The 70504-nt window shown below is 47.3% G+C and overlaps 2 protein-coding genes across 25 annotated transcripts; both read left to right on the top strand.

Moving 5' to 3' along the window:
- Window positions 1-11742: 11742 nt before the first annotated feature.
- On the top strand, window positions 11743-39288 carry VDAC1 (voltage dependent anion channel 1). Of its 24 annotated transcripts, none has more exons than XM_081036242.1 (10): window positions 11775-11945; window positions 12601-13625; window positions 23788-23860; window positions 24371-24420; window positions 25089-25241; window positions 25336-25388; window positions 31654-31881; window positions 35182-35332; window positions 37275-37332; window positions 38347-39288. In XM_081036242.1, exons 3-10 carry the CDS (start codon window positions 23794-23796, stop codon window positions 38436-38438), a joined length of 852 nt encoding a protein of 283 aa, XP_080892368.1. In that variant the 5' UTR covers window positions 11775-11945; window positions 12601-13625; window positions 23788-23793; the 3' UTR covers window positions 38439-39288. The 24 variants fall into 24 exon arrangements, with proteins under 24 accessions (XP_080892367.1, XP_080892368.1, XP_080892355.1 ...); XM_081036229.1 differs by having other exon boundaries at window positions 12542-13275; XM_081036243.1 differs by having other exon boundaries at window positions 12542-13625.
- Window positions 39289-41866: 2578 nt separating this feature from the next.
- LOC308491997 (keratinocyte-associated transmembrane protein 2) lies at window positions 41867-50777 on the top strand. Its single transcript, XM_081036223.1, has 3 exons — window positions 41867-42034; window positions 47276-47808; window positions 49303-50777. Exons 1-3 carry the CDS (start codon window positions 41905-41907, stop codon window positions 49432-49434), a joined length of 795 nt encoding a protein of 264 aa, XP_080892349.1. The 5' UTR covers window positions 41867-41904; the 3' UTR covers window positions 49435-50777.
- The last annotated feature ends 19727 nt before the right edge of the window (window positions 50778-70504 follow it).

Below are 70504 nucleotides of genomic sequence, written 5' to 3'. Positions count from 1 at the left end.
AGCAAATCTGTAACTTCTGGAAACACCAGGTATACCACGCTCATCTTGTATTTTCTCTTCTTCAGTCCTGGGGCCCGCCATTTCTCCAAGGAGCCCTGGTTCCTTCAATTGGAGCATGATGCTTAGAAACCAAGATCTGGGTACCAGATGGGCTCATCATTACTGCAGCATCGCTGCTTCTACGCCCTCTAGTGGACAGAGCCAGGAAATACATATAGGTATGGACACATCACGGTTTATTTCTCTTTCAAAAAAATAATCATGAATTTAAACTGACACCTCTGATCCCAATTCAATACTACAGGGTTTATTTTCCCCCTTTACTCATTTTTAACTCCTTTGTTCAAAAGTAAGAAACCTGGCCCTCTTTATCCACAAATATTTACTTATTTGCTCAATCCTGATATATTAGTTTCCTAAGGTTACGGCAACAAATGACCACAATCTGGGTGGTTTAAAACAATGGAGTTTTATTTTCCCACAGTTCTGGAGACAGGTATTCCAGATCGAGGTGTCAGCAGGGTTGGTTCCACCTGGAGGCTCTGAGGGAGAATCCGTTTTATGTCTCTCTCCTGGTTTCTGGTGGCTGCCGGCAACTCTTGGTGTTCCATGGTTTGTTTCCACATGACCTGCTTTCCTGTGTATCTCTGTGTGTCAAATCTCCCTCTCCTTTCTCTTATAAGGACACCAGTCATTGGATTTAGGGCCCATTCTCATCGTGATATCTTTAACTTAATTACATCTGCAGAGATCCTATTTCCAAATAAAGTCACATTTGTAGGGTTAGGACTTGGACATACCATTTTGGGGGGACACTATTCAATCCAGTGCACACATAAAGTAGTATTCGAATTGCTAACTGATACTCTTATGAAGAACAAATCTACTAATTAAAATATATGTGTATAGTTCTTTTTTTGTCTTTAGTCTTACCACGTATATCAAAATAATGTTTTCCAAAGTTACTTAGACAACCTCTTTTTCCCCCCCACTTCTTTGGTGTGGCTGGACCTGTTATTTATTTCTAATATAGTTAGATTCATTTATTACTATTTTTATTCCGTTTAGAGCTCCTCCACATCTTGTTTGGTTTTAATGAATTTATTTATTGGTATGTAGGTGAAATATTACCATGGTTTTACAAAAAGAAGTGTATGAAAAGATACACTCAGAGAAGTGGCAGTCCCCCATGGTTACATCTACCCAGTCTCCTTCCCTCTTCTCACCACCTCGTGCCCACCTTCCCCTGTCGGTAATCCATCTCATTAATTAATAGTTTCCCCTTTCTCAGTTTCTTTTTGCACAATGAGCAGACACATGTATGTTTTCTTAAATTCCCTTCTTTGTTACATGAAAAGTAGCATACCTAGATACTCTTTTGCATTTTTCCTATTGCACTTAATATCTCTTGGAAATCAGTTTTTATCAGCTTCCTCTGTTTTATTGACAGCTGCGTTCTACTCCATTATGTGGTCATACCACATTTATTCAACCACTATACATGCACACTTGGGTGGTTCGCTAAATTTTGCAATCACAAAGAATTCTGCTATGAATAACCTTGCGCATGCATATTTTGTATTGTTGGAGGTATATCTAGAAGTGGGTTGCTGGGTCAAAAGGTAAGTGCAGAGGTAGTTTTGTCAGGTAATATATTAATTTCCTAAGGGTGTGGTAACAAATGTCCACAAATTGAGGGGCTTAAAACAGCTCAAGTTTATTGTCTTACAGTTCTGGAAGCCAGAAGTCTGAAATGGTTTCACTGGGCCCAAACCAAAGTCTTGTGAGGGCCATGCCCCCCGCCAAGCTTTCCTTGCCTTTTTCCAGCTTCTAGATCTGCGTTCTTTGGCGCATGGCCTCTTCCTTCATCTTCATAGCCAGTGGTATAGCATCTTCCTGCTTTGTCACATTGCCTTCTTCTGTATAGAATCACCCTCTGTCTCTCTTTATAAGAACGCTTGCGATTGCATTTAGGATCCATCCGGATAATCCAGGTTAATCTCCCCATCTCAAGATCCTTAATTTAATCACATCTGCTAAGTCCCTTTTGCTGTGGAAGGTCACAGTCACAGATTCCAGGGATTAGGACCCGGATATCTTGGTGGACCGGGGAAGGACATAATTCAGTGTACCACAGGCAATCTGTGCTATTTAAAACTAACTTAATCCCTACAGATTTACTCCAAGTCTTTATTTTCCCATCTAGAAAAGACAGGGATAAGACCAGAAGGTCTTTAAGATTCCTCCCTGTCTCAAATGCCTGGGTTTAGTTCTCTCTTGCTCATCTGGACCGGTCAACAAAAGTCTGCTTCTAAAGCTGACTTGATCCCCCCACGAGGTGGTTATCCAGGGCTTCCTTGGCGCAAAGAGCAGGGTCTTTGTAGTCTGTCTCATGAGTGACAAGTGGTGGTAATGGAAGCGGTGGCTGGAGCACTTTTCCTGTTGGGTCCCTTTCATGCGTTTAGCACAAATGGAGAGCTGAGGGGAAAATTTTTCTACCCTGAAAGCTGTTTGTCTGGGCTTCCTTATTATTAGAGCTGTCAAACAGAACTTTGTGAGGTAGTGAGTTCCCCGTCACTAGAAGTTCGGAACAGATGCTAAATAACCAGAATTTATTGCAGGGGGATGTGTGTATTGTTTAGGGCCTCATTATCCAACATGGTTGGCACTAGCCACATCTGCTACTTGATGCTTTAGGCTTATTTCATATTTTGAAAACTTCTGAAAAACTTTTAATATGAAATGATGATACAGTTACAGGAAGTACCCTTCATCCAGTTTCCCCCAGTGATGACATTTGACATTATTGTAGCAAAATATCAAAACCAGGAAATTGATGTTGTTACAATGTGTGTATAATGCTGTGTCATGTTCTCACTCATGTAGATTTATGTAACCGCCACCATAATCAAGATACAGAACTATTCCATCACCACAAAGATCTCACATGCTACCCTTTTGTGGTGCCACCTACCACCCTTTCCATCCCTAACTGCTGGTAACCACTAATCTGATTTCCTTCTCCTTAATTTTGTCATTCTGAGAATGTTATATAAATGGAATCATACACGTGCCTTATTTAAATTTCAAGTTTAATTCATTAAAATTAAATAAAACAACTTAGTCCCTCGGTCATACCAGCCACATTTCTAACGCTCAGTAGCCACACTTGGCTAGTGAGTGACTATCATATTGGGTCGCACAGATACACGACCGCTCCATTGTTGAGAAAAGTTCTTTTTGTAGGCCAGGAGGTCAAGACTGACTCAGCTGTGTGATTAGGGCTCAGAGCTTCTTATGCACTTGCCGTGAAATATTGGGCAGGGCTGCGGTCATCTGAAAGCTTGTCTGGGGCTGGGGATTGGCTTGCGAGTGACTCATTTATGTGACTGGAAAGTTGGTATGCCTGTGAGGGTGGCCATGTGTGTCCATTTGCCCAGGACTGAGAGGTTTCCTGGAAGGTGGACTTCCAGTATAAAATCTGGGGCCGTCCTAGACAAACAGAACAGTCATTGGCAGGAGGATTCAGATCCTTCCAACACGAGCCTCTTCCAGAGTGTCTTTGTGATGCGGCCACTGGCTTGCCCCAGCGTGGGTGATATGAGAGAGAGCAGGGCAGAAGCCTTGGAAGTCGCTGGCATCACTTCTGCATTTTTTCATGAGGAGCAAGTCACTAAATCCTCTGGTCCACAGTCAAGGAGACGGGAACTGGGATCTACCTTTTGAAAAATTGTGAAAGAAGAAGTGGACATATTTTAAACCCTGCACACTGGCCTATGCCTGAGATCTTGACTGGGCCAATGCGGCAGGGCCCCAGAATTTGTACTTTATTAAGGTTCCCTGATGACCCCTTATGTGCAGTCAGCTTTGCCCACCACCGAGTTGCCAGCTAGCCATCCTCAGTAAGCACGCACAGGAGGGAAGTGGGGAGGGCAACTCCAGGCCATAGAAACTGGTGAGCTGCGTGTGATTCCTGGAGCTCTGTTAGATTACACAGATGTCCCTTGTCATGTAGAAATGAACAACAATTGGGGAACCATTTAGATAACCCTCGCCACACTGAAACATTGAATGCTGTTACAAATGATCATCATAGCAACATGGGAAAAAAAAACTTACGTACATATACCAGGGGTGCCAAAAAAATGTATACCTGTGACTTGTATTCATCTTTTGTTATCGGTATATATTGAGCATGACAATTTTGATACTGTTTTTTCCTTTCTTAAAATGTGTTTACGTTGTTTTGGCCCCCTCTGTACTTAAGAGATGGTTGAAATGCTGTAGCAATACAGGGACAAGGCCTGGAGATGAATTTATTGTACAAAAGAGCAAAGTTGCAGTTGTGGTAAGTGGGTGGGGAGAGGACTCTGAGTAATTTAAAGAAATGCATGTTACTGTCGGTTACATGGTCTTCTCAGTAAAAGAGGGCCATTCCTTCTTTGTACCTTAGCTCAACTCTTATCTCTTCAGAGGGCTTTCCATCCTTCTTGGTTAAGGTTGGTCCCCTCAGCATTATGTGGTATCTTAGCGTCTTGTTTGTCCCCACATAGCACTTGTCACATTTGCAAATACATTGTTGTCTCTCCCTTGCGCCTATGAGCTCCGTGAAGAAAGGCAGGGACTGTGTCTGTTTTTTAACTCGTGGTCTCTCCAGGGTCAGCATAATGCCTTGGATGCGTTTGCTGTTCAGGAACTATTAAATGTGTCATGAATGAGGTGAGATCTGAGGGAAGAAGGAGGGGGGTGCTGCAGGGGAAGGAGACAGTGGGAGGCCTCTCACTGCTCGTGGGGGAGAAGATAGGGGAAGCTGGGGGTCAGCCTCGTCCAGTGGCCCCTGGCCCCACCATTATATGTAGGACTCCTGGGCCATTGACTCTTGAGAATCTGATTAAATCAGTGTTTCTCAGCCTCAGCACTGTTGATCTTTGGGGCTGGATAATTCTCTATTGTGGGGGCTGTCCTGTGTAAAATCCCTGCCCTCTACCTAGCAACTGCCAGCACCCATCCATCCTGACAACTAAAAATAGCTCCATATGTTGCCAAATGCAACCTGGGGGATTGCCCTTGGGGCTGGATCAGAAAACCAGCCCAGAACCTTATTGGGCCTGAAATCTTTGCATGAAGATGTAAATGTGGGAGAAGGATGCCTGTCCCACACACTGGGAAAGCCCTTGAGAATGTATTATGCAGAGCCGCTGGGTGACAGTCACGGAGTGTGCTGCCACCTGCTGGGAAAAGGTGGGAGTGCACCCATGGCCGCATCCGCCCAGGTTCCCAGTGAAGCAACTTGCCTGGCAGGTCGGCTGCAGTTGGGCTGGCGGAAAGGGCCTCTCCCCAAGAATGGGCCAGGGAAGCTCCAAACAGGACCAGCCAGGGTGTGCAGCAATCAGGAGAGTCAGTGGGAAGGCGACATTTTCCTGTCATTTTGGTCAAATGTTTAATGATGTACTTGTTGAAAAAAAATCAGGCCGACTTAATTTATTTCCCTTTCCCTTTTTCCTACAGACACTCTAGTCCCTCTTCCTCAGACTCTGCCTGATTTGGGGCTTCACCCTCAAGAGTTTGTGTCAGGACAGGGACCCTGTGAGTTGGAGTGATGCCCAGCTTCTCGCTGCTCAACTACTCCCCATGGCTAGGCGGGAGGCAACCCTCTCCCTGAGGCTGGCTTGGGGGAAAAGGCAGAGGTCAACACCTCTAAAGGCCAAACCCAAACTCAGCATCTTTCCTGCCCCTTTCCCTCCTCAGTGCTCCCAGCTCAGTAGGGACAGCGACAGCCCCTAGTTATGCAGCCAGAAGCATCACCTCTATCCTGCAGGTTCTACTTCCTCCCTCAGTCTGCTTCATCCACTCTCCCCACCCCCACTGCTGCTCTCACCACTGTCTGAGCCACCCTCCTCTCAAGCCTGGGCCAGTGCAATGGCTCAGTTGTTCCTCGTGGTATTGCCTGGGGTCACAGTTGTGGTTGCATTTAGCTGGGAGTTTGGCCAGGGCTGGAATGTTCTGGATGACTATACTCACATACCCAGTACCTAGCTGGCTCGGGGTAGGAGTGAGGGTGAGGAGGCAGGTGGGCCTCTTTCTCCAGCAGGGTAGTTGAACTTCTTATTTGGGGGCAGTAGGGCTACAGAAGACAGAGAACAGAATGGAAGCTGACTGGCCTCTAAGGTCTAGGCCCACAATTGGCACAGTGTCCCTTCTACCACATTCTGTTTGTCAGAGCAAACCCAGTTGTAACAGGAAGGGACGTAGACGTGTTGATGAGAGGAGTGGGTGAGCAGAATCGATCGCCATCTTTGCAGACAACCACCCTCAGATCAGGTCAGACCCTCCATTAAATATCCACTCACTCACTTCATTCATTTCTGCTCACAAGTCACCTCCTTGGAGAGGTATCCCTGACTGTCCCCCACCCTGACTCAATTTTCTGCAGGACACTTAGCAACACTTGACTTCACAGTCCATACATATTTATTTGCTGTCAGTCTTGTTCCTGAGATAGTGAGCGCCAAGAGGGGAGGGACTACGTTTAGCTCACTGCTGAGTTCCCAACACCTAGGAAAATGCCTGGCCCTCGGTGGGAGCTCAGTGCCTATTTGTTGAATGACTCAGTGTTTCTAAGACTTTCTTTCATAGCACTTATCAAAGTTCAACTGATGAATGAATCAGTGTTTCTAAGAAACTTTCTTCCATAGCACTTATCAAAGTTCATCATTACATGCTTATTTGTACGATGATTTGAACAAAGTCTGTCTGCTCCACAAAGAGAAGGGACGGTGTCTGTTTCCACCCACCATTATATTACATCCCCAGTTCACAGTTCAGTGTCTGGAAAATAGCAACCTGCAGTGACTATTGGCTGAACGAATGAAGTCTGAGTGGGAAAGACAGGATGGAGGGCTGAAAGTGAGGCGTCCTCCCATTGACTTAGCCCTCTTCACAACCCATAGAAGACGCTGGATCTTGGAGAAGAGGGGTGCAAATAAAAATGTTCTCAATTGATTTTTTTCTAACCCTTAAGGGAGCTGGTGTTTAGAGCAGCCACATCCTGAATTTCTTTCTGTGAGGCTATGTAAGGTCACACAGCCTTTCTCCGAGCCTGCTGCTTGTGAAAAATGCAGGTCCTGGACCCACCCCAGACATACAAATGGGGAACCCTGAGGGGCGAGGCCCCACCACCTGCATGGCCCACCGGTCCTCCGGGTCCTTCTCATGTGCACCACATTTTGAGAAATATGGCCTTTCTGTCTCTGGGTTCTCAGTTTGGATTTTCTTGGGTTGCTCTTTCCTTCCGACCACCTTGTGATTCCTAAGACCATGGTCTTAGCTTTATTTATTCATTTCCCTCAGAAGGCTTTGTAAACAAGCAGACTGCTCTCTAATCCCCGGAAAATAAGATGTGTTTCCTTACCTTTTGGGAAACCTCATGCTTAGGATCATGGAAAGGTCATATGGTCCAGTCCCCTGTGGTTAGACAGGATGATGTTTAACCACCAGGCTGGCAGGAAGCCAACTGGGGTCTCTCCTTCTTCAGATTTATTGTGTGGAATTATGAGGTTTGTGTTTGGGGCTCAAAGAGAGAAGAAGTGGGGTCCCTGATATATAAGGGAGCCTTTACACAGTTAAGGGGAAGAGAGCATTTCCCCCGGGGTGAAGAGGAGCTGGGGAGAGGTAAGGGAGGGATGAAGGGCCTAATCTTCTTACGTAAGAGTCATGGAAGAACTTGTTTTGTAATCCCAGGGCAGCAGGGCTGCTAAGTTTAGATTTTAACCTGAAACTTCTGAACTTCGAGAGGCATCTGAGGCGGCTGCCGCCTTGGGCTATGCTGACAGGGGCAGGAAGGGCTCTGTCTGCAGCTCCACAGTCTCCTGGGCAGCTGGGGGAGATGCTGGGCGGTAGAGGAAGGGGGCACCTAACAAGTTTCAGGAGAGCATTTCCAAAGAAAACCCTAGTGGTCAGCTCCCCATTCCCCAATCGCTCCTCCATCAAAGACCAGAGTCGGTCATGGACGGGAGGGGGGGCAGGGGTAGAGGTGAGAGGCTGGGGTAGGGACGGCGACGTGGACACTTGGACTCAGTAGCCAACTTGGCTACTGATTCATTCTGTCTACCTGTTACGGCCCACATTGGAAAGAAAGTCCTTCCCATCTGCCAGGACAGAGGAGGAGGCACTTGTCATAGGGCCACTGAGGGAGCAACTCCTGGAAGGGGCCTTCGGGGACTAAAAACTAGTGGGCAGTGTGGGTTCAGCCAGGGCCGGTGCCGAGTCTGACCGCAGACCTTGGTCAGCTGGGAGAAATCAGGGGAGAGTCGTCCTGGTACGGGAGTGTGTGTGTGTGTGTGTGTGTGTGTGTGTGTGTGTGTGGTACTGCAACACTAGAGGGAGTGCAGGCAACAGGACACCGCTGACACCAAAGGCAAGTTTGGGTATCTCCATGACCACCCTTAATTTGATAACTCACTGGCAGGACTCACAGAACTCACTGTGATACTCACAGTTATGGGTTATTACGGGGAAAGGGGACAGATTAAAATCAGCCAAGAGATGAGCTGCATGGGGCAAAGTCCAGGAGGCTTCCAAACACGGAGCTTCCTGTTGTCCTCTCCCAGTGGAGTCGCAGGCAGCGTGACACTTCACATGGGGTATTGCCAACCAGGGAGGTTCACCAGAGCCTAGTGTCCAGAGAATTGTCGGGCTCTGTCGTCAATTGTCCACGTAGCTGACCTCAGCTTCCAGTCCCTCTAGAGGTCCGGCTACTACTGTGTGACTCAAAACCTCCACCCTAACTCACACTGTTAGCTTATCCAGTGGTCAGTCCCCACCCTCCATCACATTGTTAGTTTATCCTGTGTCGTCAGCCCTCACCCTAAATAAAGATACTCTTATCTGGCAAGGGTCAGAGATTACTTCCCAGAAGCTGACATTAAAGGCCAGACCTCGCTTGGGGTGCAGTTCAGTGTTTTACTACCGCAGCGGATTAACCAATGCCCAGCCCACAGCAGGGCTGTGCTCTCCCTGTGTGCACGTGCCAAGAAAGATCACGTGAGGACATCACCAGGAAGAGGGGTCTCCCCCCAGAACCTGACCCTGATCTCAGACTTGCAGCCTCCAGAACCGTGAGGAATACGTATCTGTTGTTGAAACCACTCAATCCATGGAGTTCTGTTATAGCAGCCGGAGCTAAGACACCAGGCGAACAAATCGTTTGTAGTGTTGTCCTCCAGAGATTTGCGCACTCGTTTCCTATTGGTGCTATAACAAACTACCACAACCTCAGTGACTTGAAACAACATAAACTTATTATTTTACAGTTCTGGAGATCAGAAGTCCAAAATCAGTCTCACTGGGCTCAAATTAAGGTGTTAGCATGGCTGCTACCTTCTAGAGGTTCTGGGGGAGAATCCTTTTCCAGCTTCCATAGGCTGTCCGTATCATGTGACTCATGGCCTCTTCGTCCATCGTCAAAGCGAGCAGCTTATTATCTTCCGATCTCTCCCTCTTTCTCCAATTTCTGCTTGTTGTATGGCCTCTCACTTTCACCCCCCGGTCTTCTTCTTATAGGAAGGACCCTTGTGATTACACTGGGCCTACCTGGACCATCCAGGTTAATTTCTCCATTTGAAGATCCTTTATACAGGGGGCTGGCCCGGTGGCTCCGGCGGTTGGAGCTCTGTGCTCCTACACGGAAAGCTGCTGGTTCGATTCCCACATGGGCCAGTGGGCTCTCAACCACAAGGTTGCCAGTTCGACTCCTTGACTCCCGCAAGGGATGGTGGGCTGAGCCCCCTGCAACTAAGATTGAAAGGACAACTTGACTTGGAAAAAAGTCCTGGAAGTACACACTGTTTCCCAATAAAGTCCTGTTTCCCTTCCCCAATAAAATCTTAAAAAAAAAAATCCTTCACATAATCACATTTGTTAAGTTCCTTTTGACATGCAAGGTAACATATTTATAAATTTGGGTGATTAGGATATGGGTATCTATGGGAAGCCATTATTTTGTCTACCATGGTTTGTCTCTCTCATTTTTAATGTTGTGGTTGCATTAATACTAAATATATGATTGCCCTAAGTTAGCATTGTAACAGAATTATTTCCCCACAGGAAGTCTTTGTAACCTTCTTTCCTCAAGGCTCTGAATCTATAGAGGGGATGTGCTTCAATTTGCTGAAGCTGGAAACCAGGCTATGTTCCATTCGGGGCTGCTACACATCGGCCTGAAGCTAGGCTGGGAGTATTGCCATAGCATAGGTTCCCAGAAACAGTCAGAGGGAGTAGGTTTTAGGTTTTGATTCTTATTACATATCGCCTAAGTGCTTTCCAGGATTGTGCCAGTTTACACAGCCTCTCCTGATCAACCCCATTTGGCTTTCTTAAAAAGTTCTCTCTTTTTATAGTAAAGGTATTGTATCATTAATAGAATGTTTGGGAAATGTAGAAAGGGCCAAAGGAAAAAAATCATAGTCTCCTAAATTGAAACACGATTTTCTCTAACACTTAATGCATTTCTTTCCAATTCTCTCTCTCTCTCTCTCTCTCTCTCTCTCTCTCTCTCTCTCTCTCTGCCTCTCTGAGTTTGTGTGTAAAAACATGAATATGATATTGGAACTTCTTAGAACTATTTTAGGTCTAGGACACCTCATATTTTGGGGTACGCAAGAGAAATATTTTTATTATGCTCATTTTGGGATGGTTTTCATCCTGTTTTCCCAGCTGACTACTGCTCTCCATGTCAGTCAGAACCTGGAGGCCAGGCTAGGTCCTTCCCTGGAAGATGAGTGTCAGGGCACAATGTGGAGAGTTAAGCCTGAGATTCTTGGCCACACATCCTCAATCCTAGCTCCTACCTAGACTATAGTCTGGAATATGGTTAGAAAGGTTAGGTTTTATGACAATTCAGTTTTATATCCTAATTCATTCGTGCTGGTTACAAGCAGAATATTTTTCTCTTTAAAAATTATGTATATTACATCTTCCATTTCTACTTTCATAGACCTTATCTTTCTGTTCTGATTACTTGGCAAAGATGGTATTAAGAAATCATATTGAGGTACATCTGGCCCTGAAAAGAAGTGTGGAAAGTGTTTCAACATAGGTTCTTGGTAAATATCTATATACCTATATAGTAGACACGCTATGCCTGTGAGCTAAACATAAGAATTTCCCTAGAATGAAATATTCTTACACCAGTCAACCATTCCAGTATTAAAAAAAAACAAAACTCATCTTCTCTGGATGTTGAAGGGAGGAGTGGAACTGAATTAGGTAGGACCTGGAAAAAACCTAATCGAAACGGGACTAAGTAAAAAGGAATTTGTCAGCCCAGATAGCACAGAGGGTGGTGTGAGGCCTGGCTAGATCCAGGACATGTTGTCCTCAGGACCTGGGGTCTCTCTTTTGTGGGCTGAGTTCATTTTTAAAGTATTTACCTCAATAGCCCCAGCAAGTCTGACTGGGTCTCAGTGGTCCATCCCTGTGGCCAGGGGAGTACAGTGCATTGATTGGTCAGGGTGAGTCACAGGGCCACCTCAAGAATGGCCCTGGAGTCAGCTGCTTGAGGATTGTGTACTGAGAGGAGAAAGGTCATTCCTCCAAAGAAAAACTGTTAGACCTTACCTGGGTTTCTTACTTCAAATTTACAAGAGAGGACCTGATTGGCTGGTTTCAGGTCAGGTGTCCATCCCTGGCCCAATCAGCAATGGCAGCCAGAGTGGAGGTGGGGCTGGGGTCGGTAAGGCTGGTATGACAAATTGCCTTGGCTCAGCTCTTCCCTCAGGACTACAGTGGTGAGAGGTCAACACTAGGGTCTGAGGGCTTCTATGTCCCAGTTGATGTCTTCACCGTTTTCTGAGTGCTTACTTGTTACATAATCCATTTTAAACTCACAACAACCCCCTGAAGTTGAAGCTGAGATGTTAGGCCCACAGTGCAGAGTCACACAGCCGGTAAGTGACCCAAAGGGTGCTCAGGTGATTAATCTGAAAGCGGCATGTAGGGGAGTCCCAGAAGGGACTCAGAGCAAGTGGGGCATGGGGAACTCTCCTAAGGTTGCAGTTCCTGGAAGGGGGTTGGCAGGGAGGTGCTGGTAGAGGTGAGGGAGCAGCTTGGACGATTGGTCTAAGCAGCACATTTGGGCTTCACTGACCCAAGGTGTGGCACCTGCTCCTAGATCATGTGAGATTTCCAGAATCCCCTCTTCCGACAGACCACCTGGTCCTGCCCTACTTCCTGAGGTCCCGTCCTCCCAAACTGCCTCATTGCACTTGTGGGTGACTCTGACTTTCTCTGCCTGACCCTGTCCAAAAGTGGGCTGGGCCCTGTGTGTGGGGTGGGGACAGCCAGGTCGGGAAGCCCTGAGTACCCAGTCAGCCGTAGAGCACCTTAGGGTCCTGGGGAGAGTTCTAGCATAGGTCCTCTACTCTCCAGGACCTCGAGGGGTTCAGGGGCAACTCCTCATATGTTCAATCAGACCTGAGCCCCCTACAGAGCCCAGGGCCCCCTGTCAGCACCCCTCCCCCTCATAAGCTCCCTTCTTCAACAGCTGCCTCCACTGGAACACCAGTTGCCACTTGCCCATTTAAGTTTGCCGACTCTTTCCAGCAGCCGGCCTGATTGCTTCTTGGAACGCGCCAGAAGCGTGCCTACTCGTTTAACTTGTGCCACAGCTGGTTGTGAGCGAGTGTCTGTCTCTAGTCCGGGGCCTCCTCTACGGGGCCCTAGACGCCTCAAGCCTTGAAGAAAATTGGCTGAAGGCGAAGGATGTGCAGAATCTTCACGCCACGAATTCGTTAATTCTTGAAGGCGGCTTGGGATGGCCCTCGCGTGGGATGCCGTTGACACTCAGTGGTGATGGAGACCACCCGGTGTCCCCAAGAGGCTACGGGCTGGCTGTAACCTGTGATACCTCCCGAGCACCCTGAGGCCCAGCGGATGTCCTTGCAAAACGCAATTTGCTTTTTTCACTCCTCAAAAGCTCCGAAAATGACTGCTAGCAGCTTCGCTACCGGGGAAATTTCTGCTAATTTCTGGACTGCAGACTGGGCGCGCAGGGGTTTTCTGGGTGCCGCCCCCCCCCCCCCCCCCCCCCGGCACCGCAGGGTTGTACGAGCCCCGCCCGGCCTGAAGAAGAGTCCGCGGCGCCGGAAACAATGTGTCGGGAGCGAAGAAGTAACAGTCGCGGCCGCCACTTTGCATCAGCGCGGCCCGGGCGCCCGACTTAAAGCCCCGCGCTGGCTCTGCTCTGGGGTACCCGGGTCACCTCGTCCGCCAGGCTAGGTCGGGTCCGGCGCCCCCCGGCAGCCACATGAGCCCCTGGGGGAGAGGGGTTGTCTCCCAAACGCGGGGCCGAGCCCGAGGTCCAGGACCCCGCGGGTCTGATTAGCTCGGAGGACCCCGGCCGACGCTCAGTTACCCGGGACAGCCCCCGCCCCCCGTCCCGAGGCCTCAACCCGGCGGGGTTTCCAGCAGAGACTGGCGGGCGCCGGCGGCCGGCACGCGTGTTCCTGCGCACGCACACACGGTGCGCACGTCAGCCCCGCCGCCCCGGGCCCACGCGGGCCCTCCCGCAAGCCCGCGCACGCCCGTGGGCTCTCGCGTCCGCAGCGGGCACGGAGGGGCGCAGGACGGTGAGAGCGCGGCTCCGGGCGGGGACCGGGACCCCGGCGTGGGCCTGGGGGGGGTCGGGGGGGGCCTGGGCGGAGCTGCCGGGCGGGGCGCGCGGGGTCGGGGCGGGTCCGGGCGGAGCTGCCGGGCGGGCCTGGGGGGGGTCCGGGGGGGGCCTGGGCGGAGCTGCCGGGCGGGGCGCGCGGGGTCGGGGCGGGTCTGGGCGGAGCTGCCGGGCGGGCCTGGGGGGGGTCCGGGGGGGGCCTGGGCGGAGCTGCCGGGCGGGCCTGGGGGGGGTCCGGGGCGGGTCTGGGCGGAGCTGCCGGGCGGGCCTGGGGGGGGTCCGGGGCGGGTCCGCGCCGCCGCCGTCCGCGCCGCCCCGCCCCCGCCCGCTGCGCTCTCAGTTCCTTGCGCTGCAGCCCCCGCCGTCGCCGCCGCGGAGCCCGTCGCCGCCGCCTCCGAGGTAGGCGCCGCGGAGGGGCCCCGGCTCTGCCTGCGCCCCGGGCTGCGCGCCTGGTCCCCGGGGAGGTGGGGAGGAGACGGGGCCGGAGCCGCCAGGGCCGGGGCGGGAGCGGAGCGGCCCGCGCGGGCCTGGCGGGTCAGTGGCTGCAGAGCAGGCCGCGCGGGCGGCTGGCGAGCGGGCCGGGGTGGGGGAGCGAGAGGCCGGACATCCGGAGGCGCCTGCGGCGTGGGGCCAGAGCCCGCGGGGGCTTAGGGCGGAGGGACACGGCCGCCGCGTGGAGGCCCGGCGGGCGGCAGGTCTAGGTGACCTTTCCCGGCGGCGCCCTCTGGCCCTCGATGCCGCCAGCGCGGGTCGGGCAGGGACCTGTTTGTGACCCACGCTCGTGGGGCCGGGCCCACGGACGTATGCAGGTCGCGCTGTCCCCGCGGGGCGGCCGTGGCGACCATGCCCCGGCGCCCCCAGGCCCTCACGCCCTGTCCGGCCTACGCCCGGGGAAGCTGGCGCCGGGCACTGCCCGCGCGTGCCAGCGCCTTCGGGGCGGAACGGGAGGCGGAGAACTGGCTTAGGCCGCGGGGTCCGGGGCTGCGCCCTGGGCAGAAGGTTAGGCCGAGGAAAAGCAGGCCCCGCGGAGCGATGCGGCTGGTCTCTCGGCCTGAGCAGGGATCCCTGGTGCTGGCGCTCATTCATTACCCAAATGAGGCGGTGCATTCTCGAAACTGGTTCAGAGCTTTCGATTTGAGGCCCGCAGCCCAAGTGAGTCGTCCAAGGTCACCCAGCTGGGAGGATACCACGCCTCAGTTTTCCCATCTATAGGTTGGGAGCAATTATACCTCTCCTTCGTTGGGTTTTTGGGAATAAAATGAGTTGATGGACGAGAAGCCTTCCGAATGGTGCCTGGCAAGGAGAAAGCCTCGGTAGAAGCCTTGACAAGGCTTTTTGGGGAGGATCTGGCCCATGCCCTGCAGACTGGTTTGCTCCACGTGGTGTTCTGGAGAAGAGTCAATAAACACAGCCCCTGATATTTTACATATTAGGTAATATTAAGCATTTGTGTGCTAGGCATTGAGTAACTTTCATGATAATTCATGAAAAATCCCTCAAGTTTACAGACAGGATCCAGGTGGAACAGGAAGTTGAATGTGGGTGCAGAGGTAGGCCTGTTTCCCCGGAGGCCCCTATCCTCTTGACCACCCTCTCCAGAGCAGACAGGGAAATGGGCTCCTTTGCCTAATACGCTGTTGGCAAGGCCAGGGCAGACTGCCCGGGGCCTGCCTTCTTTCTGTCCACCTCAGCTGTAGACTGAGTTCCTACACTTTCAGGCATGAGCCCTGTGCAGCTTTGTTTTCAGTGCCTGTGGTGCCACCTGGCACACAGTAGGTACTTAAGAAGGGTCGTGCGGTAAATGCACTTCGCTTTTTATCTAGGAGTTGACTCACGCTTATGGACAAGATAGTTTTTGCTGTTCCAACATGTGGCGTGTAGTACGTGCTCATGAAGGATTTGTGGAGTCATTGAATGGGTGTGTGGACCGCAGGCCCAGACCATGGCGCCTTGGTCCTGGACATCCTTTGTGAGGGACACACGCATCTCACTCACTTCCAGGAAGTAGCCTTGCCTAGCAGAGAGCCACACATCGTCAGGTTGTCAGGGTTTGTACAGCCCCAGAGCAGTGAGAGACAAAACGTCCCTCATGTGAAATAACTCCTGCAAAGGCGTTACCTTCATTCTGTGACTTTCCAAGTCCTGTGGGAAACTTGTTGAACTAGTGTTTCTGGGTTTGCAGGGCGGGTGACACGGGTGGCTGGGATGCTCCTAAAGGCCTTGGGCTGTCACCTCGTTCCTCATACGGTGAGGGCTTCTGCTGGAGTTGACCTGAATGAAGTGCTTGACCCTGGGGACGGGGGCTGCTCTCAGTTGATTAGTTGTATTTCTGCTCTTCTAAAGCGATAGGCAGGGGCTCTTGATAGACACAGACATGGGCTCACGGGGCCCTCTAGTGAGGATTCGCCCGCGGGCTTCTGGTCTTCTGGTCTGGCGGGACTCTGGGCGGATATGGACAACCACTGCTTAGTTGTTGACAAGGCACAGTCACCCCACCTTTCCTGGTCCGATGCCCCCTAGGTGCTGAAGGCCACGTTGGATGGTGTTGCTCACAGTAGAGACTGAGAGACTGTTGATGGTAGAGACTGAGCGAGGTATGCGTGTGGCTGAGGGCCAGCCACGCCTGCAGGCAGCCCCTCAGAGCTCACAGGGCCTGGGGCTTTAGGCTCCCCACAGACTCGCAGCTGGTAGCCCCTGAAGAAAGGTGAGCAGTGGGGTCCTCAGCTGGGTCTGGGCACAATGCTCCCATTTCCTGCTTGCTCTCAGGAGGGTGAGGGTGAGTGGGAATCTAAGCGCTTCACCCAGACTGTACTGGAAAGAGTCCTGGAGAGCAGATTGAACTTGCAACACAGCCGTCGGGTCCAGTACAGACCTAGTCACTTTCCTGTGCCTCAGTTTCTCCAGTATGAAAGTGTCATCATCATCACATTCGTTGTTTATTGATTGCACGCTCAGCACCCTCCTGGGGGCTTGACATATGTTCTGTGACATTGAATCCATCATCGTACGAGCCCTGGGAGAGAGTGTCTGTTGTTTCCATTTCATGGGTCAGAAGGCTTGAGCACAGAGAGGTGAGGTAAGCTTCCGAGGTCACACAGCTCAGCAGCAGTGGAGCTGGGGGTCAGGGTCTGGTCTGGCTAGTTCCAGTGCCGGTGCTTTCAAAGTGCAGTTGTCACTCCAGGGGGCCATTGCGAGGAGCTAGTAGATGGGAGTGCTTTTTGAAAAGTAGAATTTGCTGTTCAGAGGGGAAGCGCTATTCATTCACACTGATGAGAGTTAGCCAGGTCCATAGCAGGGTGTAGGCCAGCTGTCAGGGGATAGCGGTCAGGGGAGTCACCCCAATTTGTTGCAAGGACAGTGGCACTGGGTTTCTATCAGAAGGGCCAGTTTTCCCGGGATAAGGTGGGAAGTATTCTTCTAGGACCTGGCTGGACAATATTCAACTAAACAATAGTTCATTATGGTCAGGGAGGACTCTGGACCCTGTGGCTCAGGGTGACCTTTCGGCCACCTGCACAGCAGCCATAATGATAAGAAATATATAAAGTGAAAACCTGTAACAAAATGCTACCTATGTTTGTTGCATGCTTCCCAGGTCCTAGCCACTGTACCTAGTGCTTTATATTAGTCTAATTTAGTCCTCACAATGATGCTGAGTCACATACTCTTTCTCCGTGGTAGAGCTGAGGAAAAATGAGGTGCAGATAGGTTGGGACTTGCCCACGGTCACATGTCTAGAGGGTGGTAGAGTGGGATTGGAACCCAGGACTGCTTGACTCCTAGCACTGTCTGTGTTAACCGCACTGGCTCAGGCAGGAGCCTTGGGTGCACCTGGGACCCAGACCTTGGCACGCTGCCCTTGATGGGTGGGTGGGTAGGCGGCCCCCAAGTCAGCTGCATTCTTTTGAGGCTTGTGGAAGGCTGTGCTGCTGGTGGCCCGGCTCCCAGGATGTTTTAAAATAGAAGCAACGCCTGGAAAGCGGGGCTGCCCTGTGTGAGACTGTCGTTGAGGGGGAGGGGAAGACAGCTGTACTGGGAACACAGACCTGCCACCAGAGCAAGGGGCATCGGCTTTGCCAGCATCCTGGACACCCAACCAGGGCCTGTTCTCCTGGGCTGCCTCTTCCGGGTGAGAAAGTGTGGGGTGGCTCCTGATGGTGGTGGCCCCACATAATGGCTGGCAGAGCTGGCCTGGCCTCCTGCTGGGGAAGTTGCTTTCCCTGGTCCTTGGAGTTAGGGGAAGGGGCATTTGCTCTAATCCCTGGTTTGTCTGATGCTCCTCCTATAGGCTGGCCCTGTTCTGCCCTGACGAGCCACCTACAGTGGTGGTAGAGAAACAGAGCCAGAGGCTGTCCTGTAAGTCTCCCTTCCAAGGGGAACCCAGGGTGGTGACGGTACTCGTGATGACTGCTGTGTGGGTTGCCGTCCTTGCAGGAACCAGATCCACACTCGTGTGGGGTAATCAAAGAAAGCACAATGAGGGATCATTTGCAAAGTTGTGGGTAGAGTGTGGAGCTCCAGACAAGGGGTGTCTGGGTCCTTTGGAAGTGGGAATAGGCCCTTTGCAGGAGCTGTGGGCTTGGGTAGTGGAAAGTAGCTGGCCACCCAAGGTCCAGCAGGGAGCAAGCTTGGGTGGGGGATGAGCGCCCCATCCTCACCCCCATATTCTGCTGATGCGTCCTCTTGGCCAAAGCCAGCCATAGTCCCCGGATAACAGTCTACATGATCAGGCCTTGGGGCACAGAGCAGGATGGAGGAGGAAAGTGGAGGTGCGAAGTCTATCCCACACAGTGGGTTGTGGTTCCCACTCCCACTTAACTGAGCGCTCACCGTGTACCAGACACTCCGCTGTGCTCCACCTCTTAACGTACTTCATCCCTGCAGCCAGTCCGGTGGAAAGGCACAGTTGTTAGCCGCATTTTATAGATGAACAAAACAAGACTGGGAGTAAAAGTTACACGTGGCTTGTCCACAGTGACACAGCTAGGAAAGGCTGGCGCCCGCTAGAGCCTCTGCAGGTGTGTAGCCCCTTCCAGCAGTCACTGTGTCCTGCAGCCTGGGCACCCGTTGGGCTGGGAAATGCCGCGGCAGGGTGGTCCTAGCCCTGTGATACCCTTGCTCTTGGAGATGTCGCTCAACCCCTTGGCTGTTACCTGTGTTCAGAAGACTTTTCCTCCCAGCTGAGGTTTGGGGACCGAGGGCCACCCTGCTCCCTGTGTCAACGATGGCAATGGCTGTGGGCTCTCTGAGGGCACCAAGGCTCCCCAGCCTGGATCCTTCTGAGGGAGGCTTGGTAGAGAAAAGAACATACTTCAAAGTGGGGGTTCTGGGGTGGTCCTTAGTGCGGGGAGCGTTTGTTAGGCAGGGAAAGGCCGAGAGGGAGGGAAGGAAGCTTTTGAACAGGTGCTTCAGGCGATTCTCATGCACACTGAAGTTGGGGAGCTCTGCCCTCCTCCTGCCTTCTGGGCTGGGGGGCCAAAGCCATAAGGGGTCACCTGCGAGTAGAATGTGCCCCCTATGTGTGGTTTGACTCTGTTCTTGGAACCAGTATAGCTTTTCCTCCTGGCCCCTGCAACAGCCTTTTAGAATGTGACTTGTGGCATTGCAAAGGCAACATGGCTTCATTTCAGACACATTGCTAGGATTTTTAAATTTTCTGTCCTTAAAACAAAAACAAAAACAACGTACACAAACAGCTTACACATGAAGAAGAATAAAAAATGAAAATCCTCTTTTAACTCCACTCCCTAGACTCCCCTTTGCTTTCCAGAAGCAGTGCCGAGGCAACCACATTTACAGCTTGGCTCAGATCCTTCCACAGCCTTCTCCATTCATTCACGCATGTGAACATAGGAAGATGTGTATGTAAAAAGGGTTTCCTTTAACTCCGGAATTGCTTTTTTCATTTAACTATAGTATAGACAGCTTTCTATGCCACCATACATGTATAAATCCAGCTCATTCTTTTTAAAAGATTTTTATTAAAAAAATATAGCTAACGTACAACATACTATCAGTTTCAGGGGTACACCATGGTGGTTCCACCTCATTCTTTTTGCTTATCACATGGTATTCCTTAGTTTGCAAGTACCTTAAATTTTATTCATTTATTTCCCTATTGATGGACAGTTAGGTTGCTTCTGGGTTTTGTGTTACAAATAACGCTGCAGTGAGTGTCTTTGTGTACCCACCTTTGGGAGCCTTGGGGACTAAGGTGGGTGGGTCCCTAGCAGTAGAATTGCCCCTAAGGTTGGTTTGTGTATGTCCACATAGGACTGCCAGCAGTTGCTTCCGAAAGGGCTGTACTGTACCTAACACGCCCACTTGGCGTGAATGGGAGTGCCCTTTTTCTACACCAACAGTAGATATTGTCATTCACATTTTTGGCAATCTGTTGGTTGAGTGAGCTTTCCAAACAGGCGTGTCACTCACCCTCAGGGATCCCCAAAGCCCTTAGAATAAAGTCCACACTTGGTTCTGAGTTCGCAGGCGGCAGTGCTCATTTCTGAAGGCACTTGGCCTCCTCAGCCTGAGTTCAGCTCTCCTTAGGCCAAGGTGGGGGTGAGGGCACTAGCAGGGGGTCTCTCCATTCCCCATTCCCCTTCCCTGGTGGCCCTGCAGTGGCCCTGCAGGGAGCTCCTGCTTCCTGGTTACATTGTCATCTACTTAGTCTCTATTTTCAGATACTTAGTTTCTAATTTTTTTCCTATTATAAATACATTTTGGTGCTCATTGCGCATACCCTCTTTAAACAGACATTTACATTGAATACCTACTATGTGCCAGGCCTTGCCATCTTTGTACGCATAGTATTTTCCATGTTTTGGATAAATTTATGCATGACAGGCTCTGGGGTACTTGGAGTTCAAGGGTGTGATTTGGGGGTAGGTGTGTACTTGTGGGGGTAGTGGGGGTGCCGGGGGTGCTGGGAGCAGAGCAGCTGTCACTGCCATGCAGCCCATGAGTCAAGGAGGATACCTCGCCCCAAGACTGAGGTTATGTAAGCGTTATGCCAACCACGCCGGGCGATATACTGTCCCTCCCCGCTTAGCTTCCAGTATGGGCTGGATTTTTGTTCCCGAGCTGGAGTGGAGCTTGCATAAGCTGTTCAAGGTCAGCCAGGGCATGGCTGGATAGGTACGCTGGCACGCCGTGGAGGGGAACCAGGACTCCTGCCTCCTGGTGTGATTTATTGGTCCTTCTCGAAGTCACCAGTGACGGCAGCCGGCCCTGCCTGTCTGTCGTTTCCCACTTAGCCTGGGGAACCAGGCTATCAGGCTCTGCCTTGAAGACATCCCCCGGGCACAACCTGCGCTCCTGCCTTCTCCCGGTGGGCTTCGGGTCTGGCTGCTTTGCCCGTGTCAGCGTGCCCTGCGTCATGCTCAGCCCCTGGAGGCCCTTCTGAAGGCTCCAGGGCTGCACGCTGTGGAGACAGATGGGGAGCGGATCCGGGTGGAGGAGGGGGCTGGGGTTCAGCCTCCGAGTCAGGGCGGGCAGCAAAGGGAATGAGAGCAGAATGTGAATTCTCTTCCTTCCAGTGCTGGCCTGAAAAACAGGAATGGAATCCTTATTTCTACCAAAAAAATTGTTTTTGAAGCAGGTACTGAGAACTGTGTAAAATGGGCATTCTCTGGGTGATGTTTGCAGTTGAGAGCTGAGCTCAAAGAAGCAGTGACCTGAGGCCCTGCCCCTGTCCTTTCAGATAAATGCAGCAGGAGACCCAGAGACGAGAGGGGTGGGGAACGGGGAAGGTGCACAAAAAGCAGAAGGGGAAGCTATTAATATACTACAACCCACGGCAGTTGGGGGCCTTAATGAAGGGGAGTCATCCTCCTGCCCCCTTGGTGGGTGTTACCTCAGGTCCAGGGGGGCTTTGGCTCCTCAGCCTGGTGCTGAGCTGGAGGCGCAAGGAGCCTGGCCTTACCTGAGGTCCCTGTGCTGTCCCAAGTCCCTTGCTCTTGGAGGGTAATCTCTTTAGTGGCCACGTGCTTAGTGTGATGTTTGCTGTGCGAGGAGTGGTTTTTGACAGGTGGCTTTGTCCATTTGGTTTTGGGGATTAGTAATGAGAGGGCATTTGGGGAGCGTTACATGATGAGTATTCTGCCTTTTCCCTGAGGGACGGACCTGTCCAGATGTGAGAGCTGCTTGCGTCTGGTGAAGCTGGTCCTGGAGCCGGGGGAGGGTACTTGGGAAGGCCCTGGCCCTCAAGGGGCAGGGAGGTCTTAGCTGACCCGCAGATAATGCCGCTGGACTGCTCTCCCCCTTGCCCCGGGGCTGAGTTTGTGACCCAGCTGGGGAGCAGGCCGCCCCGAAGAGGGGTGCTTGGTCCAGTGATACGCATTAGTGCTGGTGTGGGGGAGAATGTTCTGGGCTCTTTGCTGAACTGCTCTGCAAGTCTGCTTGGGGCTGCCTTACCTCAGCCTTCCCACCAGCGTTGTTTCATTGCTTCTCCAGTGGGGGCCACACTGGGGCATATATATGTCTTAGGCAAGGGGTATTTCTGGAGGGCCTGGTGGATGGTTTCCTGGTCTGTCCCGATGGCGGGTGTTCCTGTGGGGTTTGTTTCGGGTGGAAGGGGAGAGCCCAGGCTTGAAAGAACCCGCGGGGGCAGCCTAAAATGGATCTTTCCCCCATGTTCTTTGTGCCCTGACCTTACGTGGACTGAGCCGCCCATGGTTCCAGTCTGATCGTGTGTAAGGAATAATCTTACACAAAAATACCGTATACAGCTCACTGGGCTGCTTCTCTGCTCAGACACAAAAGTGAGTTGGGGCAGAATGAGCAAAAAACCTCTGAAAAAAGTAAACTAGGACCTGGACCATAATTCTTATAATGTAAAGTCACGCAAGTTTATAGTTGTTTCTTTTACATGCAATGTGTTCATGGGTTCTGTGGGCTCCCTGCAGTGTCTTTGAAGGTAAGGCTTCGGTCAGGAAAGGGACTTCCCGTTGTGATGTTGTTCCCCTGGGGCCCCTTACCAGGAACATGCCATACAGGAGTGTATTTGTGTGAGTACATATATGTGTGACTGCAGATGGTGACTGCAGGTGTGGTTTGGTGGTTTAGGGATGCTGTATCTTACAAATTAACAGAACCATCCTCGAGTTAATTGAATTTCTGGCTAATTGAGGCTAATGATTTTGGAAATGGAGAAGACGCAGAAGATGGTGCTTTCTCGTGGCTCCTCTGCTCCTGGATGGAGCACCCAGCGTGCACCGTCCAGGATTGGGATTTTAATTCTGTGTACATAACGTGCCCAAGCAAAGCCTCCCAGGGACGCAGTGTGGTCTTTGAGGCAAGGACCGTTTGAATTAATTCATCTTTGAATACCGAGGAGCTTGATACGTGCTTGCTGATTGACTTAGTGACTCTCAACAATCCCAAGCAGTACTTTGATAGTTGGTTTTAAAAAGAGTCCCACTAGAGCTCAGTCAAGGTTTGTTTGAATTAAATTTTGCTGGGGGATGTGCTTGCATTGCCTTTCATGTGAAGCGTTACCCAGTTGGTTAAATTTTACTGTATTCCCGGAGAGGAATATGGTGCTCTAAAAGTGAGTTCCCCTAAAATGCAAAAGTTCTGTGAAAAGTTGGGTCCATTCTGGCACGTAGTAGGTACTCCGTGAATATTTGTTGAATGAATGAAATCAGGACCGTACGGAAAATAGCTTGCCATGAAAAGTTCTGATTTTTCTTCAGTGCGTTTAATGCCTTAGCAGTCAGCATTCTTGTGAGCAGATTCGTTTTATTGGCAAGAGTCCTGCAGTTCAGTCAAGTAGCTGGCTCATGGGAATGTGTCTTGGACAATTAATTCATTCAGCAAATATTTACTGTCTCCTGCTATCTGCTGGGCCCGTGCTCAGCCCTGGGGTTGCTGGTGAGAAGAGGTCTAAAGTCAGGGTGATCTGCTGTCCACAGCAACGTATTGGGTGTCTCAAGCTCTGGCCACAAAAAGAAGCGCGAGACAGCGCAGGCTTCTTTGTCCACACCTGGGAGCAATAAGGTACCTACACCTCAACGCTGCCGATGTTTATTGGTTGTTCATTATACCTAATAATTGTTATTGATGGAAAACTCATTTCCATAATTACCAATGTATTTAACCTGGTGGTTCTTTCATTGTAGCAGAAGATGGCTGTGCCTCCCACATACATTGACCTTGGCAAATCTGCCAGGGACGTCTTCACCAAGGGCTATGGTGAGTGTCGCATGGAGTGGCCTTTCAGCTCACAGACTGGAGTGGCATGTTTGCTCATCACAGTTTGAGAGCCTGGGTCAGTCAGCTCTCAGAACTTCCACATCAGGGGAAGAGGACGAGCTTTTTATAGCGAGGAAAGCAGTGTGGGTTGTGCCCCCAGTAGGGTGCTGCAGACCAGTGGGCATTTTGTGCCCTCTCCCAGGCGTGGGGCAGCTCTGGATGTCGCTGGCGTGAAGTGTGAGTTCTAAATTTAGCCCGTCCTTAGGCACATGCCCACGCCATCGTGCACCTTTTTCTCAGACTCCGCTGGCAGCGCAGGTGGCCTCCAGGTGGGGCCTGTACCTGTGTTGCCTGCCGCTCTGCCATGGCAACTGATTCCATATACAGGCGGCATGGCAGAGACAGGCGCCCTCTGTACGCGTGGCATTTTGAAACAGCGTAAGGGAGGCAGAGATGCTGCTCTCGGGTTACTTATTTAACCTTTTAACAGTTACTATCTTCTTTCTTTAGGATTTGGCTTAATAAAACTCGATTTGAAAACAAAATCTGAGAATGGACTGGTAAGTTGTCTGAGCCATGGAGAGCGTGGCTGTTGTAGATGGGTAAATAACTGCCATGTCTTGGGTGGCAGAGTCAAATGAAGGGACTTGTTTGATTGTGGCCGTTTGTGGTTGTCACATTCATTGCTTCCTGTGTGGGATGGGTGGTCCAGGGGAACCGTGCCAATAGGTTCCCCAGTTCAGTCACTGTTAATAGTCACAGGTATAGGAGGCAGGCATCAGTTTTAGTTTTCCTTGTGTATCTTATTTCAAAACTGACCTGTGTTCAATGCTGCATAATTATTACAAAAAAAAATCTCAGTAGCCCCTTTTAGACTGTGCATGTGGTAATTGTTGGAAGGAAGAAGTTTTGGGGTTGAATTACTGCAATGTCAGCTTCAGCTCAGTGCTTTTTCTCTGTACTAGGCTGGAGGCAGGATGGAAGGAAGAGTCCCTTCTTGTCCAGAATAAAGAGTTACGGGGGAAGAAGGAAGCTGTCTCCTGATAAAGAATTCCCCATGAGATTTCTTTAGCAGCAGACTCCTTTACCCTGCTCTGTACTTTAAATATCTCGTTGAATTATAGAAGTAGCTTTGCCCCCACACATTCAGGGTCTCACCCTAATTGTTTAGGGGTGGTATCTGGTGAAGCGCTGGTGGGCAGGCTGTGACTCCCTCTCTCCTTGAAAGGAATTTACAAGCTCAGGTTCAGCCAACACTGAGACCACCAAAGTGAACGGCAGTCTGGAAACCAAGTACAGATGGACTGAATATGGGCTGACGTTCACGGAGAAATGGAACACTGACAACACACTGGGCACGGAGATTACTGTGGAAGATCAGGTAATGGTCGCCTGCGAAAAGACAGCGTTTTAGTACTTGACATCTGCTGGCCTGTTCGTCACTAAACCTACTGGCACATTTCTTTTATGTTCAGCTTGCACGTGGACTGAAGCTGACCTTCGATTCATCCTTCTCCCCCAACACTGGGTAAGAATCTCATGTGTTCTCCGCAAGGACATGTAGCAGTAAGATTCTGCACTGTTAATTGTTCTCCTGTCTTGGCTGTGGAGGCTGCAGGATTTCTGGTCCAGTTACGCTCCGTTCCACGTGAGTGAGGCGGCCGCTTACGTAAGTGGCCGAGGCGGCCTTTGGAAGCAGGGCTGACCGGTCACCGGGGCCAGGGCCCTTCCCCAGCTTCCTGCTTAGGGACACTGAGCGCGTCCCTGATTTCTCCGTGGCTCCAGAGGCTGCACTTTTTGCCCCAGGCTCTCCAGCCACAGCCAGATGAGGCTGGATGGATGGTTACTGGAAACATCAGGAGGCAAGATGGCGTGTTGGTCAGCCTCAGCTCCTGGGTGCTTTTCAAAGTGGCCAGAAGGAATCGTTCTTTTCTAGAACACACTCATGTTTCTTTCTGCCCACCGCAGGGAGTCTCCTAAACTCGGAGACTCAGATGACTGGCTCCAGGGCATGTAGCCATTCCATATTATTTTTCTCTCTCCCTCTCCTTCCTTTCTTCCCTTCTGACAAGTGTTTATTAGAGTGAGGGTCTCCTGGGTTCTGACCCTGTACTGGGTTCCGGGTGACCACAAGGGGCTGGGCAGACAGGCTCCTGTCTCTGGAGGTTGTAGTCTTTTTATAACTTGGTTATGGATGATCTGAGGTCCATTGGCCAGGAGCTGAATTTACTCTTGTTCTCATCTTTGCTGTAGTTTCTTCCGCGGGAGGATTGTCTCCTGGCTTGTCAACCCCTCTCTCTCCCAGCTCCCCCCTACACCCGGCCTCGATGGAACAAGTTATCCAGAGAGAGCCTCTGGTAGGACGAGGCACTGGAGGATGTCCCCATGTGGATGAATTTGCTGCTTAGGACTTTGCTGCCCTAGATGGCACATTTTGCAATTTGTAAGGGATTTCCTGCTACCTTTGGGAGGTTTGCAGAGAAGTCTCCAGATCCTGCAGTAATATCCATAAGGGGAAATGTTTTTAAAAAATTTTAACCTTTTATTTTGAAATATTTCAGACTTCACATAGACAAAAATGTTGTACAAATAGTGTGTGGAGTTCTCATTTATTCTTCACGCAGCGTCTCCTCACATTAACATCTTACATAACCATAATATAACTGTCAGAATCAGGAAAGTATGTTGCTATCCTACTGTTAATTAATCTGTTGTCCCCCTGATGTCTGATTTCTGGTCCGTGGTCCAGTTCAGGACTCTAACTGGCGTTTAATTGTTGAGTCTCCTTTGTGTCCTCTGTTCTGGAGCATAGTCCTTTGTCTTTCATGACCTTGACGCTTTCAGAGAGGACTGGCCAGTTATTATGTAGAAGTCTTCAATTTGGATTTGTCTGATGTTCCCTCAGTTACACTCAGGTTGGGCAGTTTTGACAACGACAGAGGTGAAGCTGAAGAAGTTGTATCCATTCTTCTGCTCGCCAGCAGGAGGTCCATGTCAATATGCCTCATTACCTGCCACGCTCCCTTGCTTCACTGGATTAAAGTGTTTGCCAGGTTTCTCTGTAAAGCTACTGTTCTTCTGTTTGTAAACAATATCTTGTGGGGAGATACTTTGAGACTATGCAAATATTCTACTTCTTATACTTCGGCTGGCAAATATTAGTGTCCATTGGTGATGCTTGCCTGTAACAATTATGTTTGGCAAATGGTGATTTTTCTGTTTCCATCATTCCTTTTACATTTATTAACTGGGATTCTACTGTAAGGAAGATCGTCTTTCTCCTCCATTTGTCTAATCGTTTATATCAGTATGGATTCATGCACATTTATTATATGGGTTATAACCCATGACTGTAATTTAGTTCGTCACTCCTATTGTCCCAGGTGTGACCATTGGGAGTACCTTCAAGTTGACATCCTCTGTGTGTGTCTTTAAAATTTTTTTATTTTTCAATTACAATTGACATACAATATCACACTAGTTTCAGGTATACAACATAGTGATTAGGCATTTATATAGCTTATAAAATGATCACCCCAGTAAGTCTAGTATCCATCTGACACCATGTATAGTTATCACAATATTTTTTTTTTTTGTTTGGAACCAAAGGCAGTTTATTTGTGCTGACGAGTGACATGAGGATAGAGAGAGAGCTCAGGCGTGGACCCTGCGTCTCCAGGAAGGCCAGATGCCTGAACCAGGGCCTTTCCCTGGTGTATTCTTCCGCTTTCCCAAACTACACAGGGCGCCTGAGTGAACGGGCTCCCACAGATGGCACTGAGGGCCTCGGGGGCTCCTGTCGCTTCTGGCCACGTCCACCCGCCCGGGGACACGGGCAGGGCACTGCTCCGTGCTGACTGCCATGCCAGTCAAGAGTTATCACAATATTTTTGATTATATTCTTTATGCTGTACTTTACATCCCGTGACTATTTTTATAAGTGGCAATTTGCACATCTTAATCCCTTCCCCTCTTTTTCACCCCCTCAACCCCCCTCCCATCTGGCAATCATCAAAGTGTTCTCTATATTTATGAGTTTGTTTCTGTTTGTTTTTTATTTTGTTCTTTAGATTCCATATATCAGTGAAATCATATGTTATCTGTCTTTCTCTGTCTGACTTTTTTCACTTAGCATAATATCATCTAGGTTCATTCATGTTGTTGCAAATGGCAAGATACTGCAAAGAATATACCTTCTTGAATTAGTGTTTTGGGTTTCTTTTAATAACCAGAAGTGGAATTGCTGGGTCCTTTTTTGTCTCTTATTATAGCCTTTGTTTTAAAGTTTGTTTTGTCTAAGTATTGCCACCCCAGCTTTTTTTCATTTCCATTTGCGTTAAATATCTTTTTCCATCCCTGTACTTTCAGTCTGTGTGTGTCTTTCGATCTGAACTGGGTGTTTGGAAGGCAGTGTATGTAAGGGTCTTGCTTTCTTATCCATTCAGCCATCCTGTCTTTTTATTGGAGCATTTACATTTACATTTTAATCCATTTACATTTTATTATTTATACTTTTGATCTTTCTTTCTCTCCTCTTCTTCCTTCCTCCTCCTTTTCCAAGTCCCTTTAACATTTGTCGTAATACTGATTTGGTGGTGATGAACTCCTTTAGTTTTTTCTTTTCTGAAAACATCCTGTGTGTTTTTGACAAGTCCCTATCATTTTTTTTTCTTTTTTTTGAGCGCTTCTTTAGAAGATGTACCATGTTCATCTTCTACTTATTTTTCCTTAGTCCTGCTATCAGCCATTTCTCCAAGGAGCCTTGATTCCTTTTATTGAAGAATGGTGTTTTGAAACCAAGACTCGGGGTTCAATGTATAACATTGCTACTGGGTATTTGAGGACAGTTTGGATGACTTGATGGAGATTGGAAATGAGAGCTGGCTTTCCAAAGCAGCTGAGGGGTATAGGCTGGGAAAGTGTCCCGGTTTCCATAAGGACCTGAGTATAACCACATCTGGATGAGGCTGCAGACCTCATTTAGGGACCAGCACCCATCCTGAGTACCTACTACAGATAAAGCCAGCTTGTTAACCACAAATCAGAGTCGTGCCTCTCTCAGGTGCTTGTCAAATTAGCACCACTGTTTAAAGAAGAAAATCTTACAAATATCTGAAAGACCAATAGCTCCAGAGCCATGGAATGCTGAATTAGATCAGAAACCTGGAGAGAAACCTGAGCCACTGTTCCAGCACTGCCCATTCTCTGGGGACTTTGTGTCCCTGGCCAGAACCCAGTGAGACACTGTGTGGAGGTGCTGTGTAAACTGTCCAGTGTGGCTGGTGTACCCCACTCGTCGGAAGCCCTGCCACAGGCATCACACTTCGTGCTCAGCAACAGCTTTTTACCTAGTAGTTGTAAGGTGCTCAGTTTTTACATTTCTTGGTCTCCCTCTCTTTCTAAATGTCAGCCTCTGAGCAGCTGTCTTCATCAATCACCCCACCCACCTTGGTGCCAATTGGATACTTGGCCAAAATCCAGGCTTCTTCCCCCAGAGAGCAGGCAGACCAAAAGAGATTTATTTTGAGTCTTTCTTCTTGAGAGAGAATTTGGTGCTTACTCCTTTCCTTTAAAGCTTGTGAAAATGTACAGAAGCAACTTGAACAAAAGTTGCAAGTTTCATTGTCACTTGGGCACAATGTTGGCTTTATTTTCAACTATGACCTCTGAAATTCTTGTCTCATTGAGGACTTGGGGTGTTTCACCTTAATGAAATTTTTTATTATGGAAAATTTCAAATGCACAAGAGAATGCAGAAAAGTATATTGAACCCTCATCATGTTCCCATCACCCAGCTTTAATAAACATGACCACGGCCAGTCATGTTTTATTTATACATTCATAATTAATGTCTCCCACCCTCAGATTATTTTGAGGTAAATAACAGATATCACATAATTACATCTGTAAATATTTTAATATGTGTTTTTAGATAGTAATTCTTAATTAAAAAGTATAACCACAATATCATTACATTGTAAAAATAATCATAATTTCTTAATATTTCCAGATCTATAGTCTGTTCAGATTTACATGATTTCATGAATTTTTTTTTTTACAGAATCAAAAATTGTTCATGCAGAATTGCAAAAAATTGGTTCCTACGTCTCCTAAATCTCTTAATTTTTAGATTCTCCTTCTCTCCGTGTTCTCCCCTTGCCATTTGTTTGTTGGAACGAGATCATTTGTCCTGTAGAATTACATGTACATTTTGCTGTTTGCCTCTTTGTGGTGTCATCTCACCCATTTCCCTGTCCCCTGCATTTCCTGTGAATTGGTGAGTGTAGGGGCTTCGTCGCATTTCGATTCCATTTAGAGGAGGGCTGTGCTGACATACTCGTGTGCTCGTAAGTGGTACTGTCTGTGCACACTGCGTTGCACGTAGAAGGCCTGCTTTTCTCTGTATGTTAGTGCCATTCAGGATCCTTCTTCATTTATTAGCCTGAGTGTTTCAATAAAAGGAAACTTCTCAGCAACTATTTGGCCACCTTGCAACCTAGTACAGGAAAGGTGGGATAAATGTTTGATTCCTTTTTTATTTACTGTTTTCAAAATTACCAATGGGTACTATTGTCTCTAACGGGGGCTGATTTGTGTGTATTTTGTCGTTACAAGTTCACAGATTTAGACATTTGATATGTTTCACTCCAGGGCCGACATTTTCTTCAGGTCACTCCCGTCGTAGCATGTTTGAAACCCTTGGGCGCCTCTTTGGGTTGGCTCCAAGTCCTTCTGCCCCCGCCTCAGTACCAGTCTTTGACAGATGCTTCAAGCTCACCTTGCCCGTTTCCTGCCCCGACCTGCAGCCTAGTAGTTTTCCACGGAGCACTGGTTCCTTTTAGGAGGGAATGGTGCTCAGGGCCGGCAGTCTGGGTGCCGGGGATGAAGCTTTCACCTCTGTGAATGGAGCTGGGGTGGACATGGCTGTGTAGTCCTGGGCCTCTGAGCAGATCTGGCCTCCCCTGGGCACTCTGCTGAGGCGGCAGCTGGCTCTAGGTGGGAGATGTCCCCTTTGTAGCTGAGTGACAGAAACACTCAGGTGCAAATAGTCTCAATTTTATCTGGTAGATGTGATCTTGTTTCCAGGACTGACTTTTGGTAAAAGGCATGGTGATACTATTATTTGCAGGTGACACGACTCACCTACTTTTCCTGAGGAAGGCTGGGTCTTGAATAATTGGCAAGGGAGGCACTGACCTGGTCATACGTACAAATCTGGGGTCAGCAGACTAGACCTGGGGTCTTCCTGGCCCCCATGATGGTAGGGCCCCAAGTTCCACATCAGTACCCAGTTCTCTGAAATAGATACTCACTGGAGTCTCATGAATACTGAGTTAAAAGCTGTCTAACTTTGTTGTATTTACTTAGACGGGCTCTAGTTTTTATTTCTTTTTTTACTTACGTGAGTCACAAAGTAAGAAGACGTCCATCTCCTTAAGAGCTGCTGCGTAGATATTGTCTTCATGACACTGATAATTACACGGTGGCGCTCCACCTAACCAATGCCTGCGTTGGCCCCTGCATTAAATACAGAGACAGGATCGTGAGAGAAAATGACTGAGCGCGCGTTTGTGTCAGGCTTGTGTTCTCACTTTGTCATTGCGTGGTTTCTGCAGACTGGATGTATCTGCCCCTTGTGGCACAGCAGCTGCCTAAGGGAGGTCTGGGACCCTGACTTGGGCCCCCTACCTCCTGATTTAAGCGGGGATTCTTTATTTAGAATGTGCATTTCTTGGCCTGGTGCTCTCCATGTGAGTTACCTTCTGATTCTAATACAATTTCTTTTCCTTAAGGAAAAAAAATGCTAAAATCAAGACAGGGTACAAGCGGGAGCACATCAACCTGGGCTGCGACGTGGATTTTGACATCGCCGGGCCTTCCATCCGCGGCGCTCTGGTGCTGGGCTACGAGGGATGGCTCGCGGGCTACCAGATGAATTTTGAGACCGCAAAGTCTCGCGTGACCCAGAGCAACTTTGCGGTTGGCTACAAGACTGATGAATTCCAGCTTCACACTAATGTGTAAGTACGGGAGTGTGGGCATGCGAAGGTGTGCAGAGCGGGGGGGGGGGGGGGGGATTCTGCTTCACGATTGTTTCCTCAGCTCAATTTTTCATCACTGTCAAGTGTGTTTGTTGGACTCCGACGAACAAAATGGCCTGCTGGTATTTTTCTGTTTCCCACCTACTCATTTCCTGATGTGACTTAGGTTCTTTCTCTTCTGGGAACAGTCAGCGATGTCACTGGGACACAGAGAAGGATCAGTGACAGCAAGGGCGTGATGTGAGTCCAGAGAGGTTCCCCTCCCTGCAGCTTAGTGGATATTAGAGGGCCTTTCGGTTTTAGTTAACAAAACGGGGGACAGGTACAGTTCTCTCTCTCTCTCTCTCTCTCTCTCTCTCTCGCTCTCTCTCTCTCTCTCGTTGTCTGTGGGGATCAGCTTAGTAAATGTAGACATGGGAGACCAGTCAGTTCTCCTGACTGGTTAAGTCAGGTCTGTACTTAACTTAGCTCGGTTAAGTACAGAGCGTCTTCTCTGCATGACGGAGCATTTAAAAGTTGATTAACTCCTGGACAGTATAGTGAAGGGAGAAAATTACAGCTTAGGTTAGAGGGAGCCCTTTGTAATCCAACTTGAGTTGAAGTAGAGTGCTGATTTAGGTGAAGGGAAACAAAAATTTCATCGGTAAAGTCCCGGTGGACACGAGGAACTAACCTGTGGCACAAATGAGGACAACTTTACCAAATTTCCTTCTCTCCACTAGAGGTCACTAAAGAAATGACTTCTTAAACTGAAAGACAAGTAAATGGTGTTAGTGTCTAAACGAAGCGCATTTCTGTTAACAGAGTTTTTTGAGGAAATTTCTATGATTAATAAGTTAATATAATAAATGGGTATCATTAATAAATTTAGAGTCTTTTCAAACTAAAATGTCACAGGAAACTTAGAAATGGACAGTCCAGTGGTTCCCGAAGAGGGGGCGGGGGAGGGTGTGACTACAGAGGGGTGGCCCCGGAGAGTTGGTGATGGTGGAACTGTTCTGGGTCCTGATTGTGGTGGTGGGCACACAAATCTCTACTTTGATAAAACCCACAGAAATGTACACCTGAAAAGGGGTACAAAGGTCATGTAAATTCAGAGCAAGTAACATACAAAAAGTCATAGGAAAAACGTCACAAGCATAGAAGCATACATTTTTAATGTAGAGTTTTGACTGAAATGGAAAGTGCTTTCTTGCTTTGGAATTGGGAATTGGCACCCATTTAGGAAGAACAGGAAGAACATTTAGGTTGTTAACTGCCCCCCCCTCAAGTCCCTCCCCCATACCTGAGCTTCAAGATTTTTTTTTATATTAATTAAAGATCATGTTTACTAATCGAACATCATCATTCCAGTCTTAGCACCTCCCAAGCGGCTGGAAGGAGGAAGGGAAGAGGTGAGGATGTTAGAAACACAAGGATAGTTCTTCACTTGTGGCCCCATTCGTGCTCTAAGGCAACGCAGGGTCTAGCAAAGAAGAAAGTGGCTGAGATTAGACAGGAAGATGAAAGCTTTGGTTCCCATGGTAAAGGAGGCCTGCGAGAAGAGCAGACTCGGCCTATCCTGGAGGTGGCCTCGTGACCATGGGGTGTCTTCTTGGCATCCAAATCCTTTGTAATTTCCTCAGGTTTGTTAGCCAGGTCTGGTATGTCATCATTCTGAGCCAGGTACATTCCCAGCAGGTTGTCAGGAGTAAATCCAAGCTGGAACCGGAGCATGCTGTTGGTGAGGAGGGCACGGACAGTGGTGGCCGCTTCAGGGTTTTGAAGAAGTGGACATGGTTTGTTTAGGGAACTGGCGTGGAAACAGCTGGCACAACTAATCTGGGTGGCCCTGGTGCTTGCAGAGGCCCCGATGTGTAACAGACGCTTTTTGTACTTTATGTAGATGAATTTCAGTGAGTTCTCCCTTGTTATGGTTTTGAGAGCTCAGCACAGGCAGGCTGTGTTGCTGGTTTTAGGATATATTACAAAAATGTGTGGGGTGGCTGGTTAGCTCAGTTGGTTAGAGCGTGGTGCTAATAACACCAAGGTTGCCGGTTCGATCTCCGCATGGGCCACTGTGAGCTGTGCCCTCCTTACAAAAAAGAAATTTTTCCCCCCAAAAGCACTTTGAAGCCCAACACAATTTCCCTATTTGAGTTATCCCAAAGCCACTCAAACATCTATTTCTTTGACGAGCTGCTGCTTGGGACTTCCTGAAAAAGTTGGGATTCCCTGTGAGTCAGGTGGTGCCTGGGCTCTTCCTGTACTTTCTGGAAGCACAGTGTCTGCCAGGGGAGAACTTGAGAGTTTAGAATATATTTTAATGAGCATCTACTTTAGGGAGAGTGTATTGGTGAGAAGCATAGTTTGCAATGAAACAGTAACAATTTGTTCTTGGTTTAGTGAGTTCTAAGCTCTTTTGATGGATTGCAAAGCACATGGGCTCTGCCTTAACCGTTTCTAGTGCCATTTGCACTGGAAACACCCAAAATGATGAGGCAGAACTTGACATGGTTTTTTTATGTTGAAAATGTCAGGGAGGGGAGGGTCGTATTCCCAGAGGCTGGATGATGTGTTTGGAAGAGAGGAAGGAGTTTGGCCAGCTGGGTTTCAGCCCTTTTGATGAAAACATTTTGTAATGTAGCAGGTAGCTCTTTCTCATGCCCCACCAGGACCATAGAAGTTGCTGCGTGGACCAACAGAACGCACAGGTGGACGAGTCTGAGTTGTAGGTTACTCTCCTTTGTAATCGCGTCTCCTCCAAGGGGCTGGGTCAGTTCTGGCTGTGTCTCCCCAGCTGTATAGCTGGTGGAGCTAAGGGCCATAACCTGCTTTCTGCACATGTGGCACAACCTTTCTTGCCATTTCTGGCTGTGTTCTCTTCTCATTTGCTTCCCCTCCCTTACCATTTCTATGATACAAGCATTTATTTTGAACATAGTGACATTAGCAGCAGAAGAAAGAAACCATTCAGAATCCCGAGTCTGAATGCCCTAGTTATTGCATCTTTTTTAAAGAATATTTTGGAAGCCAATTTCACCTTCCATGCAGCCTGAGTAGTTGACTGAGCCGCCTTTGGTTGTTCCCAGGGATGGCTGAAATAGCCTTCCTTCCTCCCCTGAGCCTTCCCACCTTGGGTGTCTGCCCCACTCCTGTCAGGTTTCCTGTACTTTGGTGCCTTCTTTGGATCAGTTCAGTCCATTTACAGCAGCCCTGTCCTGTCAGACGTGGGCAGCCCTGTCCTGCTCCAGCCTGTCTTCCTGGGCCGCTTGGCATCTGTGCTATGCTTGTTTGCAGAAATGATGGGACAGAGTTTGGTGGCTCCATTTATCAGAAGGTGAACAAAAAGTTGGAGACTGCTGTTAATCTCGCCTGGACAGCAGGAAACAGTAACACTCGCTTCGGAATAGCAGCCAAGTATCAGATTGACCCCGACGCCTGTTTCTCGGTAGGTACCTCTGGAATCGTGCATCGCCCAGGCCCCAGCTGAGCCCAAGCTTGGAATCCTTCTGGATTGCTGGAGTTCCATGCTTTGGCTAGAGATTTTCTCACTGTGAAAAGAGATCAAAATGAGTAACATAATACTAGTAATAGTACTTCCTGTGGGTGCCAGGCCCATTACATGTGGATTACTGTAGTTAATTCTTACATAAACCATTGGAAATAGGTGCCTTTCCCACCTTTCTTTTAAAAAAATCATTCATTGGGGTGGCCGGTTAGCTCAGTTGGTTGGAGTGTAGTGCTGATAGCACCAGGGTTGCCGGTTTGGTTTGATCCTCACATGGGCCACTGTGAGCTGTGCCCTCGTTAAAAAAAAAACCCACAAAACAAACAAACAAACAAAAAAACCATTGCATCTCTGTTATCACAAATTAGGAACTGGAAGCTTAGAGAAGTTGAGTCACTTGCCCAAAGGCAGACATTTGGTAAGTGCTGGGGCCTGGATTTGGCCCAGACTGGCTTGCTATGGCACCTCCTTCTCTAACCAGTCTCTGTGCCATGCTGCAGACTGTAAAGGGGGTTCCCTGGAGCCCTAAGGTTTTAATGTTAATTTCCCCCGCATTTGTCACTCTCTTGCCCAGCTCCTATATCACAGATTAAGAAAACAGGCATTGGGCAGTTGGAGTCTTATCTTGCAGATCCGGTAGCATTGCTCATGGACCCATCCTTGTGGGCTGCTCATGGACCCTGTAGCATTGCTCATGGACCCATCCTTGGGTTGCTGCTCAGTTTTTGTATTAAGTCCTGTCAAGCTCAGTCTCTGATGTCACAAGGCACTGCCAGCTGTACCCCTTTTGGGGTGGAATGAGGAAATCTCATGTGGCAGGATGGTTTCTGGGCTGGTTTGTGTAATTTACAGACAGCCCATTTTAAGTCTCCTTAAATAGGAACTGAATTTGGCTCCTTGAATGTTAAACATGTAAAAATGAAGGAAAAGGGGCCAAGTTACTTGGATGGTATGTGCAAAAAGGAAGGGTTAGACGGGTCGCTGCCTGCCAGGAGGCTCTCCTTAACCCCTGCTCTGCTCTTCTGATGGGAGATGTCAGGTCTGAAAACAGCCTTCGAGCAGAAAAATAAACAGCTCGGCAGCCCAGCTCTTACCAGGATTTGATGTTCTTGTGGCTTGAGCTTTCTCTGCTGCTCACCCCTTATTATGTCACCAGAAAGGGGTCAGGGAGAGGCCCAGGTTTCCCGACGACTCCGGCAGAAGAATGAGGGCAGAATGATTATGGACTCAAGCTGCTTTATTGAACTTGATGATTAATCCACGTTGACTAAGTACTGAAATTTAAGTGATTGGCTGAGTCATTCTCTTGCTCCAGTAGACATTTTAAATTCGTTTGTCAGTGCTGAACTTTCTTCATGTCAGTGGGATTTTCGCTTCTCTTTTTCATGATGAAGAAATTCTAACAGTGTTCTGCCTTAAAAGAAACAAAGCCTCAAAACCCTGTCTGATATTTGCTCTGTTTCCCCTCATCCAAGCAATAGATCTTTAAGAAATCCTCTCTATTAGAAAGCCTTTTATCTCTCTGGCCATACATGAAAGTGTCCTCATATGTTATAAATTAAATACAGACCTACTCAGTATACATGAAATTGGGGGAAGAAAAGAAAATGGGCATTCATACCTTTAGGAATCAAATGTAAATAATTTCCTTTTAACTGAAAATTATGTTGACTCTTTGAGTTTTCCCTTCTGAGACCAAGCTCCCAAATTTGGTATATTTCACATTGAATTTAATGAATCCCATAAACAAAGTGGTCGTGAAAAAAGAGAGAATTTGATTTTGAAGTCCAGAGTTGGTTGATTAAAAAGCCCTTATTCATTTTGGACATGGAAGCGTGAAGTACTAAACATTTTCATTCTGTCTTCTCTTTTCCTTGACTAGGCTAAAGTGAACAATTCCAGCCTGATAGGTTTAGGATACACTCAGACCCTAAAGCCAGGTATGTGTTGGTTGTGTGTGAAATTAGTTCTTCGTCTTAAAAAAAATTGTGGTGCTGGTTTGCTGCTTTATGTCATTGCTTATAAAATGCCTGTATAGTACATTGTAAATGAGTGTCTATAAAGTTTTATAATGATGTGTTTATAAAGGAGTGCAGAGGCATTATACAACGTTTGGAGAACAGGAGAAGTAGCAGATAGGAGAGAAAAAGACCAAGGCTAACAAACATGTTACATTTTTGGTTATTTGCTTCCATCCTTTTTTCCCACTAGTTTACATAATGTTTGAAACTAATTTCCAGCAGGTTCTTAAAACTAGGTTGTAAGTCATCCCCACAGTAAAACTGGTTTTCAGGTTTCCTCTGCACAGTTGGTTAGTCCCTGGTATTTAGAGCCATAGGAGATAATACCAGCTTGGGGTTATTTTGGACAAGATGGGCCTTTGAACCCTGGAAATCTAAGATTACATGTCATAATCAAGCTGTTCTAGGGAAGATATCAGTTGTGTGTGTGTGTATGTGTGTACGTGTGTACATGCGTGTATGCATATGTGCATGTATGCATGCTGTGAATGTGGAGGTAAGACCTTGGCGTTTCGTTCCTGATTGGGGTTTCATTTCAAGGGGCTATTGCTGAAGGAGCTTACTGCTTGGTGCCAATGGTAGAGAGATGAATTGTAGCAGGGGACAATGAGAAGAAAAAGGAAAGGGGAGTCCCTAGGCTGTGGAATAATACTGATTGTTTTATAAGCTCATTCTAGGCTACCTATTAATTAATCAGATGGTGTTAAGTAGCAGGAATAAAAGGGCTGTGTGATTTTTTTTGCCCCTGCTGATCGCACACAGCTAGAACAGGTTCTGAACTGGGTGTGGTTTTGCTAGTGTGCTCCAGCATTCTTCCGTGTGTCAGTCTTTCTTCTCCATGTCAATCTCTCTTTGCCCTCTATGTGTTAACGTTTCCTCTCTTTTCTTTCCTCTATCCCTCCCCCTTTCCTCCTCCTGATTTTCCCCCTGCAGGTATCAAACTGACGCTGTCAGCTCTGCTGGATGGCAAGAATGTCAATGCTGGTGGCCACAAGCTTGGTCTAGGACTGGAATTTCAAGCATAGATGAATACTGTACAATCGTTTAATTTTAAACTATTTTGCAGCATAGCTACCTTCAGAATTTAGTGTACCTTTTAATGTTGTATGTCTGGGATGCAAATGTTGCTAAATATTATGTTAGACCTCCAGGTTAAAGATGATTCAGCTTTAAAGTGTTACCTTTTCAGAGGTACAGAAGAAACCCAATTCCCAAAAAGGTCCTTTCAGCTGTAGACTTGGGGGGAGCTTGGCGGCCCCTCTAGAGATGTCAGGTTTCTTTTTTATCTAGAAATGGCTGCAAGAGGAAGCTGATGATTTGTAAGCACTTTGTAAATTTGTATTGCATAAATGAATGAAATTGTGACTTCCTGAGAATTGAACCTTGGTTACCTACCCTATCTGAGTCTCACTGGTTGATGTTGTGTACAAACTCATCGAAGAGACTTTTTTAGATAGATCTTCATGACCTGCTTCCACCCGGGTCCATCACCTCTTTTACACCAAAAGTAGTCTGCAGGGTGTACTAGTTTCTTTTGTGCCATTTTGGGGTGGAGAAGGTAGATGTGACAAAGCCAATTATTCAGGATTTAATTCCCTCTCACATTGTGGTTTTTTGCCCTTGCACCAGAGTATGAAATAGGTTCTAAGAGGTCCAGCTGTAAGCTGGGAAGAGTCTCTGTGACTGTAATCACATGGTGACAACACTCGGAACCTAAATTAGACTTCTGTTGTATTCTCGCCACTCAGTTTATTTTTTAGCAGTTTAATGGCTACATTTTAGAGTCTCCCATTTTGTGTGGAATTAGATCCTCCCTTTCAAATGCTGTAATTAACATCACTTAAAATAAAACTTGAATAAAATATTGAAACCTCATCTTCCTCTGTTGTCTTTATTAATAAAAGTGTAAATAAACAGGGCATTTGGTCCCTTGCTTGGAGTGTGTGTGTGTGTGTGTGTGTGTGTGATATTTTTAGTTTTCTATTGCTGCATAGCAAAGGACCACAAATTGAGTGGCTTAAAACAACACTCATTTCTTTCTTTCACAGGTCTGTAGGTCAGAAGGCCAAGTCCAGTGTGGCTGGGCTCTCCGTTAAGGTTCTCACAATGCTGAAATTACAATGTCAGCCACACTGAGTTCTCATACGGAGCTTAGGGTCCTCGTCCAGGCTCACATGGTTGTGGCAGAATTTAGTTCCTTTTGGTTGAAGGATAGTGGTCCCTGTTTCCTTGCTGACCATCTGCTAGAGGCCACTGTGAGCAAAGGGAGCCTGCTGTGTTCCTTGCCACGTGGTGCTCTCCGTCTTCAAAGCTGGACAGAAACAATCTCACCGTCCAATCCCTCTCACACCTCAGAACTCCAGGAAGAGCTCTAAACACTTTACAATTTTTATTTTATTTTACTTTTTAAATTGGGAAATAGCTGAAATATTACATACTGGTTTCAGATGTACAACGTAGTAATTCGATATTTGTGTACACTGTGAACTGACCACAATAAATCTAGTTAACATCTGTCACGATACAGTTACAATTCTTTCTTGTGATAACTTTGAAAATCTATTCTCTTAGTAACTTTGAAGTATGCAACACAGTACCATTAATTATAGTCACCATGCTGTATATTACATCCCTTTCAAGGGCTCACCTGGTTAGGTCAGGCCCACTGAGGATAATTTCTGATTCTTAAAGTCAACTGTGCCATATAACAACCTTCTCACAGGAGTGATCTCCCATCATATTCACGGGCCCCTCCCATACTCAAGAGCACGGGTTCATACAAAGGCATGGGTCACGGGGTGGTTTTAGGATTCTGCCATATATTTATATTTTAAAAAATTATTGTGGAAATTTCAAACACAAAATAGAATAGTAACAAACTACATACACATCCAGCTTTAACAAGTGTGAACTCTTTAATGACATATGTTTTTAGGTAGAATTCCTTTTTATGGATGTTTGGAAGTGATTAATTCCACACAGGTATCAGAGTCACTGCTAGCATTTTGTGTAACTGATCACTCCAACCTGCTGGCCTCATTATTTCTCATAGTGGTCTTCACCAGGTGCATAAAGACATGCAACTATTTCAAAGTGAACTTGATTGAATTTGTGCAGAGATTTTTGTACATAATTAGATACTGGGTACATCCGGTCAGATGCCAGGTACAGTACTGGTATTTTGAAACGTAAAGGGCCCTCTGAGTATGAGGTGTCTTGCCTGCTGTGTGCGGCATGTTGGAAGATTGTGCAGAATGCCTTCGTATCTCCCCAGTAAGAGAACTGAAACAATCTGGTAGGAGGACCGAGGGACAAAGGAGACAAGTGAGGATGGAAAGCGTGTTTATGACAGATGGAGGTCTGTTGAAGTCTGCATCCCCCAGCAGGCGGCAGCTGGAGTCGAGAGGCTACCCCTTGGACGGAGTGATGGTTTCTGTACCCAGGAGGGAGAGCAGCTCCGGAAGCCTGCGGTCCCCTGGCGACCTGGAAGGTTTGCGGCAAGCGCACCCTTCAGCTCGGGGCTGGTGGTGGACGAGGGCCATGCACAGATGAATGCCCGCTTAGTCTCCGTAGCGAGGTAGAGTGTGTGTGTTTCCGTCGCCAGGGAAATCGATGCAGGAGGACACAGGCCCTTCTGTCTCCAGGCGGCTCCGCTGTGTGCGGGGAGGGGCCCCGGGGGGCGAGGCCGGGGCTCGGGACACGCCTCGCTTCGGGACACGCCGATTCGCCTGCAGTCTGACCAAGGGGGACTCGCGTTATTTGAAGGCTGTCGATGCTTGTGCAGGAAACAGTCACAGCACGCGCAGACCGAGGCCCCGTGCAGGCCTTCGAGGCGCCCCCCAAGGCTCTCAACGTGCGTTTTCACAGAGCGGGGATTTTAAGTTACGAGGTTTAAGCAGCACAAGAAGTTCGTCGTGGGAGGTGCGGGAGCGGCTCGAGCCCGTGTCCTAGCCTACAACACCCCCCCATTTTACACAGTAGCTTACACCGCGGCCTCCCTCCCGAGGGGGTGAAGTCCCACGGGGGGGGCCTGCCGTTCACGGCTCCGCGCGGCAATGCGGGAGGTCCTAGGTATTTGTTGAACAAATGACGACGGGGAAGGACAAACAGAGCGTTTACCTATAATTCCACCACGCGGGTATGACCGCCGTTGACATTTGTGTTTCCTTTGCCTTTGGGCAGCAGTCTGTTACCCCCTTGCTTCTTCCTTTTAAAACTGTTTTAAGCACTTTCCGTCGCCGCACGGTGCCCCATGTCGCCCCTGCCGCCGCCCGCCCCCCACAGTACATCCTGCACCCGCGGCCGAGCCGGGGCCCCCCTCCGCCGCGTCTCCCACTCCGCTCCCTTATTCCCTTCCTTCGCCGGAGCCCCGGGTCAGGCTGCGACGTCATCACGCTGGGACGTACGGATCTACGGCCGTGGTGCCTTACGCGGTGTGTGACGTCATGACGCAGAGCCCGGCAACAGCGCAGACGCCCGGCCGAGTCCGTTATGGCCGCTGTCGCCCTGAGGAGGATGAGTGGGGTCGTGCCAGCGCCCAGGCCGGGCGTCCAGGCCCCCGGGGGTTTGGCGCGGCCGCTGGCCCTGGCGCTCCTGCTGGTGTCCGCCACCGTGTCCAGCGGTAAAGGGGGCGCGGGCAGTCGGGGGCGGCCGGTGCGCGGCCGGGAGGCAGGCAGGGCCAGCGCCAGGGCGCTTCCTTGTGTCCGGAGCAGGAGGCGACGTCTCGAGGGCGCGGGGGTCCCTGCGGGCCCGAGGAGGGCGCGTCGGCGTCTGAGGCTCGCAGTCTAAGGAAGCGGGGTGTCTCAGCGGCCCGAGCAGTGAGGCGGAGCGGGGAGCGGGAGCGGGAGCGCGTGCACACGGGCGGAGGGCGAGTGGGGGTGTGTGCGGTCCCGGGGGGCCGCCGCCGGGAATGGCGGGAGGGCCTGCGGAGGCCAGCTCTCGGACCCCGCACAACTCGGCGGAGGCGTGTGTGAGGGGCGGGGACAGGCGCCGGGCGGCGGCGGGTCAGGAGGTGCGGTGTCGGCGGGCTCAGCCTGGGAGGGCGCCCGGGGCCTGCGGGGCCGCGGGCGTGGGGGTCAGAGGGGAAGAGCGCGGTGCGCAGGCGCGGTGACCCCTCTGAGCCGCGGTCCGGGGGTCCGGGTCGGGCGCCGGCTCGGCCGGGAGGTTCCGGTGCTCGGTCAGGCCCGGCCACGGGCGGGGGGCTCCGCGACGAGGAAGAGCCTTTGTGAGCTTGGCCCCGGTTAACGGGACAGCCCTGCTTCATTCGCGTGGGCCCATAGCATTCTCAAATTTAAGCTTTTGTTATTATTTTTTACCGCGCTATAACCCACGTGCAGCATTGTATGAATTTCAGGTGTGACAGAACGATGTGATGCCGGTATAACTGCCAAACTGGTCACGTTATGAGCCCAGTTACCGCAGGGCCTCAGGCGTCGCTGCAAACGTTTTCTTTCTTGTAGTGAGCACTTGTAGGATTTACTCTTCTCTTAACAACTTTCAAATACGCGATACAGTATCATTAGCGATGGTCATCGTGCTGCACGTTCCATCCCCGTTCCATCCCCGTAACTTGTTTGTTTTATAACCGGAAGTACGTACCTTTGACTCCATTTAGGACCCGCCCCCTTCACCGACCACCAGTCTTGTTTTCTGTGTCTAGAGCTTGGCCTTTTGCGTTTGTTTTGTTTTGATGTTTTATTTTATTTTATTTTTTTTATTTATTGGGGAAGGGGAACAGGACTTTATCGGGGAACAGTGTGTACTTCCAAGACTTTTCCAAGTCAGGTTGTTGTCCTTTCAGTCTTAGTTGTGGAGGGCGCAGCTCAGCTCGAGGTCCAGTTGCCGTTTTTCTACTTGCAGAGGGCGCTGCCCACCATTCCTTGCGGGAGTTGAACCGGCAACCTTGTGGTTGAGAGGACGCGCTGCAACAAACTGAGCCATCTGGGAGCTCAGCGGCAGCTCAACTCAAGGTGCGGTGTTCAATCTTAGTTGCAGGTGGCGCTGCCCACCATCCCTTGCAGGACTCCAGGAGTTGAACCAGCAACCTTGTGGTTGAGAGCCCGCTGGCCCACGTGGGAATCCAGCCGGCAGCCTTCGGAGTTAGGAGCATGGAGCTCTAACCGCCTGAGCCACCAGGCCGGCCGTTGTTTTGATATTTTTAAAAAAGATTCCACATATAAGTGAAATTATATGGTATTTGTTTTTGTCTGACTTATAGCATGATGCCCTCAGGGCCCACTTGTGTTGACGCAAATGGCAAGATTCCCTTCTTCTTTATGGCCGAGCAATGTTCCATGTATGTACTTGTATCTCACGTGTCCCTTATTCATCCACCGATGGGCACTGAATTGTGTCCCCCATCCAAGCACTAACCAGGCCCGACCCGCTTAGCCTCCGGGATCAGACGGGATCGGGTCGGGTCGTTCAGGGTGGTGTGGCCCTAGGCTACATTGTTTCTATATCTTGACTGTTGCAAGCAACGTTGCATGATTAAGTATTTCTTTTCTTAGAAATGTTACATTGTGAATCAAGAGATTGAAGGCTTCATTGAGAAATGAGGAAATCTGTGAACCAGGACCTGAGACTTAGGGGGAACAAATCCACTACTAGGAACTTATGATGATTAAGCAGTATTTTGTTGAGTAGTCCTTTTTTTCTCTCAGGCCAAAACTCAATCCTGCTTTTCTCTCTAAATCTTTTTTGAGTTTTGAGGTGAAAAATAGCCTGAGAGGAATAGTGTTGTCTTATTTGTCAATAGGGGCTGTCTAGCCATCCGTCCCTCTGCTAAAGTGCTGTGGTTACTTAGGTTTTCCCAGCAGCACTGAGGGCAGGGCCACCGGACCATCCTCCCAGAAGTGTATTCATGTCTGTGGGGAAGAATTGTGGTCAATGTACCCGAGGCGCTTTCATCGTTAGTAGACTATAATGAGGATTTCCCTAGCTGATGCAGGTAGTGCCTGTTCTTAAAGTGCTTAAGAAGCGTGATTGTTTTGGTCATTTAATTCTCTAAGAAGAAACTATCATTTAGACATTTACATTTTTTGCTGGGCTTTAGTTGTGTTTAGTGGGAGGAGTAGAGAATAGTATGTCTGCTCCATCTTCCTGGAAGCCAGTCAGAATTCATTTTGAACATATTAATTTGAGTGTCAGACATCTAAGAGGAGATTTCAAGTAGGCATTTGGATTTATGAGTCTAGAGTTCTGGTAGTTCGTGAAAGTCTTTTCTGATGACTTCATTTTCCCCAGAGAAGTTTCGTAAGTGATGTCATTAGTTGAAAATGAGGACAACAGAGAAGCTGTTGGAAGTTTGAGGTCAGAGGAAAGTATGAATGGTCCCCTAGGGGAGCAGGAGGGTGAACGGGTTAGGGAAATACAATATAATTGCCAACAGTGTTGCATGTATACCTGAATTTTTGGCATTGAATTTAGAATGAAATAAAAACAGTGGCATGGTTGTGTATTGATTTCTGGCCATGCTCAGCTGCTTGGTGCAGATGGGGAGTAGCCAGAGGGTTTGATTTAACTCGGGACGTTGCCTTGCCAAGTAAGTGGGACAAAGGGAACAAGGGGGAAGGGGACTGAAGGTGTATGTAAGAGCGGAATAATAGCTGGTCACACAATTGAATCTGGGTGAAGCAGGAAGAGAGTGCATTGGGCGAGGTGGGTCGTGTTCATGGAGGACTGAAAAGGTGGTAGGATCAGAGAATTAGGTACTAATGGATTTAGAATACCGGGGAATGAATTAGAAGGCTAGCAGGTCATGTCAAAATTGAGATTCTGGAAGAATTGTGATGATAGATAATGACCATGGGAGTGAGAGTTTAGGGTAAAGGGGAGGGCTGGCTCACCAGAAGAGGGAGGTCGAAGATTTTGAAATCAAGATGGGAGTCCTTGGGTAGAGTGAACTGGATCCAGGAGCCCAAATCATTGAGAGTTAGAGACTTTGACCAGGAGTTGGTGGACAAAAGTGAGTGTGTGATAGCTGACGACAGGAGAAGCAAGGCTGGGGGCACGTAGGGAGGGGAATGGGAGAATGGTCTGACAGGGGCTTCACCTCCTTTCCAGGAGGATAGTTCCCTCTCCTCCAGACTCAGTGGTACAAAGATGTGGGAGGAAAAAGAACTGTTAATGAAAAGAGCTGCAGGGAAAGTGTGTCCTTAAGGGAGATTCAAGTTTCAGTTACAGTGAGACAGTGAAGGACGTCTGGGGAGAAGGATTTGCTGTGACTGACTGACCAGAGTGCGCAGTGAAGCGTTTCTGGACACGGAGAGGGTGGGAGATGGCGACAAACTATGATCATTCCCACCCGTCAGACCGTGTCCTATAGCATACGTGGTTATGCTGGAAGTCAAGCATAGAAAAACACGGTTTAAAAAATTCAAGGTTGGTTTGTTGGCTCCCAGTTTAAAATTTTTATTTTAAAACATGTTTCCCCATACCTGGGCAGGAAAAATTAAGTATATCAGAGAAATAGCAATTTGTAAATGCCTGAATCATAACTAAGTTGAGGTGATAAATGTAAAAATCCGTTTAAGAACGTACTCAGTGTAGTCCCTGTTTCTTCCAGTGAAAAATTTCAAGGAACCACCTGTGGAAAGTGTTTTATGAGAGTTTTACTAATTTAATCCATTTTTAATTTTTTTAATTTTTATTTTAAATTTAATGCATTTTTTGCTAAATTATTACTAAATTATTTTTTTCTGAGAGATTCTATTCAGTCCAACGGAGACTTTTAAATTTTTTTCTACACAAAATACATGTCAACTCTGATACACACACCAGAGTGTCTTCACATAAACAAAGAGTTGTCTGTTAGCTCGTTCGTTTGTGTGCGTGCACACATGTTGGAAAGCGCAGGAATGATTTGGTTTAATCTTACCCCTATAAAATATTTTACTTTACTTTGACAGACTTAAAAATATTATGAGTAGTTTTAGATCTCACGTGACAGTTTTTCAAAAAATATGTATATTCTTGAAGTTGTTCAATACTACATTAAGTTATAAATTAGACACACTGTTACATTTCAACAAATATTACCCTGAACTTTTGGTATGTAGAATGACTTCTGTAAGTCATTTAACTTTTACTTTGGTAAACCGTGCTGAGTGCGTAGGAATGTAGGGAAATAAGAGCTTTACGTTTCTGTGTCATCTCCGTCCCTAGATCGCCATCCCCAATCTTTAAAATAGTCTAGTTCATACTTAGTTTTTTTAAGTTCCCGTTTCCAATTCTTTTCCTTTAGAAGTTTTGCCTTTCTTCTCCCTAAGAATACTTTTCTTTTTTTTAAATTTGGGAGAGGAGGTTTTCCAGTTCTAGTGTCACTTAGAAATGCTGTCTGCATTAGCTTCTCTAGAATTTGTTGTAGTGTGTTGGCAATATTTAAGTTCAAATTTCATACCCAGTTTGTGACCTACTTGAGCTAGGATCAGCCACCTCTCTTTCTGTCTGGGCACGGGGTGGAGTCTGGCTGGGCAAAGCTTACTGAAGTCCAACCTCTTTGCGAATCGAAAACAGAAGGCGTGGGTGAGAGCTCTGTGTGGACTTTGCCTTTGTGACTGGAAGTCAACCCCTCTCTGTTTCTCCTTTTTTTCTCTCGGTCGCCAGCTACGTATCGTGGTAGGTGTTTGCTGCGTTAAGTTGTTACTGTCTGGCAAGGCAGTTGTTATCTGATGAATAATTGACTAAGAAGAAAGGTAACTGGTTGCTGGCTATTAATAGAGGCACATCAAATAATCCTCAAGAGCAGGATATAGGAATTTAGCAAAGAGAAATGCTCAGTGAAACATTTAGGTACATATGCTTCTAGCTTGGTGGAGATAAAGTCGATTTCACTTTCATGTTCTTTATTCACTTATTTTAGCTCAGTCGCCGCCTGACTCACAGAGCCAAACTGTGTTCCAGCCAGATGTTTCTACTTCAAATATGAGTGCTGTTTTAAAACCCGAAAACCAAACCAAACCGTCCATTTCCCAAACCAGCACCACTCTCCCTCCCACAGAGAAAAGTACAGAGAAAAGTGGAGGAGCCTCTGTGGCCCCTCACCCCTCACCTACAACCGCCCAGTCTCAAGAGGAAGCTGACAACAATGAAGACCCCAGCATGGAGGAGGAGGACCTTCTCACCCTGAACAGTTCTCCGTCCACCGCCAAAGACACTCTGGACAATGGCGATTACGGAGAGTCGGACTACGACTGGACCATCAATCCCAGGGACGACGAGTCCAGCGAGGCCTTGGAAGAGAAAAGGGGCTACATGGAAATTGAACAGTCAGTGAGATCTTTTAAGACCCCATCCTCAAGTGTAGAAGAGGAAGACAGCCATTTCTTTTTTCATCTTCTTATTTTTGCTTTTTGCATTGCTGTTGTCTACATTACGTATCACAACAAAAGGAAGGTAGGTTTGGGATTTTTCAGCCCCTCTAGTTGCCCTTTAATGTCTCAGTCGTATTTCTTATCAGTGCTTTTGATGAGTCGGTTGTTTTCTTTCGGCAAGTTTCAGTGGGTGGTAAAATATTGAGATGTCTGATCTGTTTATAAATCTGGTGTATTTTAACAAATTACAGACAGAATGCTTTACTGCATGTACTTTTAAGAAAAGGAATCAAATTACTTTTTAATGAGCAAACCAAAACCCAGAGATTTTTTTCTTAAAAAAAGGTTTTATATCTTAGTTTAGCATTGCTACTTCAGTGGGAATACTTGTGGAGAAGGATTGTGAATTTAGTACTTTTAATTAATTAAGCAGTGATATTTTAATGTTTTTCCTGGTTGTAAAAGTATTACGTATTTATTTTAGGGATTTCAGAAAACACAAAAAAGCATAGAAAAGAAAATACAAGCTATCACCCCAAACTGAGCATTGTTAACATTTTGGTGTGTTTCTGATCTATAAATATGTATATCATTCGGACAGATATGTGTACGTTATAATTTTCAAGTGAATTTGATCTCGTGTGGAGTTTTGTATCTTTTTACCTGATGAATCAGCATTTTTCACTATCATTAATATTCTTTAAAAATGTGATTTAACAGCTATTAATACATAATTTATTTAGCTATTTTCCAGTTGAGCATTTAGATGGCTTCCAATTTTGGGTTCAGAAATAATGTGATGAACGTTTCGGTACTGGAATCGGTTTGTTGGATTCCATGAGGCAAAGGAGGTGTAAATAGGACTGAAGGGTAATTGAGTGTGAGGGTACATCTTGGCACTCTTAGTCCCAGAGCGGCATAGGTAAGCTTTTCAGATATTAAAGGGAGATCGAGTACACAATGACCTTTTTAATACTTACTGGTCAGAAAAATCTCGGTTCTTGACTTTATGGTAATTCGCTTTGTGATTCTTGGCCAGCCATGTTCCCGTTCGGGTCTTGATTTTCTCACCTGAGAAATGACAAAACTGGACCAGATAATTTCAAAATGCCTTATTTGTGGTTTTGAGTTAGAAAACAAGCAAACAAACAAATCCTTTTGGCTGCTTGCAGTTTAGTGGTCTATCACAATTTGTGTAAATATTTGTAGGTGTTCGAAATTTTGAGTGCCAGGGATATGCTATCTCAGTGCTCAGTGGTGGGCCATCTCTATTATAAACACCTAAGCGACTCGTGAAAACAGGTAGGATCCTGGACTCCACTGCAATCTACTAACTCATCTCCGAAGACAGAACCCAGGAGTCAGTCTTGAATGGACACTCTATGTACATTAAAATTCGAAAATCACTGTCTAGCCTTGTTTGTGTGACGGAACACAAAATAACTCTTGTTGATATTTTACTTTTTGTATTTGGGAATCTAGGAGAGAGGTATTTCACTTGTTATAAAACCTTTTAACATCTCCATTTTCTCTTTTGTATATATATATATATAAAATTTGTTTTGTTTTATTCCAGATTTCCCTTCTGGTTCAAAGCAGGAAATGGCGTGATGGTCTTTGTTCCAAAACAGTGGAATATCATCGCCTAGACCAGAATGTTAATGAGGCAATGCCTTCACTGAAGATTACCAATGATTATATTTTTTAAAGCACTGTGATTTGAGTTTGCTTATTATGTAATTTGATTTGCTTGACTTTTTATACGATACTGTGCAGATGTTTGCCATAGGCATTTGGTATTAAATGAGAGGTGGGTCTCTCTTTATTTGCCTTGGTGCTTTGGAAAGCAAATGTCACAAACAATGAGTATATAATTTTTTATCTACATTTTTAGAGGTGAATTCAATCAGGTGTCCAAAATGTGGAGCTAAGCATTATCTGTTAATTTTTATTGTTTTAGATTTCTTTATTGTATTTCTGTCAGTATTAGTAATGCTACTTCAAAAAGTTCCCAAACTTGTAACTAAATTCTAATGTGTCTGGTACTGCTGACTCAGATTCTCTTTCTGCCATCCAAATACTTTTTTTTAAGGGCACATTTCTTTGTGCTCCCAAACTGTAATCTCTAAGGATGTATGTAATAATACTTTGCATATAAGGAACATTTTTTTCTCCAGGAAAATTGCTTTGGATAGTTTTGGATAATTTAAACATAATTTAAGATAAAGATATTACTCAATCTGAACACAATTTTAGGTCAATTAATAAATGTTTCTAGAAATTCTGGCAATAGAGACTGCAGTTTGCAGTGGACATAGACAAAATGTTGAAAAGATATCACTTTTTGGTTTGAATTACTGAGTTAAATTTAGAGGTAGAAGTTGTGGTAAAATATTAAATACATGTACAATTGCTTTTCATTAGCAATTGATTATAGCACGGGTTCCTCCAAGCTTTCAAGCTAGGGGCGGAGTTTAAAATTACATCAGATTTTTTTCACTTTGTTAATTATTTTATAGTAAGTTTGAATAAATTTTAGGGGCCGTTATCACTTAAGTATTATTATATCCAGGTCTTTCAAATTAAAATTATACCTGAATGGAGTTGTATACATAAAGAATATATGTATACGCTGACTTTTTCTCTCCCTGTATTTGTTTTCGTCCTTTTTTAAACAGCAACCGGAAATTATTTGCTGTATTTCATTTTAGCCTGTCTATCACAAAGAATTGATCAATGTGTAAATATGTGATTTGAACCATGGTTGACTTACAAGTGTTACTTCAATTTTTTGAAAAACATAACCCCTAATATATGTTAAACAAAGCCCAGGTGAGCAAGTGGGCATGTGCTTTGGGTAGAGATGGAAAAAGCAGGGCAGTCCATCATTTCTCTCGGGTGGACAATTTAGTGTCCTAATACGGAAGGGAAGCACAGTGAAAATACACCTGAGCTGTTTTATTCCAGTAATTTTTTTCATATCTGATATTGTATTATTTAATATTTTGAATAAGATTTAAAAAAATAAATGGCAAAGATATCAACCCATGATTTTATTAGTGTGTTTCAGTTTAATGATGGCATGGGGTCCTTCATTTGGGTGGTGACAGAGCGTTCGTGCTACGTCTGGAGGAAGCTAAACTGACTAGCTTGCTTTTGTTCCTGTTAACAGTAGAACTCTATTCCTCTGAATTCCACCTTAGTTCCAAACCCCACTTTCTGTCCAATTTACAGCTAAGTACTGAAGTTGTCAAGTGTAGCAAAGAAGGATTGCAAAGAGCAGTAAAGCAGCTAAATCAGTGTGTGCTTTCTAGGATTTGTCTCCCTGTCAACGGCACCCCCCATCCTGGAGGATTGCCCCCTGAGTGGATCCAGGGTTCCTGGGGACATCCGATGGCACGGTCTGTGCTTCTCACGTCCCCGTGCTGAAGTCGGAGCCTCGGACTTTTAGAGATCAGATCGCAGTTCGATTGAAAATCGCCCAGATTCACAGAGCACCCCAGCTGTTGGCCTATAAATATGCAATTTGGACATGTATGTGTATGTTATAATTTTTAAATGAATTTGATCTCGTGTAGAATTTGTATCTTGCTTTTTACCTAACAAATCAGGAGCATTTCCCATTTCGTATCATTCTTTGAAACATTTAATATCTACCTGATTTATTTAGATATTTTCCTGTTGTATGTTTAGATGGTTTGCAATTTTTGGTTCAGAAATAATATTGTGACGATTGTTTCCGTGCTGGAATTAGTTTGTTGGATCCCGTGAGGCAAAGGAGGCGTAAATGGGGCCAGATGGCACAAGTAAGACCCACATTTGAGTCTTAAAGCAGTGATGTATTCTCACGTGTGGAGTCTGCGTCCTTCTCCTCGTGCCACTTTCTGGATAGACCAGGAGCTCTGCACCAAATGTTGGTCCTGGTGGCATAATAGGTTACCCTTTAGCTCCTGTTTCTGTTCTTACTGAAATGGAATGTGTGGAAACTTGTGAGGCAGACAGAAACGTATTTAGAATTTGTGTAGGCACGCATGTTTTGATTGGGGTTTTGACTTTAGATGTGCACTCACGAGGGTGAGTACAAGCTCTTTTGTGGAATGTGTGCGTGCAGGAGGTGGCCCTCTCTATAATGCCCGTAGAGTGTGAGCTGGAGAACACTGGTCTAACTCGTCTCTAGCCCCTTATTCCGCACTGCCTGGCACCAACTAGGCCCCTTGACATGGTTCAGTGGCATATTTGCAAAATTTGATGGGGAGAAAACCAAGGCAGATCAGGCTCTGCGTGGACTCGTGGTTGGCACACAGTCTAATTCTACTAACACCCGGGGCCTAGAACTGCGTCCATTCGGGGAGAACCAAGGTGTGGTGTGTCAGCTTTACCTGAACGTCCACGTGAAGCTAAAGCCCACGTTAATTGTGTGAGATCTCACCCTTCCCCCAGATCCCAGGTTCTCATCAGAGCAGCTGCTGCCTAGGAGGCAGAGTGGGTGGAGAAGGTTACTGCAGGCACAAGCTGCCAAATGTTTCAGTTCTCCCTCTGCCTCTCTCTGGCTGACTGCCTTTGACCTTCTCTCAGCCTGGTCTGGTGGTGCCCTTCTTCTAGATTCTGCAGTAAGAAGTTCCATTCTTCCCAGCAGAAGTTCAGGAGGTTAATAAAAGTATTCTTCTGAGGGCCGGACGTCTTCCAAGGGAATGGAAAAGGAGGCTGTCCCATGGTTTGAGTCCAGTCTGTAGTGGGATTGTATTCACCTGTGTTTTTACTGACCTTGACACAAGGAGGGGAAATGCTGGGGCACATTCTGGAAATGGAGCTGGGGCCATTTCTGACTCCCATCTCAGTGGTCCTGTGTGGTGGTGACCTGTTGTCTAGGCTACCAAGTGACTCCTGGGGCCTGATTTTGGACCAGTAAGTAGCAACTTCTGCCTCATAAGCCCGAAGCCCACCCATCTTCCAGCTCCCTCCTAAGGAGTCCCAGACTCTTGCCACTAGGATGAGGCTGCAGGTTTAAAAGCCTCTGCTCCTTAGGGAGCCTTTCTCCGCCTAACACCCTGCTGTGTCTGCCCTGAAACCCTATGCTGCTTTTTCTCACAACCCCGAAACTGCCTCATTCCTCAGCTGGGAAACCCAGAGATGCCAAGTTCTGGAGCCCTTTACTTCCTGCACGCCCTAGTCATAGGGCCCTTGTGCTTCTCTCCCAGGCCACCCCTTGGTATGTGGAGTGGACAGATTCCCATCCGAGACCCTTCCAAAGGAGGCAGGAACCTGGCAGTGCATTAGAACAATGGGGAGCCCCGGAGTCAGACAGGTCTGGGGTGGATTCCCACTCTGGGCTTGACCTCTGGGCTCAGAGTCCTCCCCACGCTGGTTTGCAGCCTCCAGGGAGAGGCCAATACATTTCCTGATTCCCTCGGGAGTGAGGAAGGGTCTGGGTTCTCGAAGGCTAAGTGGAATGTGCTGGGCTTTGCTGGGGCTGAGGACTACTTGGCCCATGTTGTACCTAGCTGTTATTCTAGGAAGACAGACCTGGGGAGAAATGGAGGGGAAGGAGGAGTGTGGGGTGAGGTCAAGGCCGAATGACGTGGGTCTGAGCTTTGTGTTTGTACCAGCCTCCTTGTAAAATGGGCAGTTGATGAGCTCACAGTTTTGTCAGCAAGTGAAAATGGATTTATGTCTGTGAAAGGACTTTGTGCACGGAAAAGAATTTTCAATGTGTCACTGACCACAGAAGAGCCCTCTTGAGCCTTGGGCTCGCCAAGAAGTGAGAGCCTGAAGGAGCTCCTCCCCCAACCCCCAGTCCTGGGACTGCCTTCTGGGCTCCTCCAGGGCTCGCTTGAGGCCGGCAGCTTGTCACAGCTGGGTTCGTCCTGAATCATCCAGGCATGTATGACCTGCTAGGTGACAGATGGGGTTTCCTTGGAGCCTCTCAACCCCATTCCCTGTTCCCATCCTCAAGGCCAAAGGGTCCTTCCTATCATGCCCTGGGCCGTTCCCAAGAACCTTTGCCTAGAAGCAGTGGGACCCAGGACCCCAGATGGAGCTACTTTTAGGCTATTTAGCATACCTGAGCTAAGGGACCTTGCTACACCGGGGGAGCAAAAATGGAGGCGGGGCTTGGGCTCGGCGGCTCACTCCCAGGTGTCCACATTCTGCCGTTACTGCAACAGCCATTAAAAGCAAGACACCTGGGCTCCTTTCACTCTGGCCTTGTGCCGCACAGTAGGTCAGGACAGACACTGGCTCTGTCCCCACGGTGCCCACTGTCAGGCAGAGAAGGAGAATTGAGTGACCACAGTGAGGTGTGATGAATGTTATACGCCCAAAACTGGCTTTCACTTTTGTTGCTTCGTGGTAAAGGTAATTTAGACTCATTACAATAGCAGCTAACACTTAGGACATATGATGGACCAGGGACTCACTCACTGTTCTCTGTGTGCCCATCAGCCCAATATAGACAGCCCCTAACTTAAGATGTTTTGACTTGTGTTTTTTGACTTTATGATGGCATGAAAGTGATACAAACTGGGTAGTCACTGCCCTTCGAGTTTTGAAAACTGATCTTTTCTTGGGTTAGTGGCAGCGAGCTACAGCTCCCAGTCAGGTACGCGATCACAAGGGTAAACAACTATGGGGACAGAGCCCCAGAGAGCAGTTTCCAGGCTCTCGGCCTCACATAGAAAGATGCTGGCTCAGGTAGTAGATGGCCATCAGCCGTGACTAGTTGGCCATCGGCTGTTACCGGTTAGCCATTGGCCACTAATATAACTGCTGTGGCTACGCTAGCAGAAAATGGGGCCTAGCAAGAAGATGGTGGCTGAGCTAGCAAGAGCGGATTGCAGCTAGCAAGTGAGGTTGGTTGGCAGAGAAACGGACGGCAGGTTGAGGACAGTGGGGCTCCTGCTTCCTGTGTCTCCAACCCAGCGGCCAGCGAGAATATAGTGGTATGACTCCCCTACCTATGGCTCCGTGGGTGTTCCTTTTTGGCCTCACCATGTCCTGCGTTCTTACGTGAGGAGCGGGACCAGAGACCCCGCGTGCCACCCTGCATGACAATAACCCATACTCTATCGTGTAGCCACGTGTGAGATGTTTCTGCCCACTGTAGGCTCCTGTAGGTGTCTGAGCACCTTTACGGGAGCCAGGCTAACCTATGATGGTCAGTAGGTTAGCTGTATTCAATGTCTTTTCCACTTATGATATTTTCAGCTTATGGGTTTAGCGGGACATAACCCCATCGTAAGTTACAGAAACTCCTTAGCTTCTGTATCACCCCATTTCACAGATAAGGAAACTTTATATTACTAAGTAGTATTCGTTGAACGAATAGACCACAATTTGTTTATTCATTCTCCTATTAGTGGACATTTGTATTGTTTGTAGATATATACATCTATATCTATATCTGGGTTTAATACATATTATACATATATCAAATACATTAATTATATATTTTAACAATTCAATGTTTTATAATTAATACAGTAAATATATATTACAAATATATACAAGATTAAACTTTGAATTTTGAGATAATTATTAATTCACAACTGTGGGAAATAATATACAGATCCTGTGTATCCTTTACCCAATTTCCCTTGATAATATTTTGCAAAACTGTATAGTACACTATAACAACCAGGATATTACCTGGATACAGTGAAGATACCGAGTTTCCACTCTTACAAGGATTCCACTTGTTGCCCTCTTACGCTATTCCCACTTTCCTCCCACTCTCAATCCCTCCTTAATCCTTGGCAACCACTAATCTGTTCTTCATTTCTATCATTTTGTCATTTCAAGAATGTTATGTAAATGGAATCATATAGTATATAACATTTTGGGATTGTTTTTTACATTCAGCATTATCCTCTGGAGATTCAGCAGGTTGTTACAAGTATCAGTAGTTCCTTCCTATTTACTGCTGAGTAATATCCCATGATAAGGACCTACCACATATTCTTTAACCCTTCACCTGTTCAAGGACCTCTGGTTGCTTCCAGATTTTGGCTATTATGAATAAATCTTCTATAAACATTTGTGTACAGATTTTTGTATGTACATAAGTTTTTATTTTTCTGGGATAAATTCCCCGGACTGCAGTTGCTGTGTTATGTGATAGTTGCATATTTAGTTTTTTAAGAAAGTGCTAAAGTGTTTTCCAGAGTGACTCCCATTTTACGTTCCTACCAACAACATATGGGTGATCCAGTTTCTCCGCATCCTCGCCAACATTTGGTGTTGTCATTTTTTATTTTTTTACTTTACCCATTCTGATAGGTATGTAGTGATGTCTTATTATGGTTTTAATTTGTATTTCCCTAGTAGATAATGATGTCCAACATCTTTTCATGTGCTTGTCATCTGTATATCCTCTTTGGTGAAATCATGTCTTTTGCCCATATTGTAATTGGATTGTTTGCTTTTTTGCTGTTGTTTTTAAGAAAACTTTTTTATTGTGGTAAACAATAACATGAAATTTATCATTTTAACCATTTTAAGTGTACAATTCAGTGGCATTAATTACATTCACACTGTTTTGCAACCATCACCACTGTTTACAAAACTTTATAGAAACAGAAACTCTGCAATCATTAAGCAATACCCCCCCCCCCCCCCCCGCCCCATAATCTGTAATCTACTTTCGGTCTCCATGACTTTAGCTACTCTGGGTATTTCACATAAATGGAATCAGACAATATTTGTTCTTTTGTGTCTGACTTATTTCACTTAGCATAATGTTTTCATATTGTAACATGTATCATTCCTTTTATGGATGAGTAATATTCCATTGTATGTATATACCACATTTTGTTTATCCATTCATTTATTGATGGACACTTAGGTTGTTTCCCTTTTGGCTATTATAAATATTGCTGTAATTAATATTGGCATACAAATATCCGTTTGAGTCCTTATTTTCGATTTTTCTTGGTATATACCTAGGAGTGAAATTGCTGTGTCTTGTGGCAATGCTGTGTTTAGCTTTTTGAGGAATTGTCAAACTACCACAGTAGCTGCATTATTTTTACATTCCCACCAGCAATGTAAGAAGATTTTAGCTTCACATGTGTGCTAACACTTGTTTTCATTCATTCATTCATATCCTAACGGGTATCAAGTGGTATCTTACTGTGTTTTCCACGTGAATTTCCCTAACGATTAAGAATGTTGAATGCTTTTCCTTGTGCTTCACAATCACTTCTTCTATTTTTTGGAGAAATTTGAGAAGAAATGATGTCAATTATTCTTTAAATGTTTGGTAGGATTCACGAGTAAAACCACCTGGTCCTGAACTTTTTTTTTTGAGAGGTTTTGATGTCTGATTCAGTCTCTTTACTTATATGTTATGTGTATTACATACTGTATTCTTACAATAAAGTAAGCTAGAAAAGAAAATGTTATTAAGAAAATCGTAAGGAAGAGAAAAATGCATTTATAGTATTTATTGAAAGAATCCATGTATAAGTGGACCTGTGCAGTTCAAACCTGTGTTGTTCCAGGGTCAAGTGTAGTTAGATCATGCTTTTAAAAATCCATTCTGCCAATCTCTGCCTTTTCACCTGGAGAGTTTAATCCATTTACATTTAAAATAATTACTGATAAGGATGGACTTCTGCCATTTTGCTATTTGTTTTCTGTACGAGTATATCTAATACTTTTTTTGTCCCTCATTCCTCCATTACTGCCATCTTCTGTGTTTAGTTGATTTTTTGTAGTGAACCACCTTGATTCCACTCTTTATTTCTTTTTACTTTACTTTTATTTTTAAAAATTTACTGGGGTGACAATTGTTAGTAAAATTACATAAATTTCAGGTGTACAATTGTGTGCTCACCACCCAGAGTCAGTTCTCCTTCCATCACCATATATTTGATCCCCCTTACCCTCATCTCCCTCCCCCACTGTTTTTTTAATATAAATTTTATTGGGGAATATTGGGGAACAGTGTGTTTCTCCAGGGCCCATCAGCTCCAAGACATTTTCCTTTAATGAAGTTGTGGGGGGTACAGCTCAACCCCAAGTCCAGTCATCGTTTTCAATCTAGTTGCAGGGGGCGCAGCCTACCATCCCATGTGGGAATTGAACTAGCAACCTTGTTGTTCAGAGCTCCTGCTCTAACCAACTGAGCCATCTGGCTGCCCCCCTCTCTCTCAGTTTTGAAGGACAATTTTTCTGGATTTAGAATTGTTGGTTGACAGTTTTTTCTTTTAGCACTTTAAATATGTAATGCCACTGTCTTCTGGCTTCCTTGGTCTCTCATGAGAAACTGGCTGTTAATCTTAGTGAGGATCCCTTGGATGTGATGAATTCTCTCTTGCTACTTTCAAGATTCTTTCTTTGCTTTTCTACGGTTTGATTGTAATGTGTCTCATGGTGAATCTCTGAGTTTATTCTATTTGGAATTTGCTGAGCTTTTTGGATTTTCAGATTTGTAGATTCATGTTTTTCATCAAATTTGGGAAATTTTTGGTTATTATTTCTTCAAATATTCCTTCTGCTCTTTCTCTCACTGTTCTCCTTCTGGAATTTTCACAATGCATATGTTGGTCTGCTTGATGGTGTCCCACAGGCCCCTTAGATTCTGTTAATTTTATTCCCCTCCTTCCCCCCCTTCTACTCTCTAGGCTTGATAATTTCAGTAGTCCTATATTCAGGTTTGCTAATTTTATTTCTGCCTGCCCAAACTGATATTGAATCCCTCTAGTGAATTTCAGTTATTGTGCTTTTTAGCTGTAGAATTTCTAAATGTCTCCGCTGAGGGCCAGGAGTAGTAATAGGGTGTTAACATGTGCTAATGAGATTTCTTCTCTCTGGCAGGGCCATCCCATCAATTCCCCTCAGCACTTTTGCTCTCAACCCAGTAGCAGCATCTATCTGGCAGGCCTTAGGTGGTCTCTTCCCACAGATGTGTAACAGAGCCATCAACCACAGATTTACAAGGAACTCCTATGCTGACCTATTGGGCCCCCTAGCTGCACAGCTCTCTTCTCTCCAATGCCTTATCCTTCAGATTATAGTTGCTTTTATCGCTCCTCGGTCTTTTGGCTAGGATCAAGTGTGTATAGTTGCTTTAGCTACTCTAAACTGTGGTCTCTGCTTCTCAGCTCAGCGATACTGCCATGCTCTATTTGAAACATGTTTAGCTCTTTGAAAGATGATTGGGAAATTGCCCTCAATCAGAGAGCTGGGTGGTGGATCAATTGTGTAGCTTACCTCATGCGTTTCCCTTTCTCTCAGGGATCATGGTCTTATACTGCCTACTGTCCCTGCCTGAAGAGTTGTCACATATAAATGTACCAGTCACGTATATGTATGTGTGCACATGTGCGTGCGTATAGTTGTTTGTGGTGGGAGGGCTAGACTGGGACCAGCTACTCCATCATAATTGGAGGCAGAAGTTTCCCTCCTTCTATCTTGATGAAGTGGGTTATGTGTTGGCAAAGATGCCGAAACAGACGTCAGGCAGAACCAGCTACTACTCTCTCTGAGCCCCTGCTTTGTCAGGTCCCTGTGAGGAGTAGAGCGATCATTTGTTAGGCTCTGCAAGTACATAGGTGCGATATCTTGCATCCCCTTGTCCTTTACTATACTTCAGATGAAGGGACTTCTACTGCATGAGCACTGATGGCAAGAGTCTCTTGGATCCTGGAAGCCATACACCTTATTGTTACTAATAAATACTATGTTCCTTCCCCATGAAAAACTCATTTGTGTCTGTATTAGCGTGCGTTTTTGCATCAAGGAAGTTAAAAAGGCTGATGGTGGATGGGAACATAACACTTTCAAAGGTCTATCTGGCTTCTTTGCTGCTCTAAGTCATTAGCACATGGACCAGACTGCTGGCCTTGGGCCTGCAGGCAGAAAGCCATGTAGTAAACTGTGTTCCAGGAGAGGAGGACACACAAGGGAAGTCTTTCACTCCATTAGGAAGGAGGCACGCCAAGCCAAACACCGAAACAGAGAAGTTACTCTGGGATGTGCTACGCCTATAAAGGAATATGAAGCTTGGCATCTCACCCTGTTCCAGGGGCCCACAGGCAACTCATTTATTCAGTAGACATTTGATGATTGCCTGTGTTGGGTTCTGGGAATGTAAAGCAAGGGGAAGATTAATCAGGAACATGATGCTTGAGTTGGCTCCTGGGGTCAAATCTTGGTTCCAAAGCAAATTGAGGAAAAAATTGCCATGATTTCATCTTTCCATATTTCTGTTAGGATAAAAGAACCTACAAACTGAATTTATTTTCTGGAAATGGACCCAGAGATTTCATTTCGGAGGCTGGGACACTGTTTCAAGGAGGACCTCGGACCTTGTCTAACCCACACACACAGTCTTGGAATAGGCCTCTGAAAGCCTAGTTGTGTTTCCACAGCTGAGAATAAGAATGGGCTCTGGGCTCTCTGAAGGGCAGAGGACTCCTGCTTATCTTGTTCCTCCTCCCCTCTTTTCTCCAAGAAAGTCTGAGTTTGAGGTGGCCCACCCCACAATGCAGGATTAACTGTGGACCTTTAGACTCCATCCCTGGGTTACTCCTGGGACTGGACCCTCTTCTCTTGTCCCCCTGGCCCACTCGAGTAGATAGAAAAGGGGAATTTCTATTTTGGGTGCCATGGCCTCACTCTGGAACAGGGAGACTGTTGGCTGGGTGAACATTTGTGGGTCTGTGTGTTCTTTGTATAAGTGAAACCACAACCCTCAAACAAGTTCTTGGTGTATTCTCTGAAAATTCAGTTTCTGTTGAAGGAAGGTCTTTGTAGGGCCTAATGGTCCTAAGACTTCAGAGACATTCTAGGTTTTTAGAGATTTCTGGCTTCCTTTTGGTTAGCTTTCCAAATACCTTTGACTTCTTTTCTCGGTCATATCTGTGAGCCCTCTGGCTTAGGGACCTGGAGTCATAGAATAAGGGAGGCAGGCAGGGCTGTCTTGCCTGCTGGGTGTGGTTTTCGGGTCCTTGTGGTCACATTGGTGGATAAAAACTCCCGTTTGGGGTCTGTCATGTGTCTAGACAACACCCTTGACCATTCCTTGTCCTGCTGTCCCCATCCTCTCTCTGCTCCTTGCACCAGGTGGCACAGCCCTCTCTATCCATAGTCAGTGGGGTGATGATGATGACAGTGCCCTTCCAGGGACAGCCTTAGGTTTTGAGGAGACACAGATTTTTTTTTTCCTTGAGGGAGGAAAAGTCTGATATGACGGTCAGAATGAATTATGATGGACATTTATTGATGTAAAAATAAAAGAAAACTATTAGGTCTGCAAAAGATACCTTAGAAGACCGTCTCTCAGTGGAAATACGTGGACTTCGGGGTATGGAATGGGATTGTTACATCAGGAGGCTGGAGCCTGCACTGAGCTGCCACAACCACTAGAGGTCCTCAGAAGTCAGAGCTGCGACATTCCCGGGTGGTGGTGACAACTTTGGCTCGCTCTCTTTCTCCTCTCAGGACTTGTGTGCTCGTCAAGAAAGGGGAAACTGTTCTATCAATTTGCTCTATGGTACAAAGCAAGTAAACCATTTGGTAATTCTCACCAAGGATCACGAGGGAGTAATGGGACAAAGGCTTAAAAATGGTGCTTTAGATTCTCCAGGAATGTACCAGAAGAGGTGCAGAGGCAGGGGGAGAAAGGGGAGTTTACAATTACTTTTGACTCAAGCAAAACAAACAAACAAACAAACAACCCCAAACAGATAAATGAATAGGAAAAATATATGAAAACACGAGTCAGTGTTGGCCAAACGTATGCAAAGCTTCCCGATAGACGAGACTTCGAAGAAAGGTTTTCACGATGCATGAACTGCTTGACGCCCTAATGAGTCTGATTCCTCTCTTCTCGCTCTCCTGGCACAGTGAGAGGAAGCTTCTGTATAATTGGCCCTTGAAACATTATTACAATCACTTTGTGGCCTCCTTCAGCTTATTTTTAATTACAGGCCTATTGCATTGTTAAATTCTTAACTCTGACAATTACTTATCTTGGCATTTTCTTATCTTGATGAAAATGAAAACAGCAAGGTCACGTTGGCTCACTGGAGATTTTGGTTCACCACAGTTTAAATTAAGCTGGATCAGCTCAGCAAAGTTTGCAGTGGGGAACGGGTGGGTTTGCAGAAGGTCTGTTAATGGAACCAGGGCTGAGAGGACGCAGCACCCACAGGTGCTTGGAGTGGGGCACTTGGGGCCAGGCCTCTGTGGAAGGGGAAGGTGGGCTGTGTGCTGCTGCTTCCCCTCTAACTTGGAGGAAGGCTCTAGAGCTCACACTTTGAGAAGCTGTCTTTCCTGGGAGAGAGAAGGCCCCAGGCAGAGTCAGGAAGTGGAGTGCATGCCTCTGCCTCTCCCCGGTACGTCCCAGCTCTGCTCTGGCTCATTGTCCCTCTATGCTTTCAGACCCCTTCTTCCCTGACCCCTCTCAGGCCACACTGACCTTCTGTGGTGTTCACTGTATGGCAACACTGGCAACCATGACCATGACAGCACCTAGACAGTGACAATAACTAACACGTATTGAGTGGTTACTGTACACCTGGTGCCTTGCCCACAGCAGGCCCTTGGCAAATAGCCTCCAAGGCAGAGCACGGTGGTCTCGTTGTCATGCTACCTTCTGTCCAGCAGGGGGCAGTGTGACCACACCATAGGGGACCCTCCTCTCCACGTCTCAGGAAAAGGGAGGCTGCGGAGTGTCCCTGGATCCTGAAAGAATGCTTCTGGTGTGGACAGTGGATCCAAAGCTCTGACAGACAGTGAGGGCAAAAGGGTGCACAACTTCCCCGCGTTGCCCCGAAAGTAAGACCTAGCCGGACCATCAGCTCTAATGCATCTTTTGGAGCAAAAATTAATATAAGACCCAGGTCTTATATAAGACCCAGTATTATATTACATAAGATCCGGTCATATAATAAAATAAGACCGGGTCTTATATTAATTTTTCCTCCAAAAGATGCATTAGAGCTGATGGTCCGGCTAGGTCTTACTTTCGGGGAAACACGGTATCACCGCTCCCCGGAGGGCAAAGGGCAGGCACGACTTGGGGAAATGGCTTTGGCCTCCGTTGACAATGCTGATTCCATGGCAGATACTTGGCTCCTGGCTTCCTTAGAAGTACACGAGCAGTTCCCAAACCAGGTCTGCTGAGTTTTTACTTCAGGAGGGAGTTTGGGTATGAGGACCCCAGCGAGGACAGGCTGAGGGGTCTTTCTGACTAACGTCCGTGAGGAGTTCAGGTCCTGGGTCCCTCCGTGCAGCCCACATGTGAGTCTCCAGCTCTGATGAACTGAAAGATCGATGGTGCTGGCCAAACTCTCAACTTCAGAAGTGCTTTTGGTGCAGAATGTTCAAAGCAGGTCTGAGTTGTCTCTGTAGCTTCTCCAAAGTCCTTCCCTATTCGCTAGGCCCCTGTGAAGAGAAAATGCTAATCTATCACTAGCTCCTCATGACCTCCCCACAGCCGCCCCAACCATCCACCTCCGGGTAGCCAGCGGGAAGAGATCAGTCAGAAAGCGCCCGCGCTGTGAAATGTCTGTGTGTCCAGACAATGACCACATGCAAGGCCTCTTGTTACCCTCCACCACGCCTCACCCCGAATTGCCCATCACTGGACAAACCTCTCAAGTTCAAGGAAGCTGTGTATGTGCTCACCCCAAATTCATTTTGAGCTACAGCCGGGGAGGCCATATTCCCTGATTCCTGATCTGGTAGATCAGTTGGGGTCATTTGTGTAGTCTGCTTTAAAATACTATGACTACTACTATTGCTAGTATTGCTACTGTTATTACTAGTACTACTGATATTACCATTACTAGTACTACTAACTGGCAGTTTTGAGTACTTTAACACTAGCGAGTTTCTTCAAGTGGATTACCCAATTTAATTTTCACAAGCACCCTATAATGTGACTGCTCTATATAACATAACACAAATATATGTTTATATATATTTTATGTGCTTTATACAGACGGTGTCAAAAATGAATACACATTTTAAGAAAGGAAAACTATTAAAATTGTAATACCCAATATATACCAATAATAAAAGATGAATACAGGTCGCGTTTGACTTCTGCAATGACAAGAGGTGCTTAAAGTGGTTGCCATCAGCATCCAGACACTTCTGACTACAGCGAACAACTGCTTGAGCAACGTTGACCAAAATGTCCACGTGTAGACATTTTTTTGGCACCCCCGGTATAGCGCCACCATTATATCAGGTGGAGCCTGAGGTGTGGCAAGGTTAAATTAAAGGTCTTTCAGGGAGGAAGTTGCTGAGCCAGAAACTTGGGGAAGGGGCGCAGAGGAGGCTGACTGAGGAGCAGGAGAGAGTTTCTGACCCCTGCCAGCCGCAGCTACTGGCATCCCCCTGATTTGGAGGGACACGGGGCTTGGGAACCACAGCACAGTCTTAGGACCATGGAGGAATGGCTTTGTCCTTCAGGCTTGAGAAGCTACACGGTTCTACCACACTTTGATCTGACAGATGGATTGATTCCTCGGAATTCCAGAGGATGGCAGAGCAGATGTCTAGCAGACGGGGAAACTGAGGCCAGAAAGTGTAGAGTCTGCTCACAACTAATCAACACTGTCTAGTCTGGTTCACTAGTCTCCCTCACTCTCTGGGAATCTGGGGGTCTGTCTCATTTAGGTTGGCCTCTGTCTTCCGGGCTCTTTTTAGACCAGCCTCCTGGTCCCATACCTGGTCTATAAGAACATTTATGTAATAGTGGCCTTTCTTTTGGCCAAAGCACAGTTGGCTCCAAATGACTGTCTGTCTGTCCAACTGTCTCTCTCAATCTCTCTCTCTTTTCCTGTCCTCTCCTCTCCAATTGTCTTCTCTTCTCTCCCCATCTCTTCAGGTAGACTCTTCAGGTATATATCGTGTTTCCCTGAAAATAAGACCTAGCCAGACAGTCAACTCTAATGTGTCTTTTGGAGCAAAAATTAATATAAGATTCAGTATTATATTATATTATATTATATTATATTATATTAGACCCGGTCTTATAGTAAAATAAGACCACGTCTTATAGTAAAATAAGACCAAGTCTTACATTAATTTTTGCTCCAAAAGATGCATTAGAACTGATTGTCCGGCTAGGTCTTATTTTTGGGGAAACCTGGTATCAGACACCAGCCTCCCAATTCCAGAGGCCACGTCCATGCCATTGTCCTGAAGCTCCTCTTGCTAGACTTGCAGCTCTGGGGACCTCAGATGAAACTTAGGTAGAGAGCCCCATTTCAACAATGTGTTACACTTGCCTGTATGATTTATATGCATGAATTGTCTCTGGAAGGACACACAAGAACAATGATTATATCAGGAGAGAGGAACAGGGGACGGAAGTGGGATGGAGACTTAGTTTTCACCACTTACCATTGTATACTGTTTGAATTAATTCCTCATGCACATGTTTTAGCAATTCAAACACTACAAATTAATTCACATTTTAAGTTAGAAATTTTGTAAAGTGACTGCCTTGCTTCTAACCTCACTGGGCTAAGTCAGAGCTCTAAAAGAAATTGCCTCCCCTCCCTCCCTTTCTTCTTGTCACAATGCTCAGTGATGCCTATTTAATGGGTCTAAAATGAGGTCCTGGGCATCTTTGTTGAGGTCTTGAGAATCTTATCTGGTGGTACAACTTTCACTCAGAATTAATGCACTGCATGGTGAGGGGGATGAATAAACTCATCAAGAGAGCTAGCCGATGTCCTCATTGTCACCTACAGGGTTCATTATGTATGCTTAGAATAATGTCTCTTCCACAAGCCAAAAGGGAAAATGCTCTAATGTAGTTCCCTGAATTTGGCCTGCCACGATTGTCAATTACCTTGCTTAGTGGACTTTGGGATTCTGTTATCTGTTTGGAAACTTCTGAACCCCTGGAGAACCCAATCAAGTGCCTTAGTTCCTAAAAGGGAAGGCAGGTTGAGAAGATTTACGCCTCCATGACCATTGTTATTGATGTCCATTGTGTTTTGCAAACAACTTTCCTGTGGAACAAGTGCTTTGGATGAGGCTGTGGGCACTTTTTTTGATGTCATCCTAAAGTAATGACTACCCATAAATCTCCTTGGAAATCAATATGCCAGGAAGGTATTTGTCAATGATTTCACCCCCACTCCCACCCCAGCTGCATGTAGGAACCCTGCCAAGGCTCTTGGCAACCTTCCAGTCATGTACCCAGAACAGCTAAAATAATCATGATCACCACCACCACCATCACCACCATCACCACCATCACCACCATTACCACCATCACCACCACCAGCACCACCACCACCGCAGCTCACATCTATGGGGCCCTTCACAGCTGACAGAAGAATTCACAGGCCTTATCTTACCTGGTGAGATGTGGAAAGTGAGGCCCTGAGAGGTTAGCCAGGAGCCTGCGCCTCCTGACCTGCTTCCACAGTGTTTGCTTTCTAAAGGCTGGCATGGTTAGTTTTATGTAAAACTATGTTTTTATGTGTTTTATGTGTTGACTTGACTGGGCCACTGGTGCCTCGATATTGGGTCAAATATTATTCTGGGTGTTTCTGTGAAGATTGTTTTGGATAAGATTAACATTTGAATAACTAGACTGAATAAAACAGATTGCCCTTCCTAATGGGCCTCATCCAATCCATTGCAGGCCTGAGTAGAACAAAAGTCTGACTCTACCCTGAGCAAGAGAATTCCCTTGCCTGATGACATTTGAATTGGGACATCAGCTCTACAGATTTTGGACTTGCCTCCAAAATCACGTGAGCCAATTTCTTATAATATCTCTCTTTCTCCCTCCCTTTCCCTCCTTCTCCTTCTCTCTGTCTCTCTGTCTCTCTGTCTCTCTGTCTCTCTGTCTCTCTCTCTGTCTCTCTCTCTCTCTCTCTCTGAATGTTGGTTCTGTGGGAACTAATACGACCCCTTTCTACTCGTGTTGTTAGTTCCATGACATGCCCTGACTGCTGGTCCCTGAGCTGAGTCACAGGCCTGAGCTGGGGGATACAAAAAGGCTAAAATTGGTTGTAAGAGTAAAGGTTTAAAAAATGAAAAAAAAATTTTAATTGTGATAAAACACACACAACATAAAATTCACCATCTGATCATTTTTAAGTGTACAGTTCAGTAGTGTTAAGTATATTCATGTTGTTGTATAAAGTTTTGATTTAAACTGAACTAGACAGGACTTTTTAATATTTGAAGGTGAGCTCATCCTTATAGCAAGATGTAACCCCCCAAATTAAGGGATTTGCCCAAGATGGCTGGAGGAGCACCATGCCACCCCCAAACTCCCCTTGACCTTCCAGTCCACACCTGAGAAGCAGCATCTTATAAATAACTGTGTTGACAAACCTTAAATATAGCACCCTGGGAGCTTAATTACCGAGTGGCAGAGCCGTAAGTGAGTACCATCTGGGGTGCGACTGTTACAGCTTGTGGTGCAGGGAAGAGCAGGGCATCTGAAGTGCGTCTGGGCAGCCCTGGCTCCACGAGCCCCCAGGCCTCCAGGCCCTGAGCCTTCCCCCCAGGACCGGCCTGGAGGAACAGAGTCGGAGCCCCTTGGGAGCAGCCGCCTTTGGCGACACATAGAGAAGCGCCTCGGCCCCCTCTTGTGGCCCTATTCCATCCCGCATCCCTCTTCTGATCCGGGAGACACCTCTGGGTCCTCTGTCTTGACTAGCTTTTCTCAGAGACCGTGAGATAGGAGAGGTCGTGGCCAGGACAGGTTGGGGAGGAGTCAGCTGCCAGGGTCAGGCCTGGGGGCCTGCTTGGAGGATTCTACCTGAGCAGTTCAGCCCCAGGAACTGGACTGCACCCCAGGTCTGGAGGGTCTGACTCCAGCCTGCTTTCAGCGCCCCCACCCCACACTGTGCTTTCCACACTGTGGCCAGCGGCACATTCTCTGGGCATCTCACAAGCACCAAGCCCAGACTCCGCGAAGCGCCCCTCTCTGTGCCCAGAGCACCCTCCTCTTCTGCTCCTCTAACTGGCCCCTTCGACACACCCTTCACGTCCAAACCTGAATTCTGCTCACGGGCTTTCTCTGACCACCGCACACCTGCTCCCGCTGAGAGTGGGACCCCTGGTACACTTGTGAGGCATTGTGTTTCCCCAGGTACCTCAGATTTCTGTAGTGAAGCCCTCATTGGGGAAGCTGTTGGCTGAATGTCTGCCACCTTTGCGAGACTGCCTACCAGGCAGGCTGTGGAGAGGTGAGGCCTCCTGGGAGGGGTACCTGTGTACTGCAGGCTGTGCAGGCTTCAGGAGGGGAGGTGCACGACTCTGGGGTATGGCAGGAGACACAGAGTTGAGGTTGCAGGGAAGACACAAGGATTGGCTTCAGTTCTCACGTACGGAACTTCTGATGAGTCCAGGCTCTGCTGACTATACCGGCAGCTGATGACTCAGTGATTTAGATCCTCTGCTGGAGAGCGCGAAGTCTGGCACCTCTGGGCAGTGACAACCCAGTAAGTCCCGGGGGTAAGGAAGAAGGTTAGCCAGAGGGAACAGGTGACCCACCCGGGGCCACAAGTCTCCACAGCTTACAGAGCTCAGGTGTCTGAGAGGAGGAGGATAGGGGTGGGGGGGAGCAGAGGAGGAGAAGCATGGGAAGGAGGAGGAGGAGAGGAGAAAGGAAGTGGGGGGACAAGGCATGTAGTGGGCCTGGTAGAGACCCACCTGTCCTCATGACCACTGGGACAGGTCCTGGTCAGGCACACACCTGGCCCCAAAGCTCCCCCTGGAGAGGCAGGGCTGAGCCTCGTGCCAGGGACAGGAAGCCTTCCGGCCTGAACCTCACATTCACAATCACCTCCTGACATTTAGACTTTAGGAATTATTCCAAGTGAGGTTTTAATGTTAAAAGCAGTAATTTGTTAAACGTAGGCATTTGAAACATGCCACAGGTTTTACAGCTCTATCTTGGCATGTCTCTGCTTTTTAATCTATTAGAGGCCTAGAAAAGTGGACGTGGTCCAGACCTCTTGTCTGTGGGCAGCCCAGCTGGAAGAGCCTTTCTCAGGGACAGAGCCCCGGGCTGCGGAAGCCCTGGGCCCGGTCCTGACCTGTACACATTCGCTGGTGTCTCACACTGCTGGCTCTGTACAGCTCTGCACGGGGCCACGAGGCCTCCCCTGCTGAGAGAACCTGAGGATGTTTGTATTGCCTCTTATTCACTGCATTGGGGAGCGCGGGAGTCCTACCCGCGGGTGATAGGGAGGGGTGGCTGAACACGCAACACCAGACACTGGACAGGTGGGAGTGACAACACTTTACTAGTCATGTCCACGCACAGCCTGGGGGAGGAGGCACAGACTCCACGTGGGGCCACACGGGGTTGCATGTGGGAACAGAGTGAGCAAGTGGGGGCTGCGGGAGCAGGCTTTATAGTATCAAAAGGGTGAGGTGGCCCCAGGTTCCTGTGGAAGGATGCGATTGACTTGTTTAAATAACTCCATGGGCTGGCAGAAAGCTAAAACCTACTACTCAGAGACAAGCAGGAGCTGCACCTGGACCCCTAGATAAGGAGGGTTATTAGGCCCGGGGATCTTATCTGTGGGAGCAGAGTGGGAGGGGAACTTGCACTTGGGCCAGTCGAGGCCCGCCTGGTTTCACCAGATATCGGGCAGCACATAATATTAGGTGACAGCTTTAGGCCTCGTACCACCGGAGAGGTAATGGACTTAGAAGTCCTGCCTCACGTGCAGGGTAAAGCACAGGCCGAGACTGAGCAGACAGCTCCATGTTCGAGGGGCTCGTGGGCGGCTGCCAGGGCTTTGGGAGGTCACCCAGGAAGACAAATGACAGTTCTCCTCTGGCTGGCATTTTCCGTAGGTGTTTAAATCAAAACTGCCCCTGCGGTGTTTAAATCAAAACTTGCTCCCAGTAGAGGACAGGCCCATTTTTTCTGACCTGATGTCAAAGCATATATGCTAGGGTATCTTTGGGGCAGGGGTCCTAAGGCTAGGAGCACAGCTCCCAGGAGGGTGGACTGACCCTGGTAGGTGCAGGCTCAGGCTCCGGGGAGGGAGGAAGACCTCCAGAGTGTCCTCGGCTGTCCCCATGCCTCCTCGTCGCCATCCCTCCTCTTCCCGCCGCCCTGAGACTCTGGGTCCTCAGGGAGAATGGAGGCACCGAGGGCCGGTCAGAGATCCACCCTTGATCCATCAGGGGTGATAGGGAAGACTGAAAATACTAGGATCCTTCCTGAATGTTTTACCCTCTACAGGACCCCCAAGAATATGGAGGGACTCTAGGGAAGGAAAGAGGCCTCCCTAAAATCTGACTGATGTTGGATTCCTCATCAACCTTGGTGAGTGGCGTGCTCGTGAAACACTGCGTGCTCATTTCTTCCTAAGTAAGTTTTCTTAGAAAATTTGGAAAATATGGAAAACTACAAAGATGAGCGACTTCACCCAGAGCCCCACCACCCTGAGGTAAGCACTCCTGCCCCCTGGGTATCTTTCCCTCTAATCATACTTCATGCGTATTTAGATATGGGTATGTCCAGTTTACAGGATGGGGATTCCACCGTAGGGCATTTTGCTTACTGCTTTTAACAGTGGCCCAGTATTCCGCTTGGAGGGTCTGCAATGATATAACCATGTCCCCTATTTTGGGTTGTTTGGATTGTTTCCAGTTTGTGGCTATTATTAGTAACGCTGCAGTAAATATCCTTGCACATCAATCTTTATGTATGTCTCTGATACAGTGATTTGTCAAGTGTCACCATGCAAAGGCCCTGCTTGGCAGTAAATGGGTCTCCTGACCCAGAGGTCCAAAGCCAGAGGCAAACGCCCGTTTTCAGAGCT

The sequence above is a fragment of the Rhinolophus hipposideros genome, assembly GCF_964194185.1.
Source record: "Rhinolophus hipposideros genome assembly, chromosome: 23".
Taxonomy (NCBI): Eukaryota; Metazoa; Chordata; class Mammalia; order Chiroptera; family Rhinolophidae; genus Rhinolophus; species Rhinolophus hipposideros.
Note: the sequence above shows the minus strand (reverse complement) of the source record. Positions and strands in the feature narration are given on the sequence as shown.

What these genes read in the sequence shown, in the direction of transcription:
- LOC308491997 (XM_081036223.1), top strand. Translation starts at nt 41,905, where the DNA reads ATGGCCGCTGTCGCCCTGAGGAGGATGAGTGGGGTCGTGCCAGCGCCC. An exon ending in GTCCGCCACCGTGTCCAGCG is followed by an intron (nt 42,035 to 47,275) that starts GTAAAGGGGGCG and finishes CACTTATTTTAG; the next exon opens with CTCAGTCGCCGCCTGACTCA. An exon ending in CGTATCACAACAAAAGGAAG is followed by an intron (nt 47,809 to 49,302) that starts GTAGGTTTGGGA and finishes GTTTTATTCCAG; the next exon opens with ATTTCCCTTCTGGTTCAAAG.
- VDAC1 (XM_081036224.1), top strand. Translation starts at nt 14,510, where the DNA reads ATGCCCCGGCGCCCCCAGGCCCTCACGCCCTGTCCGGCCTACGCCCGG. An exon ending in AGATTACTGTGGAAGATCAG is followed by an intron (nt 25,242 to 25,335) that starts GTAATGGTCGCC and finishes TTTTATGTTCAG; the next exon opens with CTTGCACGTGGACTGAAGCT. An exon ending in CACTCAGACCCTAAAGCCAG is followed by an intron (nt 37,333 to 38,346) that starts GTATGTGTTGGT and finishes TTCCCCCTGCAG; the next exon opens with GTATCAAACTGACGCTGTCA.